Source organism: Capsicum annuum, chromosome 11 (assembly GCF_002878395.1).
Source record: "Capsicum annuum cultivar UCD-10X-F1 chromosome 11, UCD10Xv1.1, whole genome shotgun sequence".
NCBI classification, from domain to species: domain Eukaryota; kingdom Viridiplantae; phylum Streptophyta; class Magnoliopsida; order Solanales; family Solanaceae; genus Capsicum; species Capsicum annuum.
Genome location: NC_061121.1, coordinates 123,014,057 through 123,076,355, shown reverse-complemented (window position 1 = coordinate 123,076,355; position 62,299 = coordinate 123,014,057). Strand labels below are relative to the sequence as shown.

Sequence of the window (62,299 nt, the reverse complement as noted above, 5' to 3'; positions counted from 1 at the left end):
TATGTGTGTTTTTCGTCCCTTATGTGTGTGTAAATTTGTGTATGTATCTGGTCAACTGTATATTTTCTGTTAATGAAAAATGAGGAGTGACGTGCGATGTTGAGATTAAATGTTTGTGTGTTGTTTGATCTTTGTTGTCGGTGAATAATTGCTCATGTTGGTTTGTTGTCGATTCTTTGGTTATGAACTATGTGATGAAGTCGAAAATAATAAACATCGAATTTGAAAATTTTCGACGACCTTAAAGTGGGAAACAATGACCATATCAATTATTAAATTTTCGACGATCTTAAATCCGAAAACAACGAACAATACTAATTTCAAAATTTTCGACGACCTTGAAGCCGGAAACAATGAACAATACCGAATTTAAAAGTTTCGATGACCTTAAAGTCGAAAATAATACAGAATTTTGAATTTTTCAACGACCTTGAAGTCGAAAATAATGGACAATACCCGTTTTAAAATGTACGATGACCTTGAAGTCAAAAATAATAAACAACATCGAATTTAAAATATTCAATAACCTTGAAGTGGGAAACAATGAACAATATCAATTTTTAAATTTCCGACGATTTAAAATCCGAAAACAACGAAGAATACGAATTTCAAAATTTTCGACGACCTTGAAGCTGGAAACAATGAACAATACCAAATTTAAAATTTTCAATAACCTTAAAGTCGGAAACAATAGAGAATTTTGAAATTTTCAACGGCCTTCAAGTCGGAAACAATGGACAATACCCATTTTAAAATTTACGATGACTTTGAAGTCGTAACTAATGGACAATAGCGATTTTAAAATTTCTGACAATCTTGAAGTTGGAAACAATGAACAATACCCATTTTGAAACTTTCGACGAATTTGAAGTCGAAACCAATCGATTTTGTGCTTGGAGATAAGAAAAAATGATAAATTAATTTTTGATGCCATTGATGAGTTGTTGGCTGTCATTATTTGTAAGAAGAAGAAGAAAGAAAGAAAATGAATAAAGAAAAAAATAATTAAAAATGAATAAAGAAAATAAAGAAATATTAAAAATAATTTTTTAATTAAAAAAATCGCTCTATAAAGAGAGTGAAACACTCTCTTGCCATGTCAGCGTTCAGGGGATAATAATTCCACTTTAAAATAGTTCAAGGGGTAATAGATCACCTTTAAAGATTGAGTATGTAGTTAGAATTTCGACTAACGGTTAGGGAGTAATAGACTATTTTCTCAGAATATAATAAAATTGAAAGTTTTCTCGATGACGCGAATTGTAGATCTCCCTAAAATTTATTTACTTATCATTATTTGATTCTTCTATGGTGTGATAACTTGAACAACAAAGAAGTAAGAAAAAGGTAAGAGATTCCAACACAAAAGTGAACAAATATCAAATCATGATGTTAAGGACTCATTTGGCCATAGATAATATTCAAAGCACTCGTTATATTTCAAAAAATATTTTCACTTTATTTCTCGAAATACTTGCTTAACCATAAATAAATCAAATACAATTAGAAGCTAAATTTGAGAATTTGACCATAAATAAATCAAATACAATTAGAAACTGAATTTGAGAAATTAAAAAATACGTCAAGGGGTGCTTTTACTATTTTGGTCTCTCTTTTTGCACTCCTTATAAAAAAATTCTAAATTTTTATTTCCACAAAATTCTAATTTTTTAAAATTTACATTTGAATTATAAATACTAGCTCCAAAATACAATTGACAAGTACAACTCCAACTCTATTTTCAACTTAAAAATTTTAAATAGTGTCTGTACAATTTTTTTAGTTTCATGGCCAAACGTCAACTAAGTCATCACATAAAGATGCTCCATCGCGCCCACCATATCCAAATGACAAACCACACGAGATTATAAAATAGTTGGATCCAAAAATTACTACTGACAAAGGTAATTTTTTTATTTGAATGAAGGCATTGTTAAAAGAAGAGAGCTAAAACTTACCTTTTTCGCTTCAATTAAATCCATAGCTTTTATCTTAATAGAAAATTAGAATAATTTTTTAAAAATTAGTTTTTTTTTCACTTCAATCAATAAAAAAAGGATATACACATGCAATTTCTACAAGAGTCACCAGAGCAGAAATTAACCAGTTATAAAACAAAAGGTATATTTAATCAGTGGTATAGTCGGCGGCATATTTGCACCTTTTCTGTTAGAAAAAATTAACTAAAACACCCTTACAAGCAAAATGTGCCTCTTAACAGAAGAATCCTTCAAAATCAATGTCATACCGAAAACATTTAAACTTGGTTTAACTTGGAAAAAAGACAAAAATGAGAAAATAAAGTAATCAACGGTTCAAGGCTTCAAGCACCTCAAGAGCAGTCGTTTTTCTAATTTCCTTTATAAAAAATAAGCAACAAGAAAGTTGAGTTTTACCCAGTTAAAGAACATCATAAAATGGTTAAGGGAGAAAAAATCGACGCACAAAATTCAAACCTGGTAGGACCAATTAGAAAATTATCCAAACCTATAGCAACCAAAAAAATGTTACAACGATTATGCCTTACGAGCTAGTTTTTGGACTCGCTTCTTTGTTCCATTAACAGTATCCAGATCCTTGTGGCCTGAACCATTGATCAAACTATCAACCGCTGCAATCTTTAGGGGGTGCTCTCTTTTACCCTTTGATTTATCTCGTCTTGGCAAACTGCAGTAGAATTTACAGAATTAGTGAGCCACAAGTAGCATTGCGAAACATTCTCAGCTTGATGTTAAACTAAAACAAAACACTGATATTTGCAGTTAAAACAGTGGTTTCTCAGCTTGATGTTAAACTAAAACAAAACACTGATGTTTGCAGTTAAAACAGAGTCACCACGAACACTATCTATATCATAATCACCACCCCCTTTAAAATTATCTCAACTTCAGTCCAGATAATGCTCAACTGCTGCTATGTCTGGAACATCACAGTTGCTTGAACAAAATGTTCAGAGGATGACCGCCAACAAGACATGGTGGGTGACTCATTCAGCCTATATAACTATACCACAGTTCACTAGTAGAGTTGTCTACAAAACCCCGTCCCTCCCCCCCTTTCCCAACTGATACTGTTGTTCATATTGCAAACTGCTTTATCGAAATATAGTAGACAACAAGATTTTTTCTTTTGATGAAAGTTAACATCAGTTAATAACAAAGATATGTGTAGGGGACTCTACGGAAAAGGTCCAGAGGAGTCCCCCTCCCTTGCAGAATATCTTAACCAAATGATCACAAGTAAAATATAGCAATAATATGAACCATACCCTGCAGCCATCCGTTGTTCCATAACATTATTATCAGCCCTCAAAACAAATAAACGACAAAATCACCAAGACATTAGACTGCTAAAAGAAATTCAACCAAACTGCAGCAGCATAACAGTACCTAATCTTTCCATTCTTATGCGAGCCCCTTAGAGCAGCCTTTTCAAGTACACTTATGTAGCACTGAGAAAATGGAGAACTGAGACTGGACCTCTCAAACTGCAGGTTGAACATATATTAAATTAAATAAGTTATATTTCTCCAATTAAATAGATTATATTTCTCCAGTCTGAAAGATAGATGTTACTAGTAGATAAGAAATGGGCACACCGGAAGAAATGTTTCAGCAGATTGATGATCATTTGGTGAAAATGCAACCTCATCTCTTTCCTTTTGCACAGAATCGGCATTTTTCTCCACCTGCAGAGGCAACAGAAAGTGTTCAGAACGAGACAAGAAAAGCAACGGATGGTAAGATGAGAAATTGTTACTGAGAAATTCGAGAGCTTGGATCTTGGTGTCCTCTTATAGTCTCTTATTTACCGGTGTCAACTATTTAGGCAGTATACCTCACCCATTCGTACTAGGGAAACTAAAAGAAGCCTCAAAAACAGAAGGGTGGAATGTGAGGAAGAAAGAGATGTTAAGATAGAAACTGCTTCTGAGCACATGAATATTATTAGATAGAAACAGGAACAAAAGGGATCCACGAAATAAACTGAATCGGCAAATCTTTCTAAGCTATCTTTCCCTTCCTAGCCACAAGGCACGAGCACAACTTTGTCCTTTTAGCTTCCAATTTAATATCCCCAAACCCATTTGTTATCCCAGCAAGCTTTTACTTTAGTGCCCAAACTCTTACAAGGAATATCAAATGATACCAGAATATGAAAAGAAACATTTAACTATGTAATTCCCAAATTAACTTATCAGACAAAGGAAAGGAACTCTATAATTTCCAAACTATCATCTCACGTGTACTTCAAGTCCTTGCAATTAGACGCATGAGAATGACCGTCCACATTAACTACTTTATCTAAACAGGACAAACATATTCTATTTTCATACTTATGTGAAGGACAACAATGTTATCCTCCTCTATACTTGTACCAATTGTTCAACACCCATTATTTTAATCTACTTTTGAACCCAAGGAACCCTGTCAAGCAATGCTGAAGATATGCAATCTGAAGCAAGTGCTCTAGTCAAATGAGAGTTATGCCTGAGCTTTAATTAATTCCAACACATAATTGACCTTCAGTTAAGTACTACGTACAAATCATGTTTAAAGCTGCATCTCCAGCATATTCTTAATTTAACAATAACAGCATCCACCATGCATGTTTCTGAATGGAAATGGATATACTAGGTAACTAACCATCAAGAAAACATCAAAGGTAAGCTGAGTACCTGCTCAATCAAATGTTTTACCGCACGGCATAAACTTTCCTTTGTCTTTGACTCAAAAAACTTTTTCAGACGGATGAGTGGAACAGTTGTTAACTCAGGGAAAGAAATGTGGTAGCTCCATTGTAAAAAGTGTGATGATAGTTGTTCAATTGCAGATGTAATGCATTCATCTTGGAACATTTGAGAATTTAAGCAATTCTTTGGCAACTGCAGTATGTTCATTTGCAAATTAAAATGGTACACAAATACATAGAGAAAACTCAGTTGCAAAATTGTCAAGGTGGTCCTAACATCAAACAACCTTTAGAACAGAGTGAAAGAAGCAAGCAGATCCAGGTTTTCCACGCTCTCCGACTATTTTGTATTCCAAAACATCCAACATAAATGAAGCAATAGGGATGAAAACTCCAGTAGAATTAGACAGATCATTAAGCCATTGAATGCAATTGAGTCTTAAAGGGAAATATCTCGGTCCAGGAAACAGGCGCACCACTCCATTTATAAGTTGAACCATAGGGAAGAATAAGGCCTGAAGATCATAATCCCGTACATTGCCCACTATAAAACCAACCCAGAGATTAATACAATTGGCATACTCCCAACTGCAGATCCTTTGAAGAGCTTCCTGCACCATAAGACGATAAAAAATAGTCAAGAAGCTACTTCAAGCAACATTTTTCCTACTTAATCATTAAAACCACAAGGCAATTTTAAGTACCTTTTTCTTTGTACGCAAACCCCACTGCAATACTTTTGCAAGCTGACGGACAGACACGGTGGCTTTAGACAATGACTTTTGAACATCTAGGGAGCACAAGTCAACTAAGGAATTTCTTAGGAACTGCAAATGTTTGTTATTGACAATTTCTGTAGCTCTCGACTGAGCAAGATAAGCAACAAAAGCTTTTGCTAAGCAATTGTCAAAACAATCAGCTGTAAATAGATAGGCCACATTCCGTACGATCGAAAAAGACGCTGATGATAGCATACCCCCACCTGTAGCCCACAAATGTATTGTCGTCTGTTTCAACATAAAGGTCAAGAATAAAGGAGTCACCATATATTCAACTACTTAAAAGTAATATTAGCATCACAGACCAGTGGGGATTCACATTATTAACATAACTTCAAATTGCAGATCAAAGGATTTTAGAATGTGAGGATGAGTTCTGTGAGGTACCTACGTCTTTAGTAGTAAAACAATTACATGTGCAACTCTCTTGGAAAACCACAATGGTAATGATTTGGGGTTCATGAAAGGGTATCAATCAAGAATATATTTGCTTGGAATTCACTAACAGCATATGCATGAAATTACAGCTAAACATATTGTTATCTGATTCACAAAAGGATACATCATACATGTGTTAAACAGAAGCAAAAAAGTTTATAATAAGATAATACAGCAAAACTAGCAGTTCCACTAGTAGTACGTAAGTAGCTTACCAGCAAGCAAGCGCATGGACTCGAGTAGTGCGCACACATATATGAGATCAATTTTTAATTTAAAAAAAGTGCTACGAAAATTTTAATAGTCAACCTGGATAGCATATGCATAGGATATCATCAAATCACATGTAGAAGATTCTTCATACAAATCAAGTGCTAAAGATAATGTACCTTAATGAGCCTCTGCAAAAGATATGGGAAAGCAGCAAAGAATAGTAAAGAATCCCTGAGATGAGTCAAAGCGAAAGCCAGAATTTCTGAATCAGTAACCTGATCCAACAGAGATAATGTGCTCCTTAAGTAAGATTTGATGAGAGGTTTCACATTAACCCATTGTGAGGTATCCTTCAGCTCTAATATTGCTTCTTTCTTGTAACTGGAGGATGATATCCCCAAAAGCCCCCAAAGTATATTATCTGCTTTGGAAAGAACAGACGTTACTAAGTTGCCGAATGTCTCAGCATTCTGAAACCTTAGGCCAATGGATTCAGCTCCATAGTGGCATGCTGCTCGATAAGCATTTAATAAACAAACAAATGCTGCCTGCTTATTCTCTTCTAAGATCAGTCGACACCAAGAACTAATGGCAGATACTGTCAAAACTCTTCCCCGGTTTCTACCTTGGTTGTCTTCAGTCACTGATTCTCGTCCAGGATTACTCGTCTCATCCTCATCTGAGAACTGCCACGAAGCTAATCAGAAGCAAAATAATTTGATATCTAAACAGTAATCAAGATACGATTATATAAAGTAGCTCTAAAAGGAAATCACGAGGCTCCATTTTGCAATCCTATATTGTTTCATAAATTTTGATGTCAAACACAGCTGATGTCCCATTAACAGAAAGACAACACATAAGAAGAAAGAGATATAAGGCCAGGCTGTTCAACAAAAGCGTCAGCGATCCAGCGCATGCCCAGCACACATTTTGGCAAAATACATTGACAGACCTTAAACATGTCAGTAAATTACATAAAGATACATGAACTATGGCATTTTCCAATTGGGCACCTAAACTTATGATAAAGTGTTCCTATAACACTCTTCGGCTCAAACTTTGAAAAAAAAAGTTGTGTTCTTAATCGTCGATTACGTAGATTAGTTAACCACGTAAAATATGTCACCTCCTATAATTATATACACCAGCCTCAGTTGTGACAGGCACAAGGATAAACGGCTTATGAGGCTAATTCATATAAAAAAAAGGTGTGACATATTCAAAGTGGGTGGTTTATCTATACATAATGGGCATTTGTGAACACATGCAGAAATTTTTCCTAACTTGGAGCTAGAAGTGTCTTGAGAGAAACATTTTATCATGTTCAGGTCCGAAATAGAAACAAGTCATAATCCAAGTATTCAAATGAAATTTACTGGCATGTTTAAGGGGTTTCCAATGTATTCCACCTAAATTTTTTAACCAACAAATATGGGTGACTATATGCGACATACATGCCCAGAATATCTAGTGATCAAAATTATCCAATTAATTTATTTAGACCAAGAGAGTCCATGAGTTCAGGGGAAGGAAGATAATATCTTGTAATACTCTCTTTATTCCAACTGGTCTAAGCTTATCCAAGCAAATATTAAGTTTAAAGTTGGAGCGACGTAACATTTTAAAGCAAGCGGACCCAAAGGTGGATTGTACTGTCACTTATTATTAATTTTGAGATAATAGAAGGAAAGCAGTAACAAAAATTATTCCTCAACCCCGAGTTAGTTGACACGAGTTATATGAATCCTCACAAACCACATCAATCAATTTAGACTCGTATTAATCTAATATTTAACAAGTTTCTGTTTTCTAGCACTACATGTTTTCTACACTTTCTACAAATCTACAAGATTAAAAGACACGTAATGATTACTGGATCTACGGCAAATGTATCAACATAACTAGATCTTAATCCCAACTATCTGGAACGATATGTTTGGATTTTTTTTCTTCCAATGTGCCTTGTGTTAAATTTCCACGGATTTCAATAGATTGCAGGTATTTTAAGACAACTTCCTTAAATATGATTTTATCATCACGTCTTAACATCTTCAGTCACCATGCTTTTACACCCAAGGTCAATTTTATAGACCAATTCCCAAATATATATCGCAATTTGAGTATGCATAATGTTTAAGAATGCAAAGAAAACTTTCTATGGTCTTAAACTCAAGATGTATAAAACACCGAACGCACACTTGAACCTTGAGTTCGGTGTAAAATGCAAGTAACCCTATAACGGAGCCTGTTTACAAGTAATCCTATAACGGAGTGTTATTAAAGTAAAATGCAAATATGAGTACAAAAACTTGCTAAATTATAGAAAGGCACCACTCTTTTTTAAAATAGACCAAAAAAGAAGTCTGAAACATAAATTGAAAAGGAGAGAGTAAATCTTGTTCAATATTGTATGATGCCACGTATCTCTTACTATCAATATTACTACGACACTAATCTTCTGGATACTTGGGCCTCAGAGACCAAACATTCACCCATGTAGCATTATTGATCTTTTTTCCCATTTTATAGAACTTGCTTTACACTTTGGTAGATACCTTCTACTGAGTAACACACTATGGTAGTACTTCTCCATTTCAATCTTTCCATCTGAATCCATGTGTAGCATATCATACCGTTCTCCTAGAATAGCAAGCCTAAATATCTAAATTGTTTGCATTTAGACATCACAATCACATATAATCGCCCCTTAACTTCATTCTTCTTATGTTGTCGTAATTTGAAGGGCATATTCTTACACTCTAGAGTGCTTCTCCATAGTACAAGCTCTTTAGTAGAGACCTCACTAGCATACACCAACAGACCTCATCATGTATATCATTAGGTAGCTCGGCCATAATTGGACTAAGCAAATACAGGCTCGATGATGATCTAGTGTAAGCCACAATTTTCAGAAACTCCTTCATGTATCCCCTACTATTCTCACATTAATAATGGCTCGTGCATACATATCGTTCATAAAATTGATATAGGCATTAATTACGGCTCGTACTACTAGTTTGCACATTAATGTCTTCCGTCATTCAGTGAGAAGCTTAGAGATAATTTTATAAACACTACCTATCAGACTGATAGGTCTATAATCTCTTAGCTCCTTTGCATCACTCTTTTTGAGAATCGATGCTATGTATGCGGCATTGAGGCTTTTCTCAAAAAATTCCTGATTGTGAAAATTGTGAATTGCCAGCATAACATCTTCTTTAATTATATCCAACACTGAATCTAAAAACCCATATTAAAGCCATCTGGTCCTGGAGCTTTGTCTACGACACAGCTTAATGCAAAGCAAACACCTCCTCTTCTCCACCGGGTCTTTGGATCCAGTCCTCTCTCTTGCTCAGATATCATAGGGCCTGCAATCTGGTTGAATTCTGGTCTCTAACTTTCTGTTTCTGTATAGAGCTGCTCATAGAACTTGACAATTTCTTCTTTGATCACCCTTGGCTCTTTTGTTTCAACTCCTCCCAACTACTAGATGATCAATGTTGTACCTTTTGTGGCCATTTGCTGATCATTGGAAAAATTGAGTGTTTTTGTCCCTTCAGCCACAAGCCACCCAGAGTTCATCACAAAAACCTTTTACTCCACTAATTTCTTCCCATAATTCTAATCTTTCTTTTCTGGTATTGGGTCCATAGGCAACAGTCAAGCACCACTCAAAATTTTGATTCACTGCCTTAAATCTAAAGGATAAAGAGTATATCCCAGTGCATATTAGTTCCCCTTTCCATTTCTATTGTCCCACATAATTAATATCCCCCTTTAGTGCCATTTGCTTGAAGACTCGCATTTGACCCATCGGTTAGCCCAATTTCTTTAACGAAAGCTGAGATATCTCCTCCAACTTTTGTCTCCTGTAGACAATAGATGTCTGCTGATACCCCTCACATTCCATGAGATAATATTCAGCTTCATGATCCCCCTTCTATCCAATCTCCCTCTGGGCATGTTTCCATTACTCTTGAATTTCATATCAAAGACTAAGCCTTTGAGCTCCTGGATGCCTTTCCATCTGGTTGTTCCACAACTTTGTGGAAGTTGAGGGAATTTTTGTTTGCTCTCAACATGTCAATCTTCACAAACAGTTCTCGAGTCTCCTATTCATATCTTTCTTGATTTTCTAAATTTCAAGAAACCAAAGCTCTCTCTCATACGCTCCTCTCTCTCTCTCTCATACCTAACGTTCACTGACCTCAAACGGTCGACGCCGGCGACGTCGTAGCTACGCCGGCAACAGGTAAGGGACCTCTCTCCCTCTCTTTTCTCTCTCTCCTCGGATCTCCCCATTCCCGTCGTTACCCCCCCTCTCTCTCTCCTCTCTCCTCTGTTCCCCCTCTTAGACACTCCTATCGTCGGCGAGCTTAGAGCTCCCGCCGGATCGACTCGACTTCCGGCGACGGGTAAATGGGGCAGCTTTGGTCAGAAAATCGGTCAGAACAGGTTGGTACGAAGACAACCCAACACACAGTTTCCGGCAAGTTGCAGAGGTCACTCCGCCGTCATTCTGACGACGCGTCGGCGGGAATATTTCAGCAACCCATTTCCGGCAATCAAATCAGCAACACGCAAGAGCATCCGGTGACATCTAAACCTTTGATTTTTAGCTACTTCTTACTATTTCGTTTCACGGTTTTATTGTGTTACTCCTTATTCTTTACGTACGTAGTACAATTTAGTTTCCTGGATTGTTTGTTTTTGTATTGTTTTTCTGATTTCAGTTCTTGTGACTATAGTTGTGCCTGGCTCGTTTAGTGGTGGGTATTATTGTGTGGTTCTAGCTGAGAGGTCGATAGTGTGTTCGTGTGCGTATCTGTATTCATATCTTTCTTGATTTTCTAAATTCTAAGAAACCAAAGCTCTCTCTCATACGCTTTTCTCTCTCTCATACCTAAGGTTCACTGACCTCAAACGGTCGACGCCGGCGACGTCGTAGCTACGCCGGCAACAGGTAAGGGACCTCTCTCCCTCTTTTTCTCTCTCTCCCCGAATCTCCCCATTCCCGTCGCTACCCCCCCCCCTTTTCTCTCTCCTCTCTCCTCTGTTCCCCCTCTTAGACACTCCCATCGTCGGCGAGCTTAGAGCTCTCGCCGGCTCGACTCGACTTCCGGGGACGGGTAAGTGGGGCAACTTTGGTCAGAAAGTCAGTCAGAACAGGTTGGTACGAAGACAACCCAACACAGTTTCTGGCAAGTTGCAGAGGTCACTCCGCCGTCATTCCGGCAACGCGTCGGCAGGAATATTTTGGCAACCCATTTCCGGCAATCAAATCAGCAGCACGCAAGAGCATCCCGGTGGCATCTAAACCTTTGATTTTTAGCTACTTCTTACTATTTAGTTTCACGGTTTTATTGTGTTACTCCTTATTCTTTACGTACGTAGTACAATTTAGTTTCCTGGATTGTTTGTTTTTGTATTGTTTTTCTGATTTCAGTTCTTGTGACTATAGTTGTGCCTGGCTCGTTTAGTGGTGGGTATTATTGTGTGGTTCTAGCTGAGAGGTCGATAGTGTGTTCGTGTGCGTATCTGTATTCATATCTTTCTTGATTTTCTAAATTCTAAGAAACCAAAGCTCTCTCTCATACGCTTTTCTCTCTCTCATACCTAAGGTTCACTGACCTCAAACGGTCGACGCCGGCGACGTCGTAGCTACGCCGGCAACAGGTAAGGGACCTCTCTCCCTCTTTTTCTCTCTCTCCCCGAATCTCCCCATTCCCGTCGCTACCCCCCCCCCTTTTCTCTCTCCTCTCTCCTCTGTTCCCCCTCTTAGACACTCCCATCGTCGGCGAGCTTAGAGCTCTCGCCGGCTCGACTCGACTTCCGGGGACGGGTAAGTGGGGCAACTTTGGTCAGAAAGTCAGTCAGAACAGGTTGGTACGAAGACAACCCAACACAGTTTCTGGCAAGTTGCAGAGGTCACTCCGCCGTCATTCCAGCGACGCGTCGGCAGGAATATTTTGGCAACCCATTTCCGGCAATCAAATCAGCAGCACGCAAGAGCATCCCGGTGGCATCTAAACCTTTGATTTTTAGCTACTTCTTACTATTTAGTTTCACAGTTTTATTGTGTTACTCCTTATTTTTTACGTACGCAGTACAATTTAGTTTCTTGGATTGTTTGTTTTTGTATTGTCTTTCTGCTTTCAGTTCTTGTGACTATAGTTGTGCCTGGCTCGCTTAGTGGTGGGTATTATTGTGTGGTTCTAGCTAAGAGGTCGATAGTGTGTTCGTGTGCGTATCTGTTGTTCGCCTACTGTTTTCATACTGTTGCTTTGTTTGTTTGTCGGTCTGTCTGCTGGTCGGTGTGGGCCTTTGTTACGGGTATTAAGTAGTCGCCGCGGGGGTTGATGATGGAGTAGGGTCATGTCCGAGGGGGTTGGAGTTTGGGGCGGTTTTGGAAGAGGGGGGAGAGGGGAGGGTAGGGGTGGGTGTGGGGTCTAGGCCGGGTGTTCAGGCTGGCCAGGTGAGGGGTGGTAGAGGCAGGCAAGAGGCGAGAGGAGATAGGTTGAGGGTAGGGTCTTGGAACATTAGGACCCTTCAGGGTAAGTCCGTAGAGTTGGTGAAGATTCTTAAGAAGAGGAGGATTAATATTGCGTGTGTCCAAGAGACTAAGTGGGTAGGATTTAAGGCTAGGGATGTGGATGGGTACAAGTGGTACTCAGGCAGTGAGAGGCGTCGTAATGGAGTGGGTATTTTAGTGGATGAGGAGCTAAGAGGGCAGGTAGTGGAGGTTAAGAGGGTAAGTGATAGGCTGATGATGATTAAGTTGGTTATTGGGGGGTTTACATTGCATGTGTGTAGTGTTTACGCGCTGCAAGTGGGCTTGGTTGAAGAGGTGAAAGCGAGCTTTTGGGTGGCTTTGGACGAGGTGGTGAGAAGCGTGCCGAGCTCGGAGATGATTGTCATAGCAGGGGACTTCAATGGGCACATTGGGTTTTTCTGGGTGGTTATGATGATGTGCATGGAGGGTTTGGTTTCGGCGACAGAAATGGTGAAGAGGTTGCTCTGTTGGATTTTGTAAGGGCCTTTGGACTGGTGGTTGTCAATTCGAACTTTCCGAAGAAGGAGGATCACCTGATTACTTTCCAAAGCGTTTCAGCCAAGACTCAGATTGACTTTCTGCTGCTTAGAAAGAGGGATAGGGCTATGTGTAAGGATTGTAAAGTCATTTCGAGTGAGCATCTTTCGACTCAACACAGGCTTCTGGTGATGGACTTGATGATCAAGAAGAACAAGAAAAGTAGGGTCGGAGAGGGTCGACCCAGAATTAAGTGGGGTGGTTGATGCCTGTTAGTGTGTTGGAGATAGGGAGAAGGTGGCAGGAATGGGTGTGTGGGAGTGTAGGGAGGATGTGGATGTTATGTGAGATAAGGCGGCCAGCTGCATCAAGGAGGCGGCTAGAAAGGTGTTGGGTGTTTCGAGGGATCGGGTCGGACGACATAAGGACGACATAAGGAGAACTGGTGGTGGAATGAGGAAGTTAAGAAGAAAATGGAGATCAAGAAGGGGGGCGTATGTTCAGTTGATTGAGAGCAAGGATGAAGAGGAAAAGCGGGTGAATAGGGAGGTCTACAAAGTAGCAAGGAAAGAGGCTAAGTTAGCAGTTACGGCGGCTAAGACAGCAACGTTTGAGGGTTTGTATGCGGGGTTAGAGGAGAAAGGCGGGGAACAAAGGTTGTATAGGCTTGCTAAGGCTAGGGAGAGGAAAGGTCGTGACCTCGATCAAGTGAAGTGCATTAAGAGGGAGGACGGTAGAGTGTTGGTGAAAGATGTTCACATTAAGAAGAGATGGCAGGAGTATTTTCATAGGCTTTTAAACGAGGAAGGGAACAGAGGCATTGTGTTAAGGGAGTTGGAGCGCTCGGAGGAGAGCCGCAATTTCAGTTACGGTAGACGTTTTAAGGTTGAAGAGGTCAGAGAGGCTATTCATAGAATGAGGAGGGGTAGGGAGACGGGGCCCGACGAGATCCCGATGGATTTTTGGAAGTATGCTAGTGGGGCAGGCTTAAGGTGGCTGACTGATTTGTTCAACGCCATTTTCACGACTGCGAGAATGTCGGAGGCTTGGAGATGGAGTACGATGATTCCTTTGTATAAAAACAAGGGTGACATTCAGAGTTGCAAAACTATAGGGGAATTAAGCTGTTGAGTCACACTATGAAGATTTGGGAGAGGGTGGTTGAGCGGAGATTGAGAAGGGTCATGTCCATTTCAGAGAATCAGTTTGGTTTTATGCCTGGTCACTTGACGACAGAGGCAATTCACCTGCTGAGAAGATTGGTGGAGCAATATAGGGAAAGGAAGAGGGATTTGCACATGGTGTTCATCGATCTGGAGAAGGCGTATAACAGAGTCCCTAGGGAGGTTCTTTGGAGATGCTTGGAGGTGAGAGGAGTGCAGGTGGCATACATCAGAGCTATTAAGGACATGTACGATGGAGGGAAGACTCGGGTAAGGACGGCGGGAGGAGACTCAGGGCATTTTCCGGGGGATCAAATCTCAACCCTTTCCTTTTTGCGTTGGTGATGGAAGTGTTGACGCGGAGTATTCAAGGTGAGGTGCCGTGGTGTATGTTAGTTGCGGATGATGTAGTGCTGATTGATGAGACGCGGGGGGAGGGGGGTGAATGAGAAATTAGAGGTTTGGAGGTAAACCCTGGAATCTAAGGGGTTCAGGTTAAGTAGGTCCAAGACAGAGTATTTGGAATGCAAGTTCGGTGACTCGAGTCAGGAGAATGGTGTGGTGGTGAGGTTGGACTCTCAGGATGTTTGTAAGAAGGATAGTTTTAAGTATCTTGAGTCTATGATTAAGGGGGATGGCGAGATTGAGGAGGATGTCTCTAAGCATATTGGAGCAGGTTGGATGAAGTGGAGGCTCGCCTCGGAGTGTTATGTGATAGGAAGGTGCCCCTTAAGCTTTAAGGTAAATTCTACAGAGTGGCAGTCCGTCCGGCCATGCTGTATGGAGCTGAATGTTGGCCAGTCAAGAACTCCCATATCCAAAGATTGAAGGTGGTGAAAATGAGAATGTTGCGTTGGATGTGTGGTATCACTGTAGGGGATAGAGTCAGGAATGAGATTATCCGAAAGAAGGTGGGAGTGGCTTTGGTAGAGGACAAGATGAGAGAAGGCAGGTTGAGATGGTTTGGGCATGTGATGAGGAGGAGCACGGATGCCCCTGTTCGGAGGTGTGAGAGACTAGCTTTGGATGGCTTCATGACATTGCGGATTAGGGTTGAAGGCTAGTGTGAGTGTGTGGGTTGTGGCTAGGTGTTAGGAGACTAGGAGAGTATCCGTTTTCCTATTTCTTATTTCATATTGCTTGTACTTTACTTATTTTGTATTCCCTTAATATTTACTGTTATTATTTTATCGCTTATTTTTGTTGTGTTATACATCCTGTTTCGAGTTGCATTACGACCTTACTATACTATTCTCTCTTGAGCCGGGGGTTTATCGAAAACAGCCTCTCTACTTCTTCAGAGGTAGCAGTATGGACTGCATACATTTTACCCTCCCCAGACCTCACTGTCTGGGAATATATTGGGTTGTTGTTGTTGTCAAGTACAGCCTACCAAATGTGTTCAAATTTCATTCCTTTACGTTCCGTGTCAAATAACATTAAACCTTTGTGCTAGGATGTAATTTGATTTTTCCCTAACTACCCTTCCTACCCCCAACAAAATTCACCATGCTTGACCATAAAGACATCAATTCCAAACTAAAGTATAAGGCCTCCCTCTCATTTTGCCGACAAATTGAGGCAATAGTATGAACAAATTCTAAGAAGGGACTAATAAACTTGAACTTATCATTCAACTCATTTGAAAGTAACAATTAGTCTATTCATGATATTCTTGTAAAGGAGAGTCAACTAATTCCAAATCTTCGATAAGACTTGAGAAGTCTCTCATAACCATGGATTGTCTGGCGTGTACATTTCTTTCTTCATATTACATTAAGATCACCTCCTATTCCTCAAGGCTAATCCCAATAGCATTTGCATACTGCAAGCTCATGCAGGACTTCTCTCTAGTTCCTCTAGTTAGGCCATATATTTCCATGAATGTCGAAGTACAACTCACAGTGTTGCTATAGTGTTGTTGGATAGCAGTGAAACTGAATGTACACCCCAAATGGTCCCCTTCAGAGGGCTAAACCCTTTTGTACCAAAACATTACAATTCCTACATTGTTCCCTTCTTACTGTGAAAAAGCTAAATCAATAAACCTATTTCTCCAAATACTATGCTCTAAATGACAACAACAATAACAACAAACCCAGTATATTCCCACCTAGTGGTGTCTGGGGAGGGTAAAATGTACGCAGTCCATACCACTAGCTCCGGAGAAGTAGAGAGGCTGTTTCCGATAGAACCTCGGCTCAAGACAAAAAGACAAAGGACAAAAACGTCAAAAGCGTTCAACACGAATAAAATAACACAACAATAAAGTACACAAACAGACGATGGACCCTCCTCCCCCACCCCTAGACCTACCAACCAAGCTACAGCAAACCCTCCTAACTACAGACTACGACTCGACCACCCACCTTAGCCCTTTACGCTAATGCTTTTCCTCCATACTTTCCTATCAAAGGTCATGTCCTCAGAAAGCTGTAAATGCTCCATGTCACGTCTAATTAATTCTCTCCAGTACTTCTTCGGTCTACCCCTCCCCCGCATGAAACCATCCAAGGCCAACCTCTCACACCTACGAATAAGGGCATCCGTGCCCCTTCTCATCACATGACCAAACCATCTCAACCTCACTTCCCGCATCTTATCTTCCACCGACGCCACTCCCAAGTTCTCCCGAATAATCTCACTCCTCACCCTGTCAGCCCTCGTGAATCTACACATTCAACGCAACATCCTCATTTCTGCCACCTTCAACTTTTAGACATGAGAGTTCTTAACAGGCCAACACTGCGCCCCATACAATATAGCCGGCCGGATCGCACCTTTATAGAATGTCTTTGAGCTTGAGGGACACCTTCTTATCGCATAAAATCCCCAAAGCAAGCCTCCATTTCATCCAACCTGCCCCAATACGGTGAGAGACATCCACATCAATCTCCCCATCCCCTGAATCGTAGACCCAAGATACCTAAAACTATCCCTCTTACAAACCACCTACGAATCCAACTCCACTACCTCCTCTTTCTCTCGCCTCGAGTCACTAAGCTTGCACTCCAAGTACTCTGTCTTGGTCCTACTCAATCGAATCCTTTAGATTCCAGAGTTAATTCTCCAAACCTCCAACTTATCATTAACACCTCGACGCGATACTATGCTCTAAATAAAGACCCAAATAATCTGTTTAGGTTTCCTGGAAACAATAGATGTTGGTTCTCCATTTACGTGTCAGTAATTTTATAGTCCTATGTCTTTTGCTTATCACTCAACCCCTAAATATTCAACTGTCTCTTGTATAGTATAGACAAGCCTGCATTTCCTCTTATCATCTCTATCAACATAATCTATATTAAATTCTAATTTCGTACTAAAGCTCTTGCATCTTGAGCTGATAGGACATTTGGAAGCAGCAAATTTTCTCTATTCTTTATCATTTCAAATAATGATTTTACTTTTCGTCAAAACCTAAGTTGATCGGCCTCGAGTGCTTGTGTCCGATACGAGTGCAGATCTAGAGGTTGGATCCTTCATGAACTAAATTTCAAGATTCAAGGATATGAAACTAGGTTTGGATACAGGTGCAGGATTCAGCTAAAAATAATTCAAATATCTAAAATAAAGTTCTAAAACCTAAATTAGGAGGTATCCAGCGGAGAACTTGAGGAGAAAATATTGATCAAGAAGAGAATACTAGAAGGAGATTAAAGAAAAAAAGGGCAGCATAGAAATTTTTATATACAAGATATTCAATTTTCTTCTAAGTACCAAAAAATCGGTGACTCCTTTTCATTGCATCAGTCTAGAATTCTCTACAGATTTTGGACAAAGTATCCAAAATCAGTTGACTAGATGGGATACAGATCCCACATCTATGTCGTGTCGACACGACACGGGTGCGGCACCTACAGAGAAGAGTCCGAGTAACTTAGGTCAAAACCATTAAAACTTGCCTCCGGTCACCTAGCAATTTTCAAGATATTCTTCATAATGCAATCATAAGTTCCCATCAATGTTGGAAAATCTTAACACTTGAATGTTATTCCAATCTGTAAATACCAAACAAACTTTTTAAGTATTATGTTAATTTATCTTGTCTTTAAAGTGCAATTATTTTAATATATTCATCCACCAATATCAATAGAAAGTCAAATTAATATTTTAAACTGCAAGTCTAGTCAAGGGTGTAGTCAGGATTTCATACAAGTGTCAACATTTAAAAATCAACAATCAAGTTTCGGAAACATAATCATCCTAACAAACACACTAATCTAGGTGGATCCTTGTTTTAAATAATAATAAGTTCAACCTTTTTAACATTTTATTACTGAAATTATGTTCACATTCCATTTCAAAGCGAAAAGGTAAAACAATTTTTTACATGGCAAAATCTAAAACTAATACTTAAGAGCACTAATCTCAAAGAGTAACTTTAAAATTTACTTTTGTTTCACTTTAAAAAAATAAGAATTTAGTAACCTTTATTAGCTCGTTAGAAGTTAGGAAAGAAAAGCATGGAGAACACCAGACATTTTTGAAATATCACTAAAAGTTTTTCCCCCCTAAGTTTCATTATTTTTTAGGCTTCACCCTGAGGACGACATGAAAAAATTTGCTCACAAATACGAGCTAGATCATGAGCACTTCACAGTTGTAAGATAACATTCACTACCAACCAATAAAACTTGCCCATAACAGTTAACAATTGAACACCTTGAAATTACTTACCACTTCTCCATTTTGCATTGCTTCAATGTCCTCCTTGTGTCTTTCTAAGAACGTAGAGAAACTTGGATCCTAAAAAATTTTGAAGAACAATTAACAACTTATGTGTAAGAGCTTTTCACCCTTTATATCAACAAATTAAGTGTTGCACAACCTCTATCATCAAATAAAAAAAAACAGAATACAGCCAGACTTGAACTCATACTACAAGTACAATGAACTCCAAGGCACATTTCTTTTTTTTTTCTTTTTTTTTTTATAACTGTGGTGTCCGGGCCAGCTTGCGCGCACCTCGACTAAATCCACGGGATACCTGCCACCTCTCACCAGCAACAGGTACCAGGTAACTCTGCCCACCAAAACTAGAACAGATGGGAAGAAAACACCTAGTGTTTGTCTCTGCTGGGAATTGAACCTGAGACCTCATGGTGCTCATCCCAATTTCATTAAACCACTAGGCCACACCCTTGGGTGCCCTCCAAGGCACATTTCTCAAAACATGAAAACTTAGAAGCTACTCGTATTTTTTCTGTTAAGAGGCAAGTATTATTGTTATGGCATAAAATTTGCACTGGGGCATTTTTCCAAAAAAAAAAAAATACTAGAAAAGTGGTGTACCATCCATTGAAGCTATTTATACCCATAAAAAGGTTCCCACGTCATTTACAAAATCCATATTCATCCAACCACAAAAACAATATACCAGTATAATCCCATAAGTGGGGTCTAGGGGTGGGATGTACAGAGCTTATCCCTACCTTTGTGGGGTAGAGAAGTGGTTTCCAATAATAAACCGTCGCTCAAAAGAAAATTGTTCGAAACAAGTAGCAAAAACAAATGACAGGAAAATAGCACGATACAAAGCAAATGAAGCAACAGATAATAATAATACACATACACATTGAAGAACAAAGAAGTACGTGATTACTAATAATACTACTCACAAGGAGAAAAGGACAGGAGGCTAGCTCCCTGCTTCTCCCACATAAAAGTGGAATTGTATTCTATCTAGCCTTCAGACCCTTTAACATATTTCATGCTCCATCAATCTAGTCAATTCATGGTTGATTTTGGCATCACTCAGTTCATGCCGAGAATACTGTAAAACGGATCATATTTGTGTTGTAACAAAACAATGTAAAAACAGAGGGTTGATTGACTTTGTATTGTTATTACACATATAATGTTTGTTACACAGCAGGCAGCCCCTCCTTTGCAGATTATCTTGATTCTTGGGTAAGACATGCTTCTCCAGGTATCAGGCATACAATATATATATCGGGAGCCTTTGACTTCATATTTGTTTCCAAAGGTTCAAACAGGGAAACAGGGAACTCCTAGTTCAAACTTTGTAGCAAGTTTCATAATGAAATGCCCATCCCCATTTTTATTCCATATCATTCTATCATTACAAAACCTGATTCAGTTAACCCATTTATTATTAATGTCCATTGCTGTAACATGTTAAGCAAACAGCCATAATATACAGAGTCAGGCATTCTCGATACCAAGTCTATACATAGTTTAAACCCAGGTCTTGTATCCTTTATACTTGAATCCAATACTTTATACTATTAATAGAGCGTTGGTGACTTGTCTCCCTTTCAGGAAAACTATATGTGACTTGGAAATCAGCTTAGGAACTACAGCTATAATTTATAGTTGTTAGAACTTCCGCTACAATCTATACACACTATCAATCAATCCAATAGGTTTGAGATCATTCAATTCAATGGTTGATTTTTCTTGGGAATAAGATCAAGGGAGGTAGCACCAAAGCTTCTTTCAAACCTCTCTTATTGATAAAATAATAGCATAGCTTCATAATGTCTTCTTTTACTTCAAAGCCAACACTTTTGGTAAAATCTATTGAAAAATCATGGATCATGGTCTCTAATTCCTACATTGTGTTTGATCACTTCAATGACCATGAGTTTTCTTCACAATCGCCTTTCCTATATTTCCCATTGAGAAATTAAGACTCTGATTCTCCATTTTAATATAAAGTTGTTTATAGAATTAGAATCTCCTAGGGATCTTCTTTGGTGACCCCCTCAACCACTATTATATCGAATGCTTGTACCTTCGATGTGCCTTTGCAATTACTGAAAACGTAGTATTACTATCTCCTTGTTTCAACCAAAGACATCTTGACATTTTCTCCACAAATTTCCTCACATATAGCTGTTTTTTCCAACTCCATTTGGACGTCTTCTGAATTAATTTAGCTTTCTCTAGATTCATTCCCTTTCATGGTTCTATCAAGTATTATCATTTCCTCTAACAAGTCTAACTTCCTCGATCTATTTAGCATGATATGTATTGATAGATAGAGGTTGCAGAGGTTGTGCTTGCGATAAGCATATAGTTTTGGGGTGGGCCTTTTATCCTGGGGCCTAGAAATAATTATATATTGCTTCAAAAAGGAACTATGTATTGCTCCAAAAAGGAACTATGTATTGCTTCATTTGGGCCCAAATTAATTGGATTTGTTACTCCTATAACACTAGCTTAACTAGGCCTGTTCACTTTTGCCTTTGAAGTCAATTTAGTAAGGTTCGAAAAATTGAATGAAAGTGTCCTAAAGCCATCTGAACCCCCACGTTCTTCTACTATACTTTCCCTCTTGTAGCAGGGTTTTGTAGCTTGTCTCTGGTACGATTAGCTTGCATTTACAACCAGCGACTTCATAAGCTTTGATTGGGATGGGTCCCAAAAGAGAGCGACATCCACTAGAGTTGAAATTTTGTACCTCCCATCTTCCATATCCAAGTCATTAGGAAATTTAGACGCGAGCACTATTCTTTGTATCTTCATACACCAACAAAACCACTACAAACGTCACCGATAATTCTGGAAGTCTCTATTGACCACTCATGGATGGGATTCCAAATGCTTTCACCCACTTAGGGCCTATTTTTCGACAACCTAGTTCAGTTCCAATCATCAGTGACCACCATTATAAGGATAAACGGCGGCCATTCCAAAACAAATCACCAGCATGTATCTTCTCTGCTTCTTGCCTGGAGGGTAGTTCAAATAAAAACTGATTATGAGCTATGGGAGTAGCGCGTACTCCCGCACATATCCTCCGCCTGCTCATAAACCACTTTTTTTCAGAATAGTACCTTCTAATCTATATATCCATAGGTATACTGCATCAAAATATGTAGTCTCCCCTCAAAAGTACCACAACTTACAACTTGATCATTTATTTGTTGCTCCTATAAACAGTCTAAAACATCAAAAATATCTTCTGTTTGAGCTATTAGTTTTTGATTACACCAAAAATAAAACAAAGTTAATCAATTCATCTTAACTCCTGTAGCATCTCCTATTCCTTTCTCGCTGTCCAACAAATGCAAGCAGGGACAGTCTTCCATCTATCTTCCTTTTTGGAAGCATTGCCAAAACAAGCAGTTGAGCAGTCCTTTCAAATTCCCTAGCTTCACCCATTTGATCCTCCTCAAACAGATGAATATTTTCCACAACTAGGAGATCCACAAACAATGTAAAAAGGATGATTAATTGTGTCAGCCTGTTCCCCACATAAAGAACACCTAGCGCATAGGTGAAAGCCTCTCTTATTCAAGTAGTCATGTGTCAATACTGCTTCTTTAACCAGAAGCCAAGTAAAATAGTTCACTAGATAAGGAATCTTTGTTTTCCATGGCCAATCCGCCTCCTGTGCCTCTTATGAGTTTAGTTCCTTATATGATGTGAAAGAATATACCTATGATATCCTTCTGCCACACCAGGTTGTCCCTTTACTCTATTAGGTCGTTAAACCACCAATGTATTGTAGAAACTAGAAAGTAGCTATGCTCTCCATTTCCCAATCATTCAGATGTATTCTGAGATGTAGAATTCATGGTTGGCCAGACCACATCTCAGCAACTGTAGTTTGTTGTTGTTGGCATGAAATGTAAATGTCAGGGTATAATTGTTTCAGAGAAGCAATACCAATCCATTTGCCATTCTAGAATGAGACCTTAAGCCCATTGCAACCTTGAAGCTGATTCTGGTTTGCATTAGAAACCACAGGTTTCTAATTGCTCTCCAAACAGTGCATCCATATGGATAGCAATTAGAAATTGAAGAAAAAGCTTATTAACCGTATCATTTATACTAAGCTAGGCAAAGAATGAAGACTAAGGATGATTATACAATAATACCCTTAATGACATAACTTCTTAGCCATGGGCCTTCAAAAACCTTCATTCCAAGCACCCTTCAAGCCTCCAAGGTAGTGACTCAACGAAATGTCCATGAACTCCTTAACTCGGCTTCGTGTACAAGGTTTTAATGTAACTCGGATTGCATCAATAAGTTTCCTTCTTCAACAGCTCAAACTAACATACCTAAATATCATCTCCAAATAACATGACTAAATATCAATCATTTAAGTATTGATATAACATATTTTAAACTAAATAAACTACTCTTTCACATCCCAAAAAATTCTTTTGAGTACTTTAGCACAATATCTTCGACTTTTTTCTGTAAATCCACAAGGTTCATCTTTTGAAGTCTCGAAAGACAGTAGATTAAATTAGCAAAAGCAGCCTACCTTCCTCTTCAGCCTTTCCAGCTTTCTCTTCTGTACAGCAACATTTTCCTGAATTTTTATATTCTGCATCATCAATTCACTAGTACATTTGTCACCTGCACATCCATTAATGAATCAGAGGATTTGTGCTGATGAAAGGAGAAAAGTTACAAATAAGTAAATAATGGAAGGGGTGTTAAAATAAGGAACAGAACACCAAGATAATCCCATTTTAAGAGCCTGTTTGGATGGAATTAAAAAAATAGCTTTCCGCTTAAGTCCAATTAAAAGCTTAAAATAAGTGCTTATAAATTAAGCAGATAAGTGTTTGGATAGAAGTGTTGAAACTGAAAAAAAAGTTGTTGATGTGTTTGGTAAACAAGTGATGTTAACCACTTTTTTGTTGTCAAAATGAATTAAATGTCCCTAAAGTTGTTAACATCATAAATAAGGTGAATTATTTATAAATTTTAATCCTAAAATAAAATTTTTGAGCAAACCTCCAATGTAATGATGATTCGTTGAAAACAAAGGAGAAAGATGAAGAGGAAATTAGAGGGAAGACACGAAGAGAAGTGGCAAAGAGAAAAAGAAAGAAAAAACATATATTTAAGGGCTACAAGTTCAGGCTATTGTTGGAATTAGAGGAAAATATAAGGAATAAAAAGGTAAATATTTTGGTCAAACCTAAAAGAATTTTAATCTAAAAAGTAAAAAGCTAGGGGTACCCAGCTTCTCACTTTTTGTCTTTTTTAATCAGTTTTTAGCTATTTTTCAGCACTTTTTAACTTAAATAAACACCTAAAAAAGCTAAAAAAAGAGATTAAAAGCTGATTTGACCAGATTTTAATCTTATCCAAACGGGCTGTAAGTCTGGACCTTCTAAAAGTTTCCCAGGCTCACTTTCTGTTTCATTTTCAAACCATATATCCTGAAACATGATCACAAAAAGTTTAGACAAAGCAAAAGTTGACATTGAAGTAGAGATTATTGCTAAATTGAAGATTGAAACCTCTGAAAGGTATCCATCACTGTCTGAAGAATAAGCGAAAGCATCACAGTCATTTTCCATGAATGGTGCATCAAGAGGCAAGTCTTCAAAAGCAGCTTCAACTTCAGTGTTTCTGAGAAAAATTATGACTAGTCATTACCTAATAAGATTTACGTGACAAGATAGAAACACCAGGAACAAAAGTTTCAGCACACAAGGGATGAATAGACCTTTTTTAATTAAGGGATGAACAAGTGTAGTCAAATGATCATTTGAAGTGCAGTTAAGCACTGAAGCTCAGAAAAGCTCAGGGAAGGTGCTTTGCCTAGTTCAAGTTGTGCTTCAATGTAGGTAAGGCACTAAGACGTGTGCCTCATTACCCAAGAGTTCTATCTTGAATCAAGCAGTACTAAACAACAAACTAGAGCCTATTTGGATTGGCTTGTTGTAATTGCTTTTAAGCCAAAATAGCTTTTAAGCACTTTTCTAAGGTTTGGGTAAATTAAAAAAAAAGTGCTTTTAAGCACTTGGTTTTAGCCAAAATGATAAAAATAAGTCAAAAGCCATAAGTTAGGATTTCTAAAATCTAACTTATGGCTTTTGGCTTATAATTCCAAATCCAAAAGTCAAGCCAAACAGGCTCTTACTCGGCAAAGAAATATATTTTCTGATAACCTCAACATAGAGATATATTAATTGTTTAGTGAAACATTATGAAGAATCTATTACCTATATCTTGCACGAAGATATATTTTTATTTCTTTTTCTTAATTGTTCGCTCTTTTACCAACTCCAACACTTCAACTGTGCTTGTGCTTAAAGCCCCAATATACCTCGAGCACTTTTAAAGCTTTTTTCTTTGACAACACAGGGTTGAACAGACCTTTTTTGATGATATCGAGGGGTCAATGCTGAAAAATTGAAGTAAGGAAGAAACGCAAAGCCACAAGTTGAAACACAATCCGAGAAATTTAGCCTTTAGTCTTTACAATTCCATATCATGACAGATTGTCAGTTTAATCTATGCAACATTCCTTGTGTGTTCCCCCAAACGACATCTTTTCCTTTACCTACCAAAACACATCCCTAGCAAAACTTGGATAATAGTTTCTCCTATAGAGAGGGGAACTGGAAGAAAACAGAGAGCACGAATAGCAAAGAATTTCCGGAACATTATTTGAATCAAAATGCGGATAAGGAAAGTAATGGAAGAGAAAATGAAGAGTTCTTCCAGAAAGAAACATGAGCATAGCTTCAGGCTTCATGGTCTGTATGCTGCAAAAAACATTTAGCTTATTGAGGAAATGATAGGGGTTGGAATTGAGTAAAGTAACCCTGAGAATGGGGCAACCTAAGCATAGTCAAAAAATTCGTAATTTTGACTAGACACATCGTCCAAGAGAAATTACAATCTTTTAGGTTGAGAAAATTGTCAATATCTAACTAGATTGACTTGTTATGTAGCTTCTAGTACAAATGATCGGTCTATATAAACATGAGGTATGCAATTGCAAAGAGAGGTTCAATGAAATAAATCACTGTAAAGAGTTTTCAGTTTTATGACATTCTAATACCACCGAAAGATTTTAGTCTCTATAATCAATGTGACCCATCTAGCTGAAACTATAGATTTACAGCATTTAGTTCTACTTTATGTGTGGCCTAGGACCTTCCCCAAAACTTCATATTCTTCTCACATCTCAGCTCTTTTACTGTATGCCACTGCAGGGAAAACAATCCCCTCCCTGTTTCACCTAGATTGGACAATCAAGTCCGACATTTCCTACAAATCTAAAAGTGGTAACTGGTTAGCATCAGTTTTCAATTTTAAAGTAAATGAAGCCGCAAGTACAAAATGAAACAGCATAAGAGGACAAAAATGTCCAGTCTTAAAAGAAAACAGCTCATATCCAACTCTAAAAAATGAACTAAATTCACCTTTCATTAGAGTGGAGTGTTAAATCTGCTTGGTCTTCAACATTACTCTGCACATTTTCTACAATAGTTAAAGAACTCAAGGTCATAAAGATATTCATATGAATGTCCAATCTCAATAGAAGTACTTGCACAATAAAAATAGTGGCAAGATGTCCAGGGAAGTCAAACAGAGAAGTAAACTTGATCCATCTGGTCAAACTTTTGACATTCGACATAAGTACATAAAAAACAAATAAGTAGCCAATGATAAACAGACCGTGACTCTCGACATTTGTCTAATATTTCCTGTTACTTCTCGTACACCAATGAGCTCCCTACAAGAACTAGAGCTTTCAAGTTGGGATGCACCTCTACACTCACTACTCAGTTTAAGGGAATATAAGTTTCTGGAGTATACTTGTGCGAACTTGAAAAAATCCTACTTGGAAGATCAGAGCTTTATTCTTTAAGAAACTCTTTCAATTAAACAAGAGCAATCCAGGAAAATAAGTTGTATCGCAGCAGACTGAACCCCATCACTATACTTCTTCTTTCCCAATTATTCTCATCAACAACAACAACAACAACAAACCCAGTGTATTCCCACTTTGTGGGGTCTGGGGGGGGTAAGATGTACGCAGTCCATACCTCTACCTCTGATGAAGTAGAAAGGCTGTTTCCGAAAGACCCCCGGCTCAAGTTACGAGATATCAAACAAACACATAGTACAGCACAGAAGCAGATGACATAACATAGATACTGCAGCCATAAGGAATATAAAACAGAGTAAAGCAGGAATGCAGGAATATAAAGCAGAGGAAAGCACACAGATTCGTAACAAACATAGAACACGGAACACGGAACAGAACATTGAATACGGAATCATACCAGGAATACACCCCCACCAATTACCTCCCTACATTAGCGACCCGAACAGGCCCTAATCCTCTGCCGTAATTCGCGTCTTCCAGACCTTCCTATCTAGGGTCATGTCCTCGGTAAGCTGTAACTGTTCCATGTCCCGCCTAATCACCTCACCCCAGTACTTCTTCGGTCTACCCCTACCCCGTCTAAAACCATCCAACGCTAGCCTCTCACACCTACGGACCGGGGCATCCATGCCCCTCCTCTTCACGTGTCCGAACCATCTCAATCGTGCTTCCCGCATCTTACACTCCACTGAAGTCACCCCAACCTTCTCCCGGATAGTCTCATTCCGAGCTCTATCCCTTCGGGTCAGTCCACACATCCAGCGCAACATCCGCATTTCTGCCACCTTCATTCTTTGGGTGTGGGAGTTCTTAACTGGCCAACACTCCGCTCCATACAGCAAGGCCGGACGGACTACCACCCTATAGAATTTACCTTTAAGCTTGGGCGGCACCTTCTTATCACACAGCACCCCCGATGCAAGTTTCCACTTCATCCATCCCGCCCCGATACGGTGCGAGACATCCTCGTCAATCTCACCGTTACTCTGGATCACGGACCCGAGGTACTTGAACTTATCCCTTTTCTTTACCTCCTGCGCTTCTAGCCTCACCACTACCTCATTCTCTCGCCTTACGTCATTAAACTTACATTCCACATACTCTGTCTTGGTTCTGCTCACCCTGAACCCTTTAGACTCCAGAGTTTGCCTCCACAGCTCTAATTTGTCGTTCACACCCCCTCGCGTCTCATCTATCAGGACTACATCGTCTGCAAAAAGCATACACCACGGCACCTCCCCTTGGATACGCCGCGTTAACACATCCATTACTAGCGCAAACAAAAAGGGACTAAGAGTAGATCCCTGATGCAATCCTGTCAGGACAGTGAAATGCTCTGAGTCTCCTCCCGCCGTCCTCACCTGGGTTTTCGCTCCCTCATACATATCCTTAATTACTCTGCTATATGCCTGCGGTACTCCACTCACCTCCAAGCATCTCCAAAGCACCTCCCTGGGGACTTTGTCGTACGCCTTTTCTAGGTCGATGAACACCATGTGCAAATCCTTCTTCCTTTCCCTATATTGCTCCACCAACCGCCGTACCAGGTGAATTGCCTCCGTCGTCGAGCGGCCGGGCATAAATCCGAACTGATTTTCCGAGATAGACACTATCCGTCTCAGCCTCACCTCGACCACTCTCTCCCAGATCTTCATAGAGTGACTCAGTAACTTAATCCCCCTATAGTTATTGCAACACTGAATGTCCCCCTTATTCTTATAGAGGGGGATCATGGTACTCCACCTCCACGCCTCGGGCATCTTTGCTGTCCTGAAAATTTCATTGAACAATGCAGTCAACCACCTTACACCAGCCTCTCCAACGAACTTCCAAAACTCCACCGGTATCTCATCCGGCCCCGTCGCCCTACCCCTTCGCATCCTGCGGACTGCCTGTCTAACCTCGTCTACCTTAAAACGTCTACAATAGCTAAAATCCCGACACTCCCCTGAGTGCTCCAGTTCCCCTAACACAATAGCTCTGTCCCCCTCGTCATTCAAGAGCCTATGAAAGTACGACTGCCATCTCTTCTTTATGTGACCGTCCTCCACCAACACTCTACTATCCTCCCCCTTAATGCACCTCACCTGATCGAGGTCACGACCCTTCCTCTCCCTAGCCTTAGCGAGTCGGAACAACTTTTTCTCCCCTCCTTTCCCCTGTAACCCTGCATACAAGCTCTCAAAAGCAGCCGTCTTAGCTGCCGTGACCGCTGACTTCGCCTCCTTCCTTGCTAGCTTGTACTCTTTCCTGTTTACCCGCTTCTCCTCTTCGTCCTTACTTTCCACCAACTTAGCATACGACTCTTTCTTGGTCTCCACTTTCTTCCCCACCTCTACATTCCACCACCAATCCCCCCGATGATGTCCGGCCCGGCCCCTAGAAACACCCAACACCTCCCTTGCATTTTCCCTGATGCACGCTGCCGCCCTGTCCCACATATTATCCACGTCCCCCCTACACTCCCACACCCCCATTCCCGCCAACCTCTCCCCTATCTCCCACGCATTCACTGGCGTCAACCTCTCCCCTATTTCCCAATTATTCTCATATAAATACAAAAGTTGTGATATAAATATATACCATTTGAAGTGTGCCCAATGAAAGCCTATAAAACAAATGGCTTACACATATTTTCTCCCTGTAACATTTCTTTCAAATCCAGCAATAGAAACTAAAGATAAATTAATGAATAAGTCTTTCCAGAAGACAGAAATTTACTAGAAGAATCTCTTTTTGAGTAAAGCTTTCTTCTTCCAGCACGACTGAATATTCCTCTAGGTAAACTTCCTCGTTTTCTTCCTTAGTTTCCCCATCTAATTAATCCTCAGAAAAACAAAAATGAAAATTCATAAAGCATTTGAATGAACGCCATAATTGTTCGCACCCAGTTATCAAACGCACATAGAGACGACCTTAATGTATCGTTGAAAATTTGAAGAATTACTGGTCATGTTGCCATTCAGTATGTTGCCTCTTTCCATACATTGTTTAGCATAAATGGGAGGAGTTTAAGGGCAAGAGAGAAAAGGGTTTATCAAAATTCAGAGCCTTTGCATAACCTGAACCATTTCGAACTACCCAAGGTTAACTAATAGGTTTTTTCTTTTCTGATAAATTCCCAAAAAATACTTATCAGTCGCCTGACGTGTGAAGTTCGTAAAGGTTCAAAGTCGTGCAAATGCTCCAAATTCTAATAAACACTCTTCTTTCTTGCCCTTGAACCCTTCAAACTCCTCCCCCATCTATACCGGAAAAAAAAGGCAAGCGGAGAGAGGCGATAAACTGAACAGCAACAGGACCAATACTTCTCTGAATTTTCAATGGTATATTAAGGTAGTCTCTATGTGGGTGTTTGTTAGCTGGGATGTAAATCAGTCACGGCATTCACGCAAATGATTTCTCTTTTTATTTTGAGTACTGGTAACTAAAACTCCAATGATTTCTCCGTTTTCATTTTTGCTTTTTCAGAGGATTTAATTAGAGGGAGAAGCTAGGAAGAGAAGTTTGCCAAATCTTTCCTTTTTCATTTTTTAATCCCATAAAAAAAAGCAAAAAAAAAAGTTTCTTCTTATTCCCATAAAAAAGCAAAAAAAGTTTCTCCTTATTCCCACAAAAAATTGTGGTTCAGACCGATGAAGTTCGAATCCTACCTTCCCCAAATGAGAGGACATAAAATCCTCATAGTATTGCCTTTTTGGAGTTAGGGGTGGATGTACGATTATTCAGTTTAGTTTTTGCAAACTTCAGTTTGATTTATCGGTGTCTGGTTATTCGGAATTGTGTACCGGATACTAAACCGAATTAGTTCAGTTCAGTTTTCCTAGTTCGATTTTCTAGTGTTGGCCCAATTAAAGGCCATTTTTCTGATTGTAAAATGAACTACTTTTTAAAATTAAAAATAGCCCATTTATGTTTTTTTAATTCAAAATGGGCTTATTTAAGTTTCAGGGCTCTAAATTTTGTCTTCCAAAATAAACTCTTCTTGAACTTTTGAGAAGGATTCCAACATCACAATTCAGCAAGCAATGCAGCCATACACATCAATGTGCAAAAGCCAGCAACATCACGATCCGGCAGCAGAAGCCAGCATCAATGTGCAGCAGCAGCACAAGTCCTGAGTATGTGAGAGTGTAAGTATATTTTTTTCTTTTTTTAGAGCTTGGGTAATAAAAGTTCAGTTCTTCGGTGGCCAATGAACCGCTACCGCATAACCGAGAACCGAACGAACAGCGAACTTTTAGAAAATATAGAACAGAAACCGAAGAACAGAATTAATTTGGTCCAGTCCAATTTTTTGGTTTTTGGTATATTTATGCCCACCCTAGTTGATTATGAGAATTACCATCGGTACCAAATTGCAAAGCAACAGTAATCATCCTCATCTACAACTTGCATAAGCAACCTGGTACATGAAGTCTGCCTTAGTGACTTATTGCCTACTCCAGCAGCATCTCACATCCTAGCGCTCAATAGATGAAATCGATCTTTCCCTTGCTCTTTGAAAAGGTTCCGTCAATTTGAATGATCAGTGATCAAATATTCTTACAAATCACTTTTGGCTATAGAATTGAGTAAATTTATATTATGTTAGGAGCATACAATATGTAAACTCCAACTAGAAAAGGAGTGTTAGGAATTAGAAATTAATAATATGAAAAAAGCATGTTCCTTATAAATATGGGAAAATATGGGAAAGGTTTAAAATCCTAATAATTGTGTAATTAGACATAAGGATTACTTTTCTTTCCTTTTTAGGAATAGTTGTAAATATTATTTAACCCCAACATACTTTAGGGAAAAATCAAACACTTCATTCCCAACATCTTTGGTTTTCTCATGCTTTACACCTTTTATGTTGTCAAACTTTACAGTAGAATCCCTTCAAATAAACCCATGCACTGTACTAAATGTATCTAAAAATCACATTCAAGAACAAAATAAAAAATATGACTTCCTTCAGAGTCTTCCCAGGGCTGTCATATATCGAATTGCTTTATTCAAGATAGGTATATTCCAATACCTTGCTACGGACAAATTAATTCTCTGAGGGGACAACTCTGTTTAAATGCTTGATGAAGTCAGCAGCTTCATCTTTTTAGGCCTAGCAGCATACTATTTCTTGGTAATTAATGTAAGAGTAATAGCATGTTTGGCCAAGCTGCTTTTTTTTTCAAAAATGCTTATTTTTAAAAGATGAGGTGTTTGGCCAATCTTTTGAAAGAAAAGAAGTGCTTTTAGGGGATAGAAAAAGCAGTTTTTCATAAGCAACAAAATGAGTAATTTTTTTTTTCTAAAAGCACTTTTCTTCTTTTAGGAAAAGCAATTTTGAGAAAAATACACTTAAAAGCACTTATAGAAAGCTTGATCAAACACTTAATTGCTGCTCAAAAATGTTTTTAAAATTTATTGGCCAAACATAAACTGCTACATACCAAAAGTACTTTTTGAAAAGCACTTTCCAAAATAAGTTGATTATAGAAGCTTAGCCACTTCATTTAATTCAAGGAAATCTTTTTTAAATACAAAATTGGGGACATGATGCCTAGTCCTCCATCCTTGGTTTTGTCCAACTGAAACTCATTCTTAATCAAGAATTAGAAAAAGAAAACAAGCAAAGGCTCTCAAAATTGTAGAGTCAAAACAAGCTCTAAATTATTCCAAGTAAATTGATTATCAAAAAAAAAATATTCCATGGAAATTGCAATCAAAATATATTGCAACTTATTTGTCCTAACGAAATACTTAAAGCATTTTGACGATGTTTAAACATCTTCCAAAAACTCGTATCATCTAACAACTTCGGCCTTAAATAGAAAAGTAATAACTTATATTCGATTACACTAGATTGTCTTGATTGAAGCACTAGTTCTAGTTTCTACATCTGATTAGGATAGGCACTCACTTCCTCCACAACATCCACTAGCAGCACAATTATACTCGAGTAACCACTAACCAAAGGGCTTACACATATTTTAGTCTTAAGATGTTTCTTTCAAAATAAAAACGTTTAATTATAATAAAATACAGCAATAAAAACTAGGATAAATTAATGAATAAGTCATTCAAGAAGAGACACAGAGAGAGATTTACTGGATGAATATCTCTTTTTGAATAAAGCTTTCTTCTTCCGGCGATCTCGAAGCACTGACGGAAGATTCTTCTTGGCAAACTTCCTCGCGTTCTTCCCTAGCTTTCCCATCCTAATTAATCCTCTAATAAACAGAAACAAGAATTAACAAAAGCATTTGAATGAACGGCATAATAGTTCACACCACACTAACAAACATACAAGACATAGAGACAGCCTTAATATGCAGTTAAGAATTCAATAAAGTACTGGTCGCGTTGTTGTCCAGCTTGTTGCCTCTTTCCACTAATTTTTTTGTTTATAACCATGTGTTCTGGCCAGCTCGCACTTCGACTAATAACACGCAATACATGTCACCTCCTTCAGTAACAAGTGTTAGATAACTCTGTCTACCGTTCACCATGGCTAGAATAAATGGAAAGAAATCATTAGTGTTTTGTCTCTGTTGGAAATTGAACCTGAGACTTCATGGTTCTCAACCTACGTCATCGACAATTGGACTACACCCTTGGGTGCCACTAGCGTTTTTGTTTTGTAGTACAAATGAGAGGAGTTTGAAGGGTTTAAGGGCAATAACTTCCCGAGTTAGGTGACTAATAAGTTTGTCCTTTTTTTTCATTTGCACTTTTTGGTGTTCCTACTAGGTGAATCCCACCTCACATTCAGCCAATCATCACATTTGATTCTTTACAATATGAGTGAACAGCAAATCCAGTATCAAGAAGATCAAAACTATCAAAGGTCTTCTCAATGTATTATGTTGTATCCAACATTAAGTAGGTGGAATTCCACCTAGTAGAACATCCAAAATGATGATTTATCACATTCTATCTTTTGGTGTCCACAACAATCCTAAAATTTTCTAGTCCATGTAGGATATGATGTATCATGCCAGACCTATTGCCTAACATGTTTGACAAAAGGACCAATTTCTTTCAAACCTTCTTGGACTATAAGATCAAGTATGTGAGCCATACATCTCAAATGAAGATGAATACCACCCATCATATTAGTTTCATGCATCTCTAATTTTTTAACCATGACATCATTTAAAAAAGAAGGAGGAGGAGTAAGGAGTGTAGACTGAGAATTAAGTGGGGCGGCTTGACGCCAGTGAATGCGTGGGAGATAGGGGAGAGGTTGGCGGGAATGGGGGTGTGGGAGTGTAGGGGGGACGTGGATAATATGTGGGACAGGGCGGCAACGTGCATCAGGGAGAATGCAAGGGAGGTGTTGGGTGTTTCTAGGGGCCGGGCCGGACATCATCGGGGGGATTGGTGGTGGAATGAAGAGGTGGGGAAGAAAGTGGTGACCAAGAAAGAGGCGTATGCTAAGTTGGTGGAAAGCAAGGACGAAGAAGAGAAGCGGGTAAACAGGAAAGAGTACAAGCTAGCGAGGAAGGAGGCGAAGTCAGCGGTCACGGCAGCTAAGACGGCCGCTTTTGAGAGCTTGTATGCAGGGTTACAGGGGAAAGGAGGGGAGAAAAAGTTGTTCCGACTCGCTAAGGCTAGGGAGAGGAAGGGTCGTGACCTCGATCAGGTGCGGTGCATTAAGGGGGAGGACGGTAGAGTGTTGGTGGAGGACGGCCACATAAAGAAGAGATGGCAGTCGTACTTTCATAGGCTCTTGAATGACGAGGGGGACAGAGCTATTGTGTTAGGGGAACTGGAGCACTCAGGGGAGTGTCGGGATTTTAGCTATTGTAGACGTTTTAAGGTAGACGAGGTTAGACAGGCAGTCCGCAGGATGCGAAGGGGTAGGGCGACGGGGCCGGATGAGATACCGGTGGAGTTTTGGAAGTTCGTTGGAGAGGCTGGTGTAAGGTGGTTGACTGCATTGTTCAATGAAATTTTCAGGACGGCAAAGATGCCCGAGGCGTGGAGGTGGAGTACCATGATCCCCCTCTATAAGAATAAGGGGGACATTCAGTGTTGCAATAACTATAGGGGGATTAAGTTACTGAGTCACTCTATGAAGATATGGGAGAGAGTGGTCGAGGTGAGGCTGAGACGGATAGTGTCTATTTCGGAAAACCAGTTCGGATTTATGCCCGGCCGCTCGACGACGGAGGCAATCCACCTGGTACGGAGGTTGGTGGAGCAGTATAGGGAGAGGAAGAAGGATCTGCACATGGTGTTCATCGACCTGGAAAAGGCGTACGACAAAGTCCCCAGGGAAGTGCTTTGGAGATGCTTGGAGGTGAGTGGAGTACCGCAGGCATATATCAGAGTAATTAAGGATATGTATGAGGGAGCGAAAACCCAGGTGAGGACGGCGGGAGGAGACTCATTTCACTGTCCTGGCAGGATTGCATCAGGGATCTACTCTTAGTCCCTTTTTGTTTGCGTTAGTAATGGATGTGTTGACGCGGCGTATCCAAGGGGAGGTGCCGTGGTGTATGCTTTTTGCAGACGATGTAGTCCTGATAGATGAGACTCGAGGGGGTGTGAATGACAAATTAGAGTTGTGGAGGCAAACTCTGGAGTCTAAAGGGTTCAGGGTGAGCAGAACCAAGACAGAGTATGTGGAATGTAAGTTTAATGACGTGAGGCGGGAGAATGAGGTAGGAGTGACGCTAGAAGCACAGGAGGTAGGGAAGAGGGATAAGTTCAAGTATCTCGGGTCCATGATCCAGAGTAACGGTGAGATTGACGAGGATGTCTCGCATCGTATTGGGGCGGGATGGATGAAGTGGAAACTCGCATCGGGGGTGCTGTGTGATAAGAAGGTGCCGCCCAAGCTTAAAGGCAAATTCTATAGGGTGGTAGTCCGTCCGGCCTTGCTGTATGGAGCGGAGTGTTGGCCAGTTAAGAACTCCCACATCCAAAAAATGAAGGTGGCAGAAATGCGGATGTTGCGCTGGATGTGTGGACTGACCCGAGGGGATAGAGTTCGGAATGAGACTATCCGGGAAAAGGTTGGTGTGACTTCAGTGGAGTGTAAGATGCGGGAAGCACGATTGAGATGGTTCGGACACGTGAAGAGGAGGGGCATGGATGCCCCGGTCCGTAGGTGTGAGAGGCTAGCGTTGGATGGTTTTAGACGGGGAAGGGGTAGACCGAAGAAGTACTGGGGTGAGGTGATTAGACGGGACATGGAACAGTTACAGCTCACCGAGGACATGACCCTAGATAGGAAGGTCTGGAAGATGCGAATTACGGCAGAGGATTAGGGCCAGTTCGGGTCGCTAGTGTAGGGAATTAATTGGTGGGGGTGTATTCCGGTTATGATTCCGTATTCAGTGTTTCGTGTTCCGTGTTTCATGTTTATTACGAATCTGTGTGCTTTCCTCTGCTTTATATTCCTGCATTCCTGCTTTACTCTATTTTATATTCCTTATGGGTGCCGTATCTATGTTATGTCATCTGCTTCTGTGCTGTACTATGTGTTTGTGTGATATCTCGTGACTTGAGCCGGGGGTCTTTCGGAAACAGCCTTTCTACTGCATCAAAGGTAGAGGTATGGACTGCGTACATCTTACCCCCCCAGACCCCACCAAGTGGGAATACACTGGGTTTGTTGTTGTTGTTGTTGTTGACATCATTTAAAAAAGCATGATATATATGTAGTAAGAGTGAACACGTTGTCCAAATTTAATTCAATTAAAGACTTACCAATAGCATTCGACATCTTCTTACCCTTATGACTAGAGAAAAGACAAAAAAAATAATATTATTTTTTTTTTGATAACCAACAACAACAACAACAAACCCAGTATTCCCACATCGTGGGGTCTGGGGAGGGTAGAGCGTACGCAATCCATACCACTACCTCTAAAGAAGTAGAGAGGTTGTTTCCGATAGACCCCCGGCTCAAGACAAAGGACAGTATATATATATATATAAAAAAATGCATGGAACATAAAATAACATAGGTACGACATCCACCAAAAATATTGAACACTACCAAACAAGGACACCAAAGCCCTCCTACCTACTGCCTACGACTCAACCACACACCTTAGCCCTCTATCCTAATTTATTTTGATAACCAAAAATTTTAATATTAATTAATGCAACACCCAAATTCTATCAATAAAATGAGCGACCAAACACAAAATTAATCCATTGCAGCAAAGTCCATTTGTCTTTGGAATGGAAAATTTGTTGTTGTACTACACTGAAACATTTATTTGGTTTTTGTCTCTCTTCATTGCAAACTTATCAAAATCCCTTGTTATGGTCATATGGGAAGGACATCAAAAAAGAGGTTGGCTTTAAACATAAACTTCTGAAGCCTTCCTTTCTACAAAGATAAAGGTAGTATTTCCGTGATTATAATCTCAACTAAAGCTCTCCTAACTACTTCATTATCAAACTTTCACATTCTTCCATGTATCATCCTTATAGTCACAATCACATAATGACACTTCACTATATCATCTCTAATAGCATCTTTAAACTTTTCAAAATGTTCCCAAAGTACATTGGAAGACTTCTCTTTTCTTTGTACCTTAACTAGTATCAGGTTTAATAGAATTTGTAGAATTTGTAGGTGAAGAAATAGATCGGCTTTTGTGGAATCCACCTCAGACTCTACATTCAAGTTCATCCATATATGAAACATCGAATGAAAAGAGAATTAAAAAATGCACAACAATATACAGGGAGAAAACTAAAAGAAAGAAGAATCAAAATGTTCAAAGTTCAACTGTTCATTCATTTGATTAATATAATCAATAAAAATTCCTATAGGCATACTCACTTAGCAAGAAAGAAGGTGGAATCAAACATAGTTCTATAGGAAAGAAGTCATGATCAAAGCCAGAAACAAGGTTCTTGAGGAAAGAAGGCAGAAACAAGCATGAAAGAAGGGAGAATCAAAGTCTATAACTGAACAAAATTTCAACTCAAATACATTTACAGCTTGTTTAGATGGTTGTTACCTATTGTGTTGTGTTGTTGTTAGTTTAAATACAATGTTTGTTTTGATTGTTACTTTAATTTTACTGTATCGGATTGTTAAATCCGTCGTTAGGTAACTATAAAAAGTTTTGGTGTGATCGCATTTTGACTCTTTTTATCCTTATTTAATAATCCTATTTTATACTTACAATACCTTTTTATAGTAGCTCTACTTTGTACCCTACTTTTCTGGTAGGTTTATCCTTCAAAGTATCCTTTTTATAGTAGCTCTACCTTGTACCCTACTTTTCTAGTAGATTTATCTTTCAAAGTGTTGATGTGTAACATTATGTAATGATGGAAAATGATACAATCAATCAAATATTGTATTCATTACAACAATATAATATGATGCAAAACATCAGGAAACAATGTGTAACAATCCTCCAAACAGAGTGTCAGATTCAAATAATCTATTCCATCAACTCAAACATACAAAATTATGACTCAGAGAACTCACGATTTCTAAAAAGCATAGTAAAGTTGCAGTCATGTAACTAGGAGGCCGCGGGTTCAAGTCATGGAAACAACCTCTTGCATGAATACACGGCAAAGCCGCATGCAGTAGTTCATTGTGACCCGGCCCTTCTCCAGACCCGTGCATAGTGGGAGCTTTAGTACACTAGGCTGCCCATTTTTAGAACTCACAATTTCGACAAGCAGAAAGTGAAACAATAGTGATTGAGAAATATTTATTTAACCTAAGAACAAGGAATAATAATCGAAATCGCGACTTCAACAACAACAAATCACACTTTGAACAAGCCTCAATACAATTATGGTGTGGTGTGTATAGCTGCGTTCTTTTCAACAAAAAAAGTTCACCAGATTTTTCTTTAATTCAATTGTTTCTTACAAAAAAAAATACAATGATGGAACTAAGCAGACGACGAGAAAGACGTACGAGCAGTGGCAAGCGGAGACGTACGAGCAGTGGCAAGCGGAGGCAGCGAGGACAGAGACCTCCGAGTTTCAGTGCATGGGACTTAAGTTCGAACCCTAAATCTGAGCAATAGGTTAATTCAATTTGAACCCTGAATCTAAATGAGGTCTAACCGGCTTGTTTTGGGCTGCAGATGTGTCATTTGTTTCGGCTTGTTTTGGACTGCAGATGTGTCATTTGTTTCTCGTTGAAGTGGAGAAAATTTCGCTATTAAAGTTTTTTCAACTTCTCAATTACCAAAATATATACTGAAAAAAAAAATTAGTTATTAAACCACTTCAAGCTTTGAATTACTAAAATGATTTATTTCTATTTTCTCATCTATCAAATTGATAATAATCTATCCATATATAAATTAAATTGATAATCAATTTATCGAATGGACAATGGATTTGTCGGATCGATAATCAACCTATCATCGGATAGATAATAGATCTGTCTCAAAAATGGATCATTCCTAAAACAAAAAAAGTATAGTCTATTTAATTAAAAAAGGAAAAGACATGAAAAGTTCATTCAACAAAGAATCACTTAAAGATAGACTCGACCCTGTAATTTGATCGTTAAGAGGGAGGAGTGGGATTTTGACCTTCAATTTTTGTGGCCCATTTAATATTAGGGTTTTCTTAAGAGGAAATTTCATAAATAACAAACTTAAGCTCATAATTAGAAATTTCATAGAAACTATTTCATAATTACCTGAAATAACAACTTGTATTTTGTATTTTATGAAAGTGTTGCTACTAAAATACATATAAAATGAGTAAGGTCGTCTCAATAAAATTAGTGGTCTAAAGCCAAATTTTAATATGTGACCTTAAATATATGCACATAACAAAAATATTATTAATAATTTAAAATTATTTTTTGGTTCTTACGTACTACTTTTTTTAAGGGTAGTATTCTTGGAAGATATTAAGTAATTACTTTCGCATAATAGTATTATTGTTTATAAAAGAAGGACTAATTTTAATTAATAAGATGTTAGCCATTTGTTTGCAACGATTCCGTTGAATATTAATTCGGAGATTTTGAGTTGTTTAAATCAAAGATCTAAAATATTTTTGCAAAACGTAGATTTCTTTCCTTTTTATTTCAATTTTGTACCTTTTATTTTTTACAATCTTTAATATTATTTTAAGTGAAACTAAAATCATAAAATTCATATTAAGTTTTTTGGGGCCTCAAAATTTTGGAGGCCTCAAACGAACGCTTTATTAGCCTCACCCTTGAGTCATCCCTGAGTCAATCAGATTTACTACCCTTTTTTTACTCAAATCAGTTGAGTTAGATAATGAATAATTATCTCATGTATTTAAAACATTAAATTCTTTTTTCATAAATTACTCTTATTTAAAGGATTAGATTCTTTTTTCATAAATTACTCTTATTTAGATGAGTAGATTTCTTTTTCAAATCAAACTCAAATCTAAAGAATATCTTTATGATCTTTAAAATTTCAAAATAAAGCATAATTTGTTATGAAATATAAAACAAGAACAAGAATAAATAAAGAGAGAATAAATAAAGAGAGAAGAGGAGAGACTTCTTTATTTCTCTTAAGGGATGAGAGACCGTAAGATTAAGAATATAATGAATAAAACCCCTATATTTATAGGAAAAAATACTCCTACTTTCAGACTAAAAGACAGATACTTCAAATTCTGATAGATATCAACTAGATCTTGATAGGCATTCACTATATATGGTAATATATTTATAACACTCCCCCTTGAATGTCTAATTGATGGATAATGTGTCTCGTTAAAACCTTTACTAAAAAAATCCAATGAAAAAAATCTAGTGAAGAAAAAGAGTACACATCTCTAGCAATAGATATATCGGTTGCCTCGTTAAAAACCTTACAAGAAAAAACCAGTGGGACAAAACCTCATAAGAAAAAAGAAAGTACAGCGCGTATTAACTCCCCTAATGATAACATTCTTGAGCCTTTGCATTTCAATCTTGTGCACCATCTTCTTGAAAGTTGCAATTGGAGGAGACTTGGTGAATAAATCAATCACATTATCACTTGAACGAATCTGTTGCACATTAATATCACCATTCCTTTGTAGCTCGTGTATGTAGAAAAATCTTTGATGAACTGTGCTTCGTTCTATCTCTTTTTATGAATCCTCCCCTAAGATGTGTTATGCATGTTGCATTATCTCTATATAAAATTATGGGTAGATTGTCATATTTCACACCATATTTTTCTCGAATGAAATGTATCATGAACCTCAACCATACATATTCTCGGCTTGCTTCATGAATAGCTATTATCTCAGCATGATTTGATGAAGTGGCTACGATAAACTACTTTGTATATCTCCAAGCTATGGCAGTACCACCACATATGAACACATAGCCTCTTTGAGACTGAGCTTTATACGGGTCAGATACCAACATCACAATGACCAATAAGATCGGGACTGCAATCTTTAGAATAAAATAAGCTCATGTCTTTTATCTCATTTCGATGTCTCCTAGTAGGAGTAGAAATATACCTTGCTAATAAATTGACTGAAAAGGCTATATCAGGCCTTGTAGTATTTGCAGGATACATTAGTACACCAATTGGACTAAGATATGATACTTCAGGACTAATCCAATTCGGTATGTTTATCATTTCAGCAAATAATCTTATTGCTTTTGAAAACTCTCCAAAAGTTTCAATGATTTTTAAACCATCAATTTATCCCTTATAAGGATAATAAACAAGTTTTTCAAAAACTTTGTATGCTTCAAGCATTTTGAATCATTTATGATTTTTCATATAGATTTTTGTCAAGTGACAATAATCAGTATTTCATTTGTGTCATCTTTAAGTGTCTGGACTGCAAATCAAATAAGTTTTACGTTCACCAAAATGCATTCTTTTATGTCACTTGATAAATATTACTACGTCAGCATGCTTAAATAAACGTATAATTCGAATCCTCATAATCTTTAACAATATTGCGTCAATATTGTATCAAAGATATCATCAATGATATATCGTTTTGTATCGATTCATAATGTGACATGACATTTAAATATCCCATCACTTCATTATTTTCAGGTAACTGAACCTTTCATAAGGTTTCATGAAGTGTTACGTCGTAGGCTCTTCAAGAACACAATTCCTTCTTATTATGATTATTTGCTCATTATTCTTTACAAAGACTATTTCATTTGGAACCGATTGGTCTACCATGCTTCACGCATGTGTAGATTTTGTCCTTTATGGCCAAAAAAATAAGAGCACTTGCAGCTTAGATATGAGATTAAATTTGAGTCAGTAAATATTTCCGGCATATGACTTGAATGATTCTTTTAATGAGAATCTAATGATAATTCCTAACATACATCATAGTTGCTTATAATCTCCCCCTTATGTTAGGAAAACTAGCATATATTCTCCATCTTTTTTGAGGAATCCATCTTTGTACGTTATGGTATATTCATTGATCTTATACTGAACATCAAAACTATTAGATGGAAGAGTTAGTTCCTGACCTTGAACCAATTGAGAGGGAAGAAATAATCATAATATATTGGTCTAATGCATACAAGTGTTATTGTATGGAATATATCATATTTCAGACCAATACATGAAGCTTTATTCTCATTAGTAATGGTTTAGCTATTTATCGAAGGCATTCAATGTCAAACCATCATCATCAAGATGAATTATCTTGATTACACAATTTGGAAATTATGCTTAATTTATATTGAGCAAGTAACTTTATGAATGACAAACGTAGGTTGACAATGAATGTACATATGATCATCTTATTCATGCATTTTTTCAACATATCACATGATAGGTGAACGGGCCCATTTCCACCCTTTATACTTTTCAAATTTTAAGGGATCAAATCTCAACATTAGTTGGTCCAACTAAAGGTGTCAAACGGGCCGGTTTTAACCAGCCCGAACCGGCCCACTAAAGGAAATCGGACCGGTTTGACCCAGCCCGATAAGCCCAAGGGCCTGGGTTCCGGTCTGATTGGGTTTTAGATTTGGTCCCGGTTAACCCGGACCGAACCCAACCCGGTTAGATCCCGTCGGTTAACCGGCCCAGATAAGCCCGGTTTATTTTTTTATTTTTTTTAAAAAAGATTTTGGAAAATTGGGCCAAACTAGCCGTTGGCCCAATGGCTATAACGGCTAGTTTGGGCCCAAATATTTAAAAAAAGGTTTTTTTTAACCCAAATTTTTTTTTATAAATACCCTACACTTTCAAATCATTTTTCACACAATTTTCATTCTCTCAAATCTCATTTCTCAATTCTCAATTCTCAAATATTCTATATATTTCATTTCTAAAGTGCTCACTTTAATTTTTTTAATTTTGCGATTACTAAGTGCGAGTGGAAGTTTCTAAAGTCGCAACCTTCGGATACTTTCAAAATTTGATATTGTCGTTCCATCTCTTACTTTTAATTTTTAATTATTGTATTAATTGTTGAATATTTATTTTTATTACTTTTTGTGTATTTTGAATATTTTTTAGTTTGATTTATACAATGGATAAATTAAGAAACCTCGGTAAAAATGTTAAATTTTTTTGTCCCGAAAGTGGTAGTGGTAGCAAAAAGCGAATTACTATCAGTAGAGGTACTTCAAGTATTAGATATACCTGTGTGCCTTCGCCTCTGGTACCACTTAGTCAACCTTTTGAGGAAGAAATAGGTGTAGGTGCTCACGATATGGATTATTTAGAAGTTCAGAAAAATTACGGTATAGAAGAAGAAAATGAAGTAGATGGGGTTGATTTAGATGAAGATGATGAAAATATTGGTGAGACACCCAAAGTAGGAAATGCTAGCGTTACATCCGAATTGGTTAATCTCCCTCCCCGTCCTCCCCGTGCTCCAAGAGCTCGTAAACAAACTAGTGTTGCATGGCAATTTTTTGAACGTATATCAGATACTGAGGTGCAATGCAATATTTGTCAAAAAATATAGCATAAAAGAGGAGGCAAGCAAGGGGGTACGGGTATGTTAATGAGACATTTAGCTGAAGAACACCAAAGAAAGTTAAAAATTTCACAAGGTGGTGAGGCTGTTGGTGGGCCCACACAAACTAGAATGGACCCAACAACCGGTCACGTAATGAAGAAGTATAATAAATTGAGGGACCGAGAAGAAATAGCAAAAATGATAGTTGTAGGTTGTTTTCCTTTTAGTTTTCCTTCTTCTGATGCTTTTATTCATTATATTCAAGCAATTTATAATCCTATGTTTAATAGTATTCCTAGAAGTACTTGTCGGTCTGATATTTTTAGACTTCATTCACAATATTGCTTTTATTTATCTACATTATTAAAAAATATTCAATGTACAATATCCCTAACTTCTGATCTTGGTCGTGCTGTAAATAAAAATGATTATTTAACCGTTACTTGTCACTGGATGGATAGTAATTTTGTGATGCAAAAACGTATTCTTATTTTTTATATGATGAAGATCGTAAACATACTGGACAATTTATTGCTGACTCGATACATAAAGTTGCAGCATTTTATGGTATCAAAAATAAAATCTTATGTATTGCTTTTGACAATACTTCTAACAACAAGACTGCTATAACAAAGTTGAAATCTAAGTTATCACCGCCGTTACCTGAAATTTTTCATATTAAGTGTGCATGTCATATATATAATTTAATTATAAAAGATGGTCTTGAGTTTTTTGAGATTTATATTGAAAAAATCTATCTTGCTGTTGGTTTTATACAAGGAAATAATCGTAGATCGAGAATTAAAGAATTTAAAGTTAAATGTCAAGAAAATAGACTTGCACCGATATTGATACCTGAGGAAATTGATATTAGATGGAATTCTACGTATGATTTTTTAAAAACTTGTTATAAATATAGAGTTCATATTACATTAGCTTTTAACCAACATTGTGGTGATTTTTTAAAAACTTGTTATAAATATACAGTTCATATTACATTAACTTTTAACCAACATTGTGGTTCATTTACTGATTCTGGTGATTGCATGCTATTTGATTCTGATTGGATTGTAATTAATGATCTTGTTAAGTTTTTGGAAAAAATTTATGTAGCTACGGTTGAATTTTACGGTGCTTATTATCCTACTGTTTGTAATATTTTGGGATATATAACCGATATTTATGGTTTGCTCAAAGAATATAAAAATAAAGAAGGTTATGAAGATGCTGTTGGTGCCGTGTTTACTAAATTTTAAAAATATATTTTTTCGATTCCCCCTATTTTCTTTATTGGTGCTATGCTAAATCCGTGCATTAAATATCATACTATATGCCACTTTAGTACTCTTATTTATCGTAACTTAGAAATAAATACTAACAATGATTCTAAACAAGTACAACCTGATTTGTGGACGGCTACATCTGATGCGAATGCTTACATAGATAAATTATATAACCACTGTGCTAATTTAGTTGATTTAGCTGTACCGATACATATCAGTCCAACTGTCGTTCTTCATCCTCCCGAGGTGCCCTCATTTTCTAAAAGGCTGGCATATTGTGGTTTTCCTAATTCCTTTTATGATTTACCCTGTTGGAACAATATTGACGAGGGAGCTTACACATCAACTTATCGGGAAGAGTTTAAGTATTATCTTCGGTAGCCGCCAAAAGATCGCAGGCGACAGATCAACACGTTGGATTGGTGAAGGAATAATGAATCACAATATCCTGTGCTTTCAAGATTAGCTAGAGATATCTTGAATGTTCCAATGTTAACCATTGCATCAGAGAGCGCCTTTAGTCAGAGACGATGGCAACTTGGAGACAACCGATACTCATTGGGAAGCAATGCAATGAATGTTCTAGTTTTCCTCAGAGATTGGATTAGAGCAGAAAGAAGAAATCAAGGAATGGAACCAGAGCCGAAGGACGAGCAGAAACTTGAAGAAATTATGACTTCGTGGGAGAATTCAGCAGAATCAAGTCCAATGCATGGGTTTGCCCCCGTTGACTTTGACTATCCTATGCAAGTTCCCGTTAATATTAACATGGATGAGTTGGAAAAAATGATGCATAATTTGTAGATTTTTTATTCATGTAAATTATAAATTTTGGATCATTTTGCAATCAATAAAATTCAACATTCATTAATTAACTATCAAGTATTATTAATTTATCATATTAAGTAGCATATGTTTTGTATATTATTGTATATATCTTCTATACACATGTATATTTAACGTATATATTTAATGTATCCAAGTGTATATGTTTTACAAATTAGTATATAACTATATATATATATATATATACACATATTGTAGTATATATAAATATATATTGTAGAATAGTACATATTTTATTTAAAGTAGTACATATATATTGAATGGTGTGTATATATCTTCTATAGACGTATATATTTAACGTATACATGTGTATATGTTTTATAAATTAGTATAATATAACTATCTATATATTGTAATACATCTATATATATTGTAGTATATAGTTTATTTAATTTTAAAGTAGTACATATGTATTGAATGGTGTGTATATATCTTTTATAGACGTGTATATTTAACGTATACATGTGTATATGTTTTATAAATTAGTATGTAGGTATATATATATATATATATATTGAATGGTGCGTATATATGTGTATATATCTTCTATAGACGTATACTACACTATATATATATACATATTGTTGTGTATATATATGTATATTGTAGTATATATTTTATTTAAAGCAGTACATATATTGAATGGTGTGTATATATGTGTATATATCTTCTATAAGCGTATATATTTAACGTATAAATGTGTATATGTTTTATAAATTAGTATATAACTATATATATAATGTAGTGTATATATATATATATATATATATATATATATTGTACTATTGTAGTATATGTTTTATTTAAAGTAGTACGTATAGTCATATATAATTATATATTGAATGGTACGTATATATGTGTAATTGTTTTTATATTTTTTAAAAAATATATATTGTATAATTGTAGTGTATATAATGTATATTGGATTTTTCATTTTTTTTTAAAACGGGTTTGACCGATTTTTAACCGGGTTTAGGTGGGTTTAACCGGGTTGGGTTAAGTGGACCGGTTCAGGGTTGTTTTCAACATTTTTACTGTTAAACCCGGAATTGGCCCGGCCCACCTAACCCCAACCCGAATCGGAACTGGCCCACAACCCGGTTAAACTAAGCGGGCCAGTTTCAAGTTGGCCCGGTCCAGCCCACTTGACACTTTTAGGTCCAACCAACTAATCATGAGAACAAGCAACATTAAAAGTAATGAAGAATTTTTTAATTCTTCAATATATGCTCAATACTCAGTAGGCACATCTTTGAGATGTCGCAATCGTTCATGTCAATTTATGAACTTTTATTCTAGCAAACTCCAAGTTCACCATGATATATACCTTTTACTTTAGTAAATTTCTGATTACAATTACATGAATAAATTTCAGATTTACTACTTTAGAAGTAGATTTCAAAATAACTCTTCTCAGTTATTCTGTCTTTTTCGGAGGTGAGTTGTGATACCATCACAATCAAGTACACGTTTGTATTGATAAACTTTACTAAATATCACACATTCACCCAGAGAATGGATCTATGCTTATAACAATTAAAATTCTCATTTCCATGAATGAAATATAATCGTGTCTTAAGCTTATCAAATTGATAGCTTATAACCTCTTTTATGATATTGCTACTTCTGAAGCAAATCGAGGCATACACATGATCTAGAGAATTTTTCTCTAACATATCTTATAATCATAATATGCGTGTGAAAATATCACTACTTTTGATGATCATTATCATATTGTCCCTTTACGAGTATATTCGTGCATTCAATCACTTGTCTTCTTTCAGACATATTATGCACTGGTATCAAATACACTTCAAGAATGAAGTAAGCTGTCATATTTCAGACTTATCATATATTGCTACCACATTCACTTCATGGAATGAAGCATATTCAATGGGACATATTTCATGACTTTTTATTAAAAACACATTATTTTGTCTTAGCTATCATGACATCATCAATATGGTGCATTGAGATTCAAACTCAACGTCTTACCCATATAAAGGCGTCTTAGGCATAAATCGACGAGACTTAAACCCAACATATTATCATCCCTTTTGATAATATTGTTCTTGAGGAATAAATTTAAAATATAAATGGTTCCAAAATAATTATTTTTCCTCAAATTCAATAATAATTATATCATTAGTAGCAAAAGACAAATAACATAAGGAATTACTAACCTTACCTTTAGATTTATAATCTCACCTTATTTGGCAGAGTCTCGTGCTGATAACGTGTTATGAAATATAAAACAAGAACAAGAATAAATAAAGAGAGAAGATGAGAGATTTCTTTATTTCTCTTGAGGGATGAGAGATCGTAAGATTAAGAATATAATGAATAAAATCCCTCTATTTATAGTTTCTGACTAAAAGACAGATACTTCAAATTCTGATAGATATCAACTAGATCTTATTAGACATTGATAGACATTCACTATAATTTAAATACATTTATAACATAATTATTGTTTTTTCTCTCTTTCGCTCTCTTATATCTCTAACTTTTTTTTTTGTTAGTTTTTTTCATTTTTTTTTATCATTTTAGTTTTTTGTTTTTATTTTTTTCTTTTCCATTTTATTCTTTCCACCTTATTTTCTCTCTTCTACTTTTTTTTTCGTTTTGTAATTTTTTCCTTTCTCATATTTTTTTCTTTTCCTATTTTCGTTTTTTTTCTTTTTTTATTTTTATACTTCTATTTCTAGCTTCTATTTCTCTTTCTTTCTTTTTCTTTTTTTGCTTTTCTTTTTCTTTTTTTGTCTTTTTCTATTTTCTCTCTTTTCTATCTCTATCTTTTAAAAATACAAATATCTATATTACATATACATATTCAGAAAATATACAAAATAAATAGATATACAAATCTGCATATGTATTTACAGTACAAAACATGCATATATATCTGCATATGTATTTACAGAAATACATATCTGACTCATATGTATATATAAACATATACGACACAAAATCTCTATAACAAAAAGGATAACGAAATACATATACATATAGGTAATCAAAAGATACATGACACATATCTTAAACAATAAACATACAAATAAGTACATATGTTATTCTCTAAAATGACAGAGAACATTTCAAAGTCAAATGCAACACTGTACAAAAATACATATGAATATACATTTGTATATATAAAATATAAACACATGCCCCCAAAAAAATTATAATACGCTCGTATAATTGTGTTTAAACTACACATTTCTTCTTCTTCATGTAGACACCACAAATATTCTTATGACAAAAAATCTTGTACTGCTCCTTTGATAATATCGCTTTGATATGTTCTTGAATATCATTGATTGTGTGACATCCTATATGTGGTGTAAATCATGGAAGTACTCTTGCCATGAATATATAATCACCCGACACCCATAGAACAAAATAATGACATAAATCTATATTACATGTACTTTTTACAAAAAAAAACACGAAATACATAATATGCATACATTTTCTTTTACATAATACATATTACATTAAAAAAAAATACATATACCTCTGCATATATATTTACAGAATACATACCTGATCCATATGTATATTACCATACAAAAAATATAAATATGACTCTAATATGTATTTACGAAATACATTATCAGATTCATATTAAATATTAACGAACATAACTATAATATATATCTTCACATGTATTTGCAAAATATAAACGTGACTCATATAAAACAATAAATACAAATGCATATCTTAAACAGTAACAACTATATACATATACATATACATATAACTAAACCAAAAAATACATAATACATATCATGAACATTAAAAAATACTAAAGTATATATATGTTATCCTCTAAAAAATATATCAACATAACCATATGTGTATAAAAATTACATATACTGCACATGACCTATAAACTAATAAAAATACAAATACAAATACTTCTTTAAACTAAATTAAGAACATGCCACGTTCAAAAACTTCAAATACAAAAACAATATTCTAAATCACGTGTTCAACAGGTCGAAATTAAGCTTCGAACTTGTTTCAGATTCAATTGTGGTGTATACAGTTGAGTTTTTTCAATGTATATTTGGCAGTCCAGATCTTTCTTAATCTTCAATTGTTTTGTTTGAAAAAAAATACAACAAAAATGAAACTTACTTGACGAAAAACTCGTTTTCGCTTTTTTTCATCTTTCCTTTCTCACAAAAATTCAAAAACAACTCCAATTATTTTCATGGACAACAACTCTAACTTCAACTCCAACTCCAACTCCAACTTTAAAATTTTTAATTTTCACGATCAAACGCCCACATAATATATTTTCCAATAAAGAGTGTTGGATTTGCTCCCTTTCAGTATGAGTGGCATCGACTGATGTGTGTTTTGAAAATTTGACATAGAAGGGTTGGTATTGTCTGTCTAGATCAACAATTTTACTTGCCCCTTAACTATATATTGTGTGTGTATGTCAACAAACGCATCAAAATGAACAGCCATTGAAATGACACACTAACCACGAGAATCTCACGTAGTTGAGCAATTGACCAAAAAAATATTCCCAATTTGAAAAAAAAAATCGTAATATTGGAGAGAGGTAAAATAATGGAGTGAAAAAAGATACAGTTAAATTGAAGAGAGGTAAAATAATGGAGTGAAAATAGGAAAGAAAGAGTGAAACACGTGTGTGTAGAGTTAATGAGCAAAAAAATGCTAATTTTTCTATCAAATATAATTTTAAGAAAGTGTTGCTATTTATTATAATTATGGTCTTAAGTTTGTCACTTTCTGTAATTTTTTTATTTTTTTAATCCAGTCTGAATAAGCTCATGACTTGTGGGACTTGAGCAATATGAATTGGGCTAGCTCATAGACCGACCCATAAGCTAAACAATAAAAAAACGGATAGCCCGGTGTACTAAAGTTACCACTATGCGCAGTGTCCGGGGAAAGGCCCAACCATAAGGGTGTCACGACGCAAAAAATGAGGGTCATGATAGCACTTGTCGCGGTGCACCTTGACAAGTAAGCCTATTACCCAAACTGATACGAAAAGAGAAAAAGACAGAAACATCCCAAGATAAGGCTTCTAGAACGAAGCCGAACCATATAAATAATCATAACAATGCAGAAAGATCTTATCCAAAATACCAATCATGCCCAAAACTAGGTGTCAATAGTGTAAGAACTACTAATACAATCCAAGAGTCAAATACATCAAAAAAACCACAAAGGAATAATATCTGTGTACGAATACTAATAAAGACATAACTACTATAGAAAGATAGAGGTGAACTTCGGATGCATGAATGACCAACCGCTACCTTGAAAGCTCCAACAATCGCTCGAGTCAAGCAAGTTGAGGTGCACTCGAGCTAGGACCTACACCGAAAGGGCGCAGTAGGCATGGGTACGGTCCACTTGTACTCAGTAGGTATCATAGACCGGCCAAGCAAAATAGTAAATAAAGCATACAAAATACACAATAAGGGCACATCAACTGCAATAAAAAAATGTCTCACGACAGTAGCTCACACCACTTGCATAACAGTTCTAATGCATATCACATATATTACAACAATAAACCAAGATATAAAACACAAGTATACATTATGTCGCATATAAATAGAACAAGGGAGAACATGTAGATACAAGAATCATCAAATACAAGTAAAGAAAGGTAGGACAAATACATAGATGACAAGTTAATATAACAATACAACACAACATAAATACAATAAAGTAAGTGCAATGCATATTATGATGATGATGATGCACGAGGTCGTCTCACAACCTCTGGAATTATCGCACAATCCCCGTATACACCTACAGAGCTAAAGCTTTCCGACGTAGGACCCATGGGGGGTTCGTCAACCCGTATACAATCCACATATCTCATATTCTGGCACATCCCCCGGAAAGGGTTTTATAAGGTGTTACAATATCTCTTTCCCAGCACATCCCTCGAAAAGGGTTTTAAAAAGGTGCTGTCAGTGTTTCTCAGATGTTGCCACGGTGGTACCAATGTTTCATGAATGAGTATGATTAGAGGATGTCATGCTCACAACCAATCACATTAGTATTTTCACAACCAACCACAATGATATATTTTCATAACCATGTGAGCCAATATTCACTCATTATTTCAGTTTCATCCACGAATTTTCACATTTCTCATATGCCAAATAAAATATGAATATAATCACAATACACCAATGGTACCATATTAAGCATCTTAACAACGCAATACAATTATTCACATGTATTCAAGGCTAATAATATCACATAGGACCCCACACGGTCACACATATCATATAAAAAACTCAATTTCGACAATTACATCACATATATGCCCCCCCCCCATACGGGCACAATAAATAAATATTCATTTTTTATGATTAGTTTTCACCCTTAACATGCATTTTGTATCATCATTTACTACTCAGCCCAGTCTGAAAGATTAAGCCATAACCTACCTCAAAAGTCGAAACCGGTCCGCTACACTTTGAACCCGCGACCTTACTTTCCACGAATAATTCCAAACCTCTCTAAAAATATCAAATATGAAATCTATGCATCAAAACAAAACCAACGACGCCCATATTAACTACTTTTGATTCGAGGTCAAAACGGACCCACGAAATGAGTTCCCAAAAAAGAAGGGCAAAATTAAAAGTTTACTTTAAAAATATGTTTTTAATATTTTTAGGAACCTACAGATGAAAAACCAAGTTAAATCAAGTAAAAAACGAGGTTCAAATAGAAGAAAAACTATTTTTGAGCTTTATCGGGTAATCTTTGAAATCCGGGTTAAAATAAAAATTTGAAGTTTAAAATCAAGCCCTAAAATTTTTGAGATTTTGATAAATTTATCAAGAAATTACTAAAAAATTGTGAATTCTTACTTTAAATCCATAATAAAACCAAGAAATAGATGTTAATCTATCTTTCCAAGTTCCCACAAACTTTACTTTTAAGCTACCATACTATTTTAGAGTTTAACTCTCAAAATGCAAGATGAAAATGAGCAAAAATAGGCCAAAACTGTTATTTTATTGCAGAAAAACTGCACAAGAAAATCGATACCAAACATGTTAACACCCTAAAATCGATATTTCAGATCTGATGGCGAAGTATGATTTTCCATCCAAGGTTGTTTTGACCAAATGTGGGCCCGACATCCATATTTCTAATTTTTCAACTTTCCAACCAATAGGTCGAAATGAGCTCAGGTGCACCGGGACCCAAACCAAAGGTATTCCTAGCCTAAAATTGATATTCCGGAGTTGTTGGCACAGTTCCTTTGGCCATCCGTCGCATGGATCAAAAGATATCCATATAAGTCCAAAATAAGGCTCTTGAAGCCATAAAAAACCACAATATTGCATAAATGATACCAAAATGCATCGAAAATCATGTCAATCACTCCCACACCTCAGAAATATCATAATACAACTATAGGGAGGGGTAAAATAGTCAAATCACACAAAATTATAAATTTCACATTTTTATCAAATATTTTGGTCGTTACATCATCCACCACTAAAAATCTAATTCGTCCTCGAACTAAGACAAAAGAAATACTTGAATCAACAAAGAGCTGGGGATAAGAACTATGCATATTAGACTCGACCTCTCAAGTAGCTTTATCTACAGGTCGATGTCGCCACTGGACCTTAACCACAGGGATCAATCTAGAGCGCAACCGCCTAACATCCCTAGCCAAAGTGGAAACCAGTTCCTCAACAAAGGACAACCGTTCATCGAACTGAACCGACTCCCAACAAATGACATGAGACTTATCAGGAATATAGCAACGAAGCATAGAAACATGAAAAACTGGATGAACAACTGATAGATCAGGGGGCAAGGCCAACTTATAAGCCATATCACCAACAGTACGAAGAATCTCAAATGGACCAATATACCTGGGGCTAAGCTTGCCCCTCTTCCCAAATCCCATCACACCTTTCATGGGTGAAACTCAAAGAAAAACACGATCACCAACACCAAATCTCAAGGCACGAAGTCTACGATCTGCATAACACTTCTACCTACTCTGAGCTACTATAAGTCTATCCTGAATGACCCGAGCTCTATCTAAAGACTCATGAAGCTAGTCCATACCTCGAGGTCTCACCTCTAAAACATCAAACCAACCTACTGGGGAGTGACAACGCCTACCATACAACACCTTAAAAGGAGCCATATCAATACTGGAATGGTAGCTATTACTATATGCAAACTCTCTTAAAGCCAAATGCTGCTCCCACTGGCCACCAAAATCCATTACGCATGTGCTGAGCATATCCTCCAAAGCCTGGATAGTCCGCTCTGACTGACATCAATATGGGCGTGAAACGCTGTGCTAAGATCAACCCAAGTACCCAACTCATCCTGAAAAGTCTTCCAAAAGTGAGATGTGAACACATAACCTCGATCTGAAATAATAGACACTGGCATACCATGCAGAAGAACAATCTTATGAATATAGATACGGGCCAACGTCTTAGCACTGAATAAGACCTGAACCGAAATAAAATGAGCTGACTTGGTTAATCAATCCACGATGACCCAAACACTGTCAGAACCATGAGATGTACGAGGCAAACCAGTCATGAAGTCCATGGTGATCCGTTCCCACTTCCATTCAGGAATGGATAATCTCTGAAGTAACCCACTAGGTCTCAGATGCTCGGCCTTTACTTGCTGATAACATAGGCAACGAGCCACAAAATCTGTTATATCTCACCTCATACCACCCCACCAGTAGTGTTGCCTCAAATTATGATACATCTTAGTCACACCTAGATGGATAGAATATCTGGAACAATGGGCCTCCTCCAAGATCAACCTAATCCAGTCACCCACTCTCGACATACAAACCCGGCCCCCAATCCTAAAAAATCTATCTGAATTAAGTGAGGCTTCCTTAGCCTCCCCACTCAACATCTTATATCGAATCGACCTCAATCCAACATCATCAAATTGATGAGCTGAAATTTACTCCATTAAAGAAGATCTAGCCTTCATAAATGCCAAAATATGCCCAGGTGTTGAAATATCAAGCCTAACCATCTGTTTAGCTAAAGAACCTCTAAGGCCAATGGCTTCTCTTGGGTCAAAAGATGTGCCAATGCTAGTCAACTTTTGGCTCAAGGCATTCGCAGCCATATTAGCCTTGCCCGGATGGTAGAGAATAGTCAAGTCATAATCCTTAAGCAACCCAAGCCAACGACATTACCTTATATTAAGATCTCGTTGAGTGAAGAAGTACTGAAGGCTACGATGATCTGAGAGGATCTCACAACGGACTCCATACAAGTAGTGCCTCCACAACTTCAAGGCAAACATAATTGCGCATAACTCCAAATCATGGGTAGGATAATTTCTCTCATGAGGCCTCAACTGACGAGACACATACGCAATTACCTTGCCCTACTTCATCAACACAACACCCAAACCAACACCGGAAGCATCACAAAACACGAAAAAGCCTACGCTATGCTTGGGCAAAGCCAATATAGGAGTTGAAGTCAATAAATCCTTGAGCTTTTGAAAGCTCGCCTCACAAGCATCAGACCACTGAAAAGAAATCTTCTTATGGGTCAACTTGTTCAATGGAGCTGCAATGGATGAAAAACCCTCAACAAAACACTGATAATAACCTGTTAAGCTAATAAAACTCCAAATCTCAGTGGGAGAATTAGGTCTAGCCCAATTATAAACCATTGTAACCTTGGCTGGATCAACCATAATACCTTTCATAGTCACCACATGATCCAAAAAAAAAACAGACTCCAACCAAAACTCGCACTTAGAGAACTTTGCATACAGCTTCTCATTCCTCAATCTCTGAAGCACAATTTGTAAATGCTCCAAATAAACCAAGATATTATCTATAAATACAAAAACAAAAGAGTTGAGATACGATTGAAATACCCGATTAATCAACTCCATAAATATGGTAGGGACATTGGTCAACCTAAAAGACATGACCAAGAACCCATAATGACCATATCAAGTCTGAAAAACTGTCTTCGAAATATTCAAAGCTCTAATCCTCAATTGGTGATAATTGAACCTCAAATCAATCTTCGAAAATACTACAACACCCAAAGCTGATCAAGCAAATCATCATTGCGAAGAAGAGGACATTTATTCTTACCAATCACCTTATTCAATTGCTGATAATCAATACATGACCCATCTTTTTTCTTCACAAACAAGACTGGTGTACCTCAAGGTAAAATACTAGGCCAGATAAATCCCTTATCTAACAACCGCTACAACTGATCCTTCAGTTCCTTCAACTCTACTGGGGCCATCCTACAAGGAAGAATAGAACTGGTCTTGGTGCCCGGCTCAACATCAATACTGAAATCAATATCTTGATCCAGAGGCATACCAGGCAAGTTCGTAGAGAATACATTCATAAACTCACAGACATCACAGACAGAATCCCCTCTAATGGTGTCAGAAATATGGTTTAAGTAAGATAAACATCCCCTCTAAACCAATTTACTAACCTGAACATAAGATATAATCCTCTTAGGACCCGAATAAAGTACACCCTTCCAAGCTATCCTTGGCACACCTGGCGAAGCTAAAGTCATATTCTTAGCAAAACAATCTAAGATAACATGATAAGGAGCCAACCAATCCATACCTGAAATAATCATCAAAATCAACCATATCTGACACAAGCAAGTCTACCAAAGTCTCACGCCCGACAAAAGTCACAACACAAGATCGATGTGCCCGATCCACCACTAAAGAATCACCTACCGGGATAGATACACGAATAGGCATGACAAGAGGCTTACTAACAGAATAAAAACCCGAAGAAAAATACACAAACACATAGGAAAAAGTCGATTTAGGATCAAATAATACAGATGCAGGCTTGAAATAAATGGGGACAATACCTATAATCACAGCATCAGAAGCCTCTGCCTTAGGTCTGGCTGGTATAGCATAACATTGATCACGACCACCAATTGCCTAGGTGGCCCTATGACTACCACCACAGGCTCCATCTTCTTTACCTCTCGCACCTCTAGCAGCACCCCTACCCCTCACAGCTAAAATAGAAGTAGCTCTAAACACACGACGAGGATAGTCCTTAGCTACATGGCCAGTATCATCAGGCACATAGCAACCTCTACGACTAGTCTCAACAGGAAAAAACACAACTAGGCCCGAATGACCATCTTGAACAGCTGAACTAGAAGATCTAACACCTGAACACTGTAAGGTCGCCTGTACTTGACTATACTATCCATGAAAACCACTAAAATCTCCACTGTGACTGACCTCTGAACTCACAAAAACGACGAACCTTCTTGGCGCTACCCTGAGATACTTAAAGAATACCTTCTATTGTCATAACATGATCCACAATACTCTGAAAGAAAACCCTAAGCCCAACCATCTGAGACATAGTCAACTAAAGGGAGACGTCCAAACCTTTCACAAATTTCTGAGTCTTCTCAGCCTCAATGGAAATACTGTCATAGGAATATCTGGACAAGGTAAGAAAACATGACTCATACTCAACAACTATTATGAAGCCTTCCTCCAAATGATCTAACTCGCCCTGCATCCGATCTCTTAAATTGTATGGCACGAATCTCTCTAGAAAGGCATCAACAAACTGATCTTGTGATAACTCAGGAGCAACAATCGGCCTACAACCGACAAATAATCTCCATCGATCTCTCACAGCATCTCTTAACTAATAGTAGTATAAGCCACACCATTCACGCAGAAAGCATGAAACACAACTCAGAGCACAAGATATGAAAGAACTTCACATGATAAAAAATAAAATGAGGGAAGTTTCCTATAAACATCCTATAGCCTCTCGAAGATAGATACGGACGTCTACGCACCGATCCATGAGACTCTATTAGACATCCCATTCTTAGATTATTGAGACCAATGAAACCTACCTTCTTTGATACCAATTTATCATGACCCAAAAATGAGGGTCATGATGGCACTTATAGCAGCGCACCTTGACAAGTAAGCCTATCACCCAAATTGATACGAAAAGAAAAAAGACAAAAATATCCCAAGATAAGGCTTCTAGAACGAAGCTGAACCATATAAATAATTATAACAATGCAGAAAAATCTTATCCAAAATACCAATCATGCCCAAAACTAGGTGTCAATAGTGTAAGAACTACTAATACAATCAAGAGTCAAATACATCAAAAAAACCACAAAAGAATAATATCTGTATCCGAATACTAATAAGGACATAACTACTATACAAAGATAGAGGTGAACTTCGGATGCATGAATGACCAACCGCTAAATAATTACTCGAGTCAAGCAGGCTGAGGTGCACTCGAGCTAGGACCTGCACCGAAAAGATGCAGTAGGCATGGGTACGGTTCACTTATACTCAGTAGGTATCATAGATCGGCCAAGCAAAGTAGTAAATAAAGCATACAAAATACACAATAAGGGCAAGTCAACTGCAATAAAAAAATGTCCCACAATAGTAGCCCACACCACTTGCACTAACAGTTCTAATGCATATCATATATATTACAACAACAAACTAAGATATAAAACACAAGTATACATTATGTCGCATATAAATAGAACATGAGAGAACATGTAGATACAAGAATCATCAAATACAAGTAAAGAAAGGAAGAACAAATACATAGATGACAAGTTAATATGGCAATACAACACAACATAAACACAATAAAGTAAGTGTAATGCATATGATGATGATGATGATGCACGAGGTCATCTCACAACCTCCGGAATTATCGTACAATCCCCGTATACACCTACGAAGCTAAAGCTTCCCAATATAGGACCCATGGGGGGTTTATCAACCCGTATACAATCCATATATCTCATATATCCTTTCTGGCACATCCCCCGGAAAGGGTTTTATAAGGTGTTACAATGTCTCCTTCCCGGCACATCTCTCGGGGAGGATTTTAAAAAGGTGTTGTCAGTGTTTCTCAGATGTTGCCACGGTGGTACCAATGTTTCATGAATGAGTATGATATGAGGATGCCATGATCGCAACCAATCACAATGAGTATTTTCACAACCAACCACAATGATATATTTTCATAACCATGTGAGCCAATATCCACTCATTATTTCAGTTTCATCCACGAATTTTCACATGTCTCATATGCCAAATAAAGTATGAATATAATCACAATACACCAATGGTACCATATTAAGTATCTTAACAATGCAGTATAATTATTCAAATGTATTTAAGGCTATTAATATTACATAGGGCCCCACACGGTCACACATATCAAATAATAACTCAATTTCGATAATTACATCACATATATGCCCCTCACACGGGCACAACAAATAAATAAATATTTTTCATGATTAGTTCTCACCCTTAACATGCATTTTGTATCATCATTTACTACTCAGCCCAGTCTGAAAGAGTTAAGTCATAACCTATCTCAAAAGCCAAAACCGATCCGCTACACTTTGAACCCATGACTTTACTTTCCACGAATAATTCCAAACTTCTCTAAAAACATCAAATATGAACTCTATGCGTCAAGACAAAACCAACGACACCCATATTGACTACTTTTGATTCGGGACCAAAACGAATCCCCGAAATGGGTTCCTGAAAAGGAAGGGCAAAATCAAAAGTTTACTTTAAAAATATGTTTCCATATTTTTAGGAACCTACAGATGAAAACCCAAGTTAAATCAAGTAAAAAATGAGGTTCAAATCGAAGAAAAACCATTTTTAAGCTTTACCGGATAATCTTTGAAATTTGGGTTAAAATAAAAATCGAAGTTGTTTTAAGGGTTAAATTGATTAAAAACTAGTAATTATAAGATAAAAACATTATTCAAGTGAAAAGGAGTGAAATTGAAGTTTAAAATCAAGCCCTAAGATTTTTGGAGTTTTGGAAAATTTATCAAGAAATTACTAAAAAATGGTGAATTCTTACCTTAAATCCGTAATAAAACCAAGTAATAGATGTTAATCTAGCTTCCACAAACTTTACTTTTAAGCTCCAACATTATTTTAGAGTTTAACTCTCAAGATGCAAGATGAAAATGAGCAAAAATAGGCCAAAACTGCTATTTTATTGCAGAAAAACTGCACAAGAAAAGCTGAAAAACTGTTTTTTTTTAAGTCAATTCGGAATTCGTCAAGGTGCCCGGGATTCGTTCGGGGTCTGATATATGCAACCAAACTATGCAACCATACTAAATTCGATGTTCTGACTACGTTGGCGATGTCAAACTTTCAAAAAAATACCATTTTTATAAAGTTGACCCCCGAAATCCGAAATCACAATTTTCCAAACCGAGGGTTGAAATGAAATTTAATAGCCATAAAATCTTACCAAACATGCTAAAACCCTAAAATTGACATTTTGGATCTGTTCGCAAAGTTAAATTTTCCATCCAAGGTCGTTTCAACCGAATATGAATCCCACACCCATATTTCTAATTTTTCAACTTTCCAATCAATGTGTCGAAATGAGCTCGGTGCACCGGAACCCGAATCATAGGTCTTCATAGCCTAAAGTCCATATTTTGAAGCTGCTGGAGCAGTCCGTTCTGCCATCCGTCTCACGGATCAAAAGATATCCACATAAATCCAAAATAAGACTTTCGAAGCCATCAAAAACTACAATGTTGCATAAATGATACCAAAATGCATCGAAAATCATGCCCATCATCCCACACCTCAGAAATACCATAATGCAACTACGGGGAGGAGTAAAACAGTCAAATCACACAAAATTACAAATTTCGCATATTTTATCAAATTTTTAGGTCGTTACAAAGGGTGTATCGTACACAACCTTACCTTGCATTTCTGCCAGAGGCCGTTTCCAACGCTTGAACCCATGACCTCCTGGTCACATGACAACAACTTTACCAGTTACTTCAAGGCCCCTCTTCTAAGCTAAACTATAAATAATTTAAAATAATATAAAGTACTAAAGGTAATAAAAGAGTTCAAAGTCCACTCAAAATCGAGTTAATTCCCCAAATTATCATTGAACTTGTGCAATAATTCCACTAAAGTAACTTCTATTTTTTTAAAAAAAATATTGTCATCGAACTATGTGCATCTTTCCAAAACAAGGTGGAACTAAAAAATAAATAAGAACTTGTTTAGAAAACCACAAGAAAACTAGAATTATATGTAACTAGTGAATTTGATCGCGCGAAATATCTTTTCAAAATTTATAATTTTTTTTAAGGATTTTCATTTGTCTTTTAGATATCTACTAGTGAACTTAGTCGCGCTTCACGCGATGATAAATTTTTAAATAATTATTTTTTTCATAATATACAAAGAATAAAATTAGTCTCAAATCTATACATTGAGTTTCAAGTTTTTATTTAATTTATTGTTAACATTTATTTTCCTCTAAGTTTTATCATTCTAAAAAAGTAGTATTTGAAAAGAAATCATATCTTATATCATTTCATTTTATTGAATAGGGTGAAAATGTGTTTTTTCTACTTAAGCAAGTGAAAACGAAAAATAATAGTTGAACAGTTTTATTTTTTACTGTATTTCTTTAATTAAAGTGTTTTTCGCTATATTTTTTCTTCTTTTTTGCTCTTTCTTTTCTAATTCGCTTTCCTTCTCTTTTTATTGACTTTTTTCCTACCCTTCAGACATCACTATTATTTACAGTGTGTTTGGATGGTTGTTAACCATTGTATTGTATTTATATCATTACTATTAATATCATATTTATTTTGCTTGTTAGTTAAATTTTATTATATTGTTAAGTTTCATTATAAGGTAACAATGAAAAGTTCTATCTTATGTAATGACTGATTTGGTGGAATTGCATCGATATTTTTTTTCCTCTCATTTATCACTATTTGTTTTTTAATAATATCATTTTATCCATTATTTTACCTTTTTATAGTTAGTAGTCCTATCTGGTACTCTACTTTTCTAATAGATTTATTCTTCAAATTATTGATGTGTGAGATTATATAATGGCGAAAAATGAAACAATCTATCTAAATGTTGTATTCATTAAAATAATACAGTGCGATATAACACAGCAAAAAATAATATATTATGAAATAATATGTAACAACCATCCAAATGAGTTCAATAGACGTTTGATCATGTGATTTTTTATTTATCTCTTCAATGAAAAGCTTCGGGTTGAAATCATTTGCAAAAATATCAACAATATCTCTAATTTTCAATCTCAATTATGAAAAAATAAATATAATTTTAATGAAATTTTAATAGGTCTGCATTCACTATTATTTTTAACAACTTCAAAATTTTAATGATAAATAAAAAACCTTCTTTCAACTTATACTTATATGTTAACTTGA

At 36.9% G+C, this 62,299-nt stretch overlaps 1 protein-coding gene across 9 annotated transcripts; it reads right to left on the bottom strand.

Annotated features, from left to right (window-relative positions):
• Positions 1-2,345: 2,345 nt before the first annotated feature.
• LOC107847636 (nucleolar complex-associated protein 2) lies at positions 2,346-39,070 on the bottom strand. Of its 9 annotated transcripts, none has more exons than XM_016692015.2 (15): positions 38,846-39,069; positions 36,652-36,683; positions 33,040-33,161; positions 26,477-26,534; positions 24,560-24,671; positions 24,388-24,478; positions 23,569-23,663; positions 19,002-19,070; positions 6,299-6,808; positions 5,397-5,699; positions 4,980-5,303; positions 4,679-4,885; positions 3,599-3,688; positions 3,390-3,487; positions 2,346-2,667 (listed from the first exon to the last, which is right to left on the bottom strand). In XM_016692015.2, the coding sequence occupies exons 3-15, from the start codon at positions 33,146-33,148 to the stop codon at positions 2,517-2,519; spliced, it is 2,217 nt and encodes a 738-aa protein (XP_016547501.1). In that variant the 5' UTR covers positions 33,149-33,161; positions 36,652-36,683; positions 38,846-39,069; the 3' UTR covers positions 2,346-2,516. The 9 variants fall into 9 exon arrangements, with proteins under 9 accessions (XP_016547501.1, XP_047254888.1, XP_047254891.1 ...); XM_047398932.1 differs by having other exon boundaries at positions 24,427-24,478; XM_047398935.1 differs by lacking the exon at positions 4,679-4,885 and having other exon boundaries at positions 24,427-24,478; positions 38,846-39,070.
• Positions 39,071-62,299: the final 23,229 nt, after the last annotated feature.

Coding starts and splice junctions, on each gene's coding strand:
- LOC107847636 (XM_016692015.2), bottom strand. CDS start 33,148: ATGGGAAAGCTAGGGAAGAACGCGAGGAAGTTTGCCAAGAAGAATCTT. Junction 23,664..24,387: donor TTGGATAAGATTAAAATCTG/GTCAAATCAGCT, acceptor ATGGATGTGCAG/GTGACAAATGTACTAGTGAA. Junction 19,071..23,568: donor TGGAAAGGCTGAAGAGGAAG/GTAGGCTGCTTT, acceptor AAAATTTTTTAG/GATCCAAGTTTCTCTACGTT.